The 72,089-nt window shown below is 39.9% G+C and overlaps 6 protein-coding genes across 9 annotated transcripts in view; 4 read left to right on the forward strand and 2 right to left on the reverse strand.

Annotated features, from left to right (window-relative positions):
• The first annotated feature begins 1,766 nt into the window (after positions 1 to 1,766).
• On the forward strand, positions 1,767 to 4,059 carry LOC102720149 (NDR1/HIN1-like protein 10). The gene is made up of 2 exons (XM_006655018.1): positions 1,767 to 2,111; positions 3,814 to 4,059. Exons 1-2 carry the CDS (start codon positions 1,767 to 1,769, stop codon positions 4,057 to 4,059), a joined length of 591 nt encoding a protein of 196 aa, XP_006655081.1.
• A 17,663-nt stretch (positions 4,060 to 21,722) lies between these two features.
• LOC102720431 (NDR1/HIN1-like protein 10) lies at positions 21,723 to 24,667 on the forward strand. Its single transcript, XM_006655019.1, has 2 exons — positions 21,723 to 22,097; positions 24,422 to 24,667. The coding sequence occupies exons 1-2, from the start codon at positions 21,723 to 21,725 to the stop codon at positions 24,665 to 24,667; spliced, it is 621 nt and encodes a 206-aa protein (XP_006655082.1).
• Positions 24,668 to 29,880: 5,213 nt separating this feature from the next.
• LOC121054415 lies at positions 29,881 to 30,483 on the reverse strand. Its single transcript, XM_040523913.1, has one exon. It carries the CDS (start codon positions 30,481 to 30,483, stop codon positions 29,881 to 29,883), a length of 603 nt encoding a protein of 200 aa, XP_040379847.1.
• A 6,406-nt stretch (positions 30,484 to 36,889) lies between these two features.
• LOC102720989 (NDR1/HIN1-like protein 10) lies at positions 36,890 to 37,703 on the forward strand. Its single transcript, XM_006655021.2, has 2 exons — positions 36,890 to 37,267; positions 37,458 to 37,703. The coding sequence occupies exons 1-2, from the start codon at positions 36,890 to 36,892 to the stop codon at positions 37,701 to 37,703; spliced, it is 624 nt and encodes a 207-aa protein (XP_006655084.1).
• Positions 37,704 to 50,817: 13,114 nt separating this feature from the next.
• LOC107304169 lies at positions 50,818 to 53,845 on the forward strand. 4 transcript variants are annotated; one of them, XM_040524614.1, is made up of 15 exons: positions 50,818 to 50,920; positions 51,005 to 51,346; positions 51,432 to 51,488; positions 51,568 to 51,648; positions 51,734 to 51,823; positions 51,914 to 52,015; positions 52,092 to 52,172; positions 52,257 to 52,337; positions 52,418 to 52,512; positions 52,588 to 52,680; positions 52,755 to 52,851; positions 52,975 to 53,019; positions 53,121 to 53,372; positions 53,468 to 53,538; positions 53,630 to 53,845. In XM_040524614.1, exons 2-10 carry the CDS (start codon positions 51,263 to 51,265, stop codon positions 52,655 to 52,657), a joined length of 741 nt encoding a protein of 246 aa, XP_040380548.1. In that variant the 5' UTR covers positions 50,818 to 50,920; positions 51,005 to 51,262; the 3' UTR covers positions 52,658 to 52,680; positions 52,755 to 52,851; positions 52,975 to 53,019; positions 53,121 to 53,372; positions 53,468 to 53,538; positions 53,630 to 53,845. The 4 variants fall into 4 exon arrangements, with proteins under 4 accessions (XP_040380548.1, XP_040380547.1, XP_040380549.1 ...); XM_040524613.1 differs by having other exon boundaries at positions 52,761 to 52,851; XM_040524615.1 differs by having other exon boundaries at positions 52,603 to 52,680; positions 52,761 to 52,851.
• Positions 53,846 to 69,880: 16,035 nt separating this feature from the next.
• The window catches only part of LOC102722117 (MADS-box transcription factor 58), a 9,670-nt gene continuing 7,461 nt past the window's right edge, over positions 69,881 to 72,089 (reverse strand). The window contains exons 3-9 of the mRNA XM_006654080.3: positions 71,613 to 71,694; positions 71,020 to 71,081; positions 70,824 to 70,923; positions 70,674 to 70,715; positions 70,549 to 70,590; positions 70,285 to 70,456; positions 69,881 to 70,124 (exon numbers count right to left, since the gene is read on the reverse strand). Of these exons, the coding sequence (XP_006654143.1) occupies positions 70,114 to 70,124; positions 70,285 to 70,456; positions 70,549 to 70,590; positions 70,674 to 70,715; positions 70,824 to 70,923; positions 71,020 to 71,081; positions 71,613 to 71,694 (511 nt within the window). The 3' untranslated portion in view covers positions 69,881 to 70,113. The remainder of the gene's footprint in view (positions 70,125 to 70,284; positions 70,457 to 70,548; positions 70,591 to 70,673; positions 70,716 to 70,823; positions 70,924 to 71,019; positions 71,082 to 71,612; positions 71,695 to 72,089) is intronic.

Below are 72,089 nucleotides of genomic sequence, written 5' to 3' on the forward strand. Positions count from 1 at the left end.
TTTCGATATGGTGAACTGTACCACGGGGCACTAAAAATTTTGAATTTTCGAGAGGAAACTCCTAACAAAAGTCCAATTTAGTTTTTAGTTTGGTTAAAATTTTGAAATTTCCATGGGCATTCAGGAATTTACTGAAATCTCTGGGAAATGCACAGAACATGGTGAACTTTAATTTCTTCTTAGGTATTGCAAGATTTTCGAGAGGATTAAAAGATTCTGGAAGCCAACAAATCAAATAACTGCAATATAGCTACATATCAGTATTTACAGGACGTGTCACAAGCTTCATTAAATAATTAATGAATTTGTAGGGCATCACAAGTCACAACATAGACGGGTAATCTGGAATGAAGTTATTGCCAACATATAGGCCGGTTAAAGTAGTCCAAATATTTTCTTAACAGTCCACCTTACAAGAAGTAGACTTGTCTTTTCGCTTCTGTTTATGACTATAAGACAAAATTTGAATTTTCAACTTAAACTTTTAATTGATTTTGGTGTTTTTTTATCATAGTTTATTTTCCCGCCTTTGTCTTTTGATAGCTAAGAACACATATTTAAAAATTTTATTTAGAAATTATTTTATATTTATAAATATGTCATTCGACTTTTTTTTAAAAAGCCAAACAATCACCCTAGTATTACGCAGGGCGTATCCAAGGGGTGGTCCCGGTTGGCCCAGGTCCACCCAAAAAATTGATCCAAGCCATATATATGTGTAAGAAAAGAACATAAATGATATGACGCGAAAAAAAATGCCTCCTTAATTAGTAATATGTGATGGTGATTTTTTTGATGATTTTATAGATGTATATATTATATATTTTTCATGATATATTTGTGGTATTTAAAAAATATGTAAGTTAGACCACCCAATCATGATATCCTAGATACACGTACCGCTTGTACTACGTGCTCCAATCCAAATAGTTCTAGGTTCAACATTCCAACATTAACACAGACCAGGGAACTCATAGGCTCATAAGCAAGGCAAAATAGTTTGACAGTCCATCTTTAGAAGAGGTGAAGACAGTCCATCCTATAAGTCTAGTAATAGTTGAGCAGTTCACATTATTATAAGTACAGTACTCTTTAATACATTCACACAATTTTTTGACCTGGAACATTCAGCCTAAACGTAATATTTTATGTATTTTTCAAAGCCCTTGGTGACTAAATTAAGCCGCCATTAAAAATTAAAGCTAGTTTCTTTACTTAGAACTTTAAGCCTATATTTTCTAAAGGAGATGAGGATTAAAGCCATTTGAGATTATAACTAAAATATGTTGACTTAGAACATGAAGCCTACAGGTCATTTTGTAAATTTGTGGAGTCCTACCTCCGTTTTATATTGTAAGACTTTCTAGCCTTGTCTAAATTCATTTATTGATAAATGTATATAATTTATATATGTGTCTAGATTTATTAGCATCCATATGAATCTAGACAATGCTATAAAATCTTACGTTGCGAAACGGAGTGAGTATAAGATCCTTAAAGCCAATGACGATTAAAGCTAAAACCTTTTGACTTAGGACTTGGAAGTCTACATGTGATTTCTGAAAAACAGTAGCAGCATCTTGCTGTTTAATTAGCCTGCTCCACCTTAAAACCCCTAACACATACAGCTAAATAAGCTAAGAGCGACAAATTAAGCTAGGACGGTTGGTAATAGATACTTACAGGGCAGCTGATCATCGACCAAAGAAAGAAGGCTAACCAATTAAATGGATCCGGAGCCGTCGCCGTGGGAGTGCTGCAAGTGCATGGCCAAGTGCATGGCCAAGCGCACGTGGCAGTGCGTGAAATTCTGGACGCCGCTCAGCGTCACCTTCCTCATCCTCTGGCTCTTCTTCCGCCCTGACCGCTTCCACCCCCGGGTCGACTCCGGCGTGCTCTCCGCCCTCCACCTCGCCGACGGCAACGCCACGGATCACCAGCGGCAGCTCCTCTACGACCTTGCCGTCGACCTCAGCTTCCGCAACGCGCACCGCCGCCTCTCCATCCGCTACCTCGACATCGCCGCCACCGCGTTCTACGGCGCCACCAAGCTCGGCCCCGCTGACGACGCGCTCCCGGCGCCCTTCCGCCAGGGGCCCAAGAACACAACCGTATGTAACTCGCTCCGTTCTAAGTATTTTTTTTTTCGATTCAGATTTTGTATCATAATATAATCATTCCAATAATTTTAAATTCAGTCGTATGCTTATAAAAGAAATCTACTCAATTCCAATTTAAAAATTAACATAATCTTTTGATATCATTTTAGTCCATATTAAAAAACCTAGAAATTCTTATATTTTTTAATAGAAGTATTATTATATCTTTTTTACTATTTCTAACAAGCTAGCACGCACCAATTAATTTAAGATTATTATATGATCTTCGGTGGGATTAGGGATGGCAACGGGCCCCGATACCTGATACCCGACGGGTATTTGCTCCATTAGAGGATGGGTATGGGATCATATCTTTCCCTGCGGGTATTAAAATGGGCAAGAATTCATCCCCAGTGGGTATGGCGGGTACGAAGACGTTCTCTGTCTACCCGTCCACGTTACTCATTGGGGAACCTGCTACTGCTATTCATGCCTATATCAAAATAGGCCCAGTAAGCATATATTGGCCCAAGACTAGTACAACCCATATAAAAGCCATACAATAATAATTTTAGATGAGTGTGTAGTCGGGTATGGGTACCCGACGGTTATGCAGACGGGGAAAAATTTGTCCTCGCGAGCGGGGACGGGGATGGGGACGGGACAGATTTTAACTCGCGGGGATGAGAACGTTCTGCCCATACCCGACGGGTATATCCCGTTGCCATCCCTAGGTGGGATAGGACACGGTGTGCCAATAAAACTGTTTAATTAATTTTTAGAAAACCCCACAGTTTATAATATACCAAAGTTGCAGAAAGATTATACGTATCATGAGTTATGACACACAATCCTAGGTAGGCATGAAAATTAGGCATAGTAGGCACGAGTAGTGCATACCCGTACCACGAAATCATGTTGTGTTGATGGTTATACCCCTATTGCCCGTGATAGGTATAGAACCTTATTATATCCATTATCCGTGGGTGTCAGTACTCACGAGTCTATAACTATATACAAAAATTTCATATAAAAATTAAATAATTTACATGGATTAGCTATATACTATAATGTATTTTATGCAACTTAAACATGATTTAACTTAAAATGATAATATCACAATGCAATATATAAACTAAAATTTGGTTTACCTATAAATTAAAATATTTACGGACTAATAAAACCCACATATAGATTATATAGATAGATTTGTTTTGGCACGTAAACAGGTGAACCGACCATGTATACTGTCAACTCATACCATGCCCATTTACCCATTAAGAATGGGTTTTGACCCAATAACATACACATGCATATAAAATGGTGCACATACCTGACTCTAATAGGGTTTTTACCCATTGGTACACTGTTAATCGGACGATTGCAATCCCTAATTGCGTGTAAAGTAAGCACATGTTTTTGAAAAGTCCTACTCATGTTGAGCACACAAAAACTTAAAGTGTTCATCTTACAAAAAATATATAGATAATTTTAGTTCTTAATTATGATGATTAGGTTAATTTTTATATATTTTTAACAATATTGTTTTAGATATTCTAAATTCACATGAGAGTAGGAGGAGGTGGGTTCTACGATAACCCTTTAATCTAAAACCTATGATGATTAATTGATCATTATAACTATCACCATACCACAGTACATGTGGTTTTGTGAAATTTACCCGCATGCATACATAATTTATTTATTTAATTAGGTGGTACACCCATCGTTTCGTGGCACGGTGGATGTGGACTCCAGCGTTGCGGCGGAGCTGGATCGCGAGGTCGCGTCGGGGACGGTGCACGTGAAGGTGAGGGTGGCTCTGACCCTCGTGTACAAGGTGTGGCTCGCCAGGGACGTGTATTTCTACAAGTACGACTGCTGGCTCTGGTTCCCGCCGCCGGCCAACGCCACGCCGGCTGTCTTCGCTGCCGGCACCCAGTGCTGGGCCGTCAAGTAGTAAGCCATATATATATATCCGTTGCTGCGTCTCTGGACTGCATGGGTCTTCGCTGCCGGTACCCACTAGCTACTCAATGATTTTGTATCTTAATCCAGCGAGCGTCATTATGCATGCCCCTTTTGTGCTGATATGTACTACCATGGAGGATAAAGCGTGTAATAAAGTACTATATACTATCTCCGTCCTTAAATGTTTGACGCCGTTGACTTTTTTATACACGTTTGACTCTTCGTCTTATTTAATTTTTTTTTCAAATATGTAAAGCTATATATATGCATCTAAATATATTTAATAATAAATAAAATGATATAAAAATAATTAATAATTATATAAATTTTTTTTATCAAATATGTAAAGCTATATATATATTCATCTAAATATATTTAATAATAAATAAAATGATATAAAAATAATTAATAATTATATAATTTTTTTAAATAAGACGAAGAGTCAAACGTGTATAAAAAAGTCAACGGCATCAAACATTTAGGGACGGAGGGAGTATATCTTATGGACAATCAGAAAAAATGAGGCTCTGGTGTGGTGGTTGCCACTACAACAAAAGTGATTTTCCCATACGAGACCCCATGATTTTTTCAAACAGACGATAAAAAGTGGCGTCTACAAAAATCGAAGGTCATTTTCTCATACGGCTGCTTAAGTAGCCCGTATAGAAAAATCAATTTTCCCATACGGACCTCTTAAGAGGGCCACATGCAAAAATCGATTTTTCCATACGGGTCACTTAAGCAACCGTATGCGAAAATAAAATTTGAAAAATTTAAAACTAGTGTATCTTACTCATATGAGCTCTAAATTGGATGATTTTTTTCCTAAATGTTTCTAAAATCATGCTCTATCATATTATTGTGTTCTTACTAGTATTATATTGGCTATTTTTACTTGTGACTTTGTTTTATCAATAAAAAATTTGAATTTTAAAATTTCAAATAATATTTTGAAGCAGTAAATGATTTCAACTGAAAAAGTCATCAATAACAAAGTTGTATAATTCATTAAGATCTTAACTTTTATTTTAGTCATTTCTTTATCCGACAAAGTGATTTGTAAAATTGTTCACAAAATGTACATCTCTTATAAAACTCTATAAGAGATGTACAAGAGATGTATATTTTATGAACAATCTTATAAATCACTTTCACAGATGAAGAAATAACTAAAATAGAATTTATAGATCTTGATGAGTTATACAACTTTGTTATTAATGACATTTTTATATGAAATCATTTAGTATTTGAAAATGTTGTTTGAAGTTGTCATAATTTGACATTCATATTCAAATTGTTGAAACAAAGTCATATAGAAAAATGACAAATACAAAATTTATAGAACTTGATATGTTATACATCTTTATTTTTGTAAATTTTTCCATTTGAAATCATTTACTACCTGAAAAAATATTTGAATTTTTTATATTTTAAAATTCAAATTTTATATAGTCCAATCAAACTCAAATGAAGAAATGAACAAAAGAAAATTGACAGATCTCAATGAGTTCTACAACTTTGTTTTTGGTAACTTTGTCATACAAGTACATTTAATTCATAAAATTTTATTTGAAGTTCTCATATTTTTAAATTAATTTTTTAATAACTATTTTCGCTTGTGGTCCACCTAAGGAGCCGCATGTAATGCTTTCCCTCCTCCGCACTTCAAAAATTTTCATGTCTTCTTCTCTCCCCTCCTTTCTCTGATATCTCACCCTCTTTCTCTTCCTCTCTCTCTTTCTCTCCTCGATCTACGCCTGACCGAGGAGGAGGCGGCGGGAGCGGGCGCCACGGCCAAGGAGCTGGCGTCGGGCACTGCACCCGCCTACCCGTGCAGGTACTCTTGGCGAGAGGGGTTCCGGAGACCTGCTTGTTCCGAATGCCTGTGCACGCAAGCGATCAGAACCGGAGAGACAGAGAAAGGAAGCACAAGAACTCAAAGAACCAGAGAGAAGCAAAAGCAATGGAGAGGAACTGTTTTGACCTCGGGAAGAAGGAGGAGGAATATGGAAACCCGAATCCTCACCCCTCGATTCCGTTACGTGATTACCGCGCAATCTCGCGCGGACGTTACAGGAGGTAATCACGGGGATTCCTTCAATTCCCAGCCGTTGCAAAAAGGAAGGGGCGGGCGGGCGGTCGGCCGACCGAGCTGCGTCTCGGGCTGGCCGGCCGACGCGCGCGCGCGTGTGTGGCAGTCGTCCTACCATTTCAACCAGTCAACAGAGAGTCTCTTCTAGTTCTCTATTTAAGTTGAGGTTCTCCACTTTAATTCTTCAAGGTGGTATTATTGTCTCTACCATTCATCGTGGACTAGTGGAATTTTAATTAAACTTAATTGGGCCTAGCCCATTTGATTAACAATGCACAAGCATGCTGCTAGATGTTCTGTTCATATTTTTTAGATTATTCCCTATGATTGTTATGCCTATTGTCTTTTTATTTTGGATTAAAATATGCCGAAATGTGACCATATTTCCAACAAAAGTTTCACTCCTATTGATTTCAGTTGAAATTTGGTACTCATGGGAATACCTAAGGTTGAAAAGTAAAGGTATAAAATTATTGTTAACATTTTAGTACCTCATTTTGTTGCCAAGGTACTAGCATCATGTTTCCTGAGGCTACTGCTAGTATCGCGGTTTTGTTGGAGATGGTGATCCATTCCCTACTGGCACATCATCACTGTGGTTTTCCGTATAGCGGTGCCGAGGAGTAACGCAACTAGACCAAATTGATTTTGCAAGAAAAGAAATGGCAGGCCTCAACGGTCTAGCTTGTGGGGAGAAGCTGCTAGGATTTGCTTTGTGCCGATATATATAGCGCCGAAAGCGATGTGTATTACGTAGCGTGTGATTCATCACCAGCCCTATTGTTGTCACGCCTAGAAATTCCTCACCCGAATTTCTGAACTTAATTGTGTATTAAAATCCCTGTCCAGGACCAGCCAGGGTACACAAAAAGACAATGTTGATTACATAACCATCGTTCTTAGAAACAACTGAAAATAACATTTAATCTGCGGAAAGGAAAGTAGACTAGCTCTAGCGGGTACGGCTCCAGTCCACAGGCAAAGCTTCGACGGCAGACCAACTCACTCCTGAGAGTCACCTCCATCGGACTCAACTTCTAACTCTGGAAGGGAAAAAAGTTAGGCAACGCTGAGTACAAACCATCGTACTCAACAAGTAACACAGAAAAGAGGACCATAAATGATGCATAGGGGATAATCAAGGGCAGGCTAGGGTTAGTTGCAACAAAGCAGCATTTAAATGAATAGCAGAGATTAAAGTGAATAGAAGTAATTGAATAAATTAAAGAGTAAGTAAATAACACTTGCAAAATATCACAACACTGTCCAACGTTACACCACGTTGAAATAGGCCCAACCACTACTCAACGTTACACCACGTTGAAGTAGTCCCAAGTAAGAACCAGTTTACCCAAGTTATTAAAGGTTCGCTAATCACAGTGAAGCTGGGAGCTCGCCCTTAACCGTGGGCACGGCTATTCGAATAGGTTATACTCTGATCAGAGGTGTACTACTGTACCCACAAGACATAGTCCCACTACACTTGAACGTGCGCCGACATACCACCATGGCATACCGGAAAGGGAACTATGATAGGACCCGTCGCGTAACCCTCCCTATTCAATCGCACCACACTTCAAGTTTCTCCCCCTCCTTTAAACCAAGTCGGGCAGCCCCCTCTTGTGCCTAGGTAAATCCGAAAGCAGCATAGGCCATCGTTACACCACGACTCCCATCCATACTCTATCACGCTCACCCTTGCCTGGGTACGTCGAATAGTTCACAATCACACTCCAAATCCCACCGTTGCCCATTCTGGCTTGTGGTTAGCACGAAAATAACTTCCAGGGTTTCCTGCGAACCGGTCCTTAATTGTCATGGGCGCAACACTCAAAACCAAGCACCCACGACCCACCATTAGCAATATTTTAGTTGGCATTAATCCGAACCGGGCAATGAATCATTATTATAGCTATTCAGAGCTAATCATGATTAAATGTGATCCCATGAGCTACTTGATCTAAGCACGGCTAAGCATTAACCTAGGCCTAACTCTAGTCAAGTTACCCCTGGTCCAGCATGGATAAAGTCATATAAACAACGGCATAATAATAAGGATTACCCGAAAAATAAATAAATACAGTAAATACTTTAATTAAAACAATGCATATTTGAATAAATAAAGCGGAAAATTTGCAATAATAGGTTCATTATGATCAAAGATGAGTGCCACTTGCCTTGCTCTGGCCCCTGGAGAACTTCGGCAACGATCTCGAAATAAACCGGCTCTTCAGTGGGGTCCGAATCTAAGCGACAAAGCACAAAAATAAATAAAACGGGCACAAACTCTACTGAAACAGTAAAAGAAAGTATTTTTAATGGATTCTTGACAATTTTATGAATTTAACGAAATTTGAATGGGCCTAAACGGAGACTAGATGAATTAGAATGAATTTTAGAAGTTTTCTGGGTTTTTTAGCTAAACAGAAAAGTCCTAAATCAATTATTGCGCAAATAATGGGGCTGCTAACGTCAGCGAGGAGAGAGGGAGGCGGCGCCGACGAGTGGGGTCCACCTGTCGGTGAGGGAGAGAGGGGAGGAGAGGTTGATAGCTGGGCCCGGGAGGAGAGAGGAGAGGGGGAGGAGTCGGCCGAGGGAGAGAGACTGATGGGTGGGACCCGCCGGTCAGAGAGAGGGAAACAGAGAGGGGAAAGGAGAGCACGGCCGGCGGTGGTCGGCTCGGGCAGTGCGGTGGTGGCGGCAGCGCAACCTGGCGGTGGTGACGAGGGTGGCGCGGCGGCGACGACGCGACCGGCGGCAACGACGCGGGATGGCGGATGCGTCGCACCACAGCGGCACGACGGGAACGCCGGGCGGCTCAGGGAGGCGACAACGGCGCGACGAGCGCGGCGGTGCGGCGAATGGCGGGCGCGCCCCGGCGACGGCCGGTGGCAACACAGCGGGGACGGCAAGGCGACAAGGGTGGCGGTGATGATGCGACGGCGACGATCGGCGACTCGCGGCGCTCGGCGACGGGCGGCGGCGCACGGTGTCGAGGACGATGGCGACGACGCGCGGGAGGCGGCGACGGGTGCCGGCAGCGGCGGCACGGCGACTGCGTGGCGATAGCGGCGACGAGGGAAACGCGGCGACGGCGGGGAGGTGGCGCATGACGCCCGGCGACAGCGCGGGTGGCTTGGCGGTGACGGCGAGGACAAGGGAGAGGAGGAGAAGGAGGTGGGGACGCTTATCGGCGGAGGCGAACGCGGCAGAGGGTCGGCGAGGACGAGGCGGAGGTGGTAACGCGGTCAAGCAGCGGCTTGCGGCGTTCGGCGGCGAGATCGGCCGACGACGGCGAGATGACAGGGCGCGACGGCGGCTCTGGCAATGAGGGGGAAAAGACAGCGGCGGCGCGAGGCAGCGGGGATTTTATAGGGAAGGAGCGCCGGCTAGGGCGGGCGGCCGTTGGAGAGGAGAGACCGAGTCGGGCGAGGCGGCGGATTCTGCAGCGACCGTTGCGGCGGCGCGGCGACTCGAGGCGGAGGCGGACTTGGGCGCGGACGCGAGCGGCGGAGCGCAGGCGCGGTCGCTGATAGGCGGGGCCCGCCCGTCAGTGGCGCGGCAGGAGAGGGAGGCGGCGGCGGACTTTGCGCGGCGCGGGCGTGGTGGGCCGGCTAGCTGGACCGAGCGGCCGGCGGCCCAGGCGGAGGAGGAGGGGCGCGCGTGGGAGGGAAGTGGCCGGCTGGGCTGGCCTCGAGGGAGAGGTGGGCCGGCTCAGCTGGGCCGGCCAGGGAAGGAGGAGAGGAAAAAGAAAAAGGAAAAAGGAAAGGAAGGGGAGGCAAATTGGACTTCGGCCCAATTTGAGAAGAAAGGGAAAAAGAAAGGAAAAAGGAGGGAAAAAAGAAAAGCCCCACTTTTACCGAATTTTAAATTAATTTGTTTGGCCAAATTTTATACTTCTTTAATCTGAGTTTAAACCCAGTTAGTCGATTTACGAACCACGATTTAATTAGATTAAGTTCTTTTAGAGAGATTTTCCTGAGTTAATTAAGCCAATTATTATTTACGAATTTGTTTTACGAATTTAGGCTTGGGATAAAACTCCAGGTGTGACACTTGTCCCCCCTAGCCTTCCATCGCCTCCATCCCACGTCCGCCCTCCCGCATTCGTCGGCAAACAAGTTATTTAACTCACGACAGTACAACGTCACTCTGCAAATCGGTAAATGTAAGAAATTTTTTAACTTTTTGTTTACAACGCTTTGTTTCGGCGTGGGGGGTACACCCATCAGTTATTTTTTTACTTGAAATAGTCATTCCGCAAACATTAATTTTTTTAGCCATTTTTTAACTAATAGGACACGTAAGAATTCAGGCGTGGACACACGCATTATTTTTTTCCGTCAGTTAAATTTTGACCTACATACGAGAGACGCAGTAGTACTGCGAGGTGGAAGTTATTTATTAACTTGAACTCAACGCTGATTAATTTAGAATATAGCCGTTTTTACGGAGGGTAATGAATCTTCTAGATTTAGTCATACCAAAAAACTGTCGGATTTATCGCCGCACACTACTTTTTCGGGGCAGTTCGCATTCATTGTTGTTCTGTTCAAAAAAAACCCTTCCCCACACCGAGTTTTATAGGGCGATCGTCGGCGACCGCTGCATTTCTCTAGATCGTGGTCTTGATCCGATCAACCAGTGCTTCCCAGAAGGTATGTAAGTTTTTCACCCTCTCAACCGTCTCATTAAAACCATGGTTCACATTTTCGGTGAAGAACTAGGGTTTAACCCATAGTTTACATTTTCGGTTTTACAGCGTGTTCTGCAATGAAGGTCACAGGGAAAATGCCAGTGAGGGTGAAGAGGATCCGGTTTGCTGACTCGCAGAATGAATGCGAGGTAGTGCTGCAGGAAACAGTGGATAGCCACGGACAGTTGTCTTCAAAGGGATCGGGGCGAAGATGGTCAGAGGAATCCTAAACGGTGACGCCGTTCCTCGTCATCCGGTGTTTCTGAAGCTTCCGATGATGTAAGCACCGCCTCTCCGTACATTTGCACACCTTTTTTCTTTTTGGAGTGATGTCCATGGGAAGTTTGTCCGGTATAGTGAGTAAAATTTTAACTGGTATAAAACGCATCCAACCTTATATAGTTAGTTTTTTACTTAACACGCTCCAATTCATATCTAGGTGTTGGACATGAAATGGACAAATCTTACCCGGTGTAGCGCTGCAATAGCGTTTGAAGCTTGTTGTGTGCTGTCTCCTACGCATCATGAGAAGCTGGAGGAGATTGGCCTCGACCGATTCATTAGCCTCAATGAGCTTATCAAACCTCGAGAAGCCAGATCTTATACGATGGTTAATGGACAGCATCGATCCCGACACAATGTGTCTACCATTAGACGACGAGAGGAAGATTCAAATCACACCCCGTGTAGTTCAACTTGCAATGGGCACACCCCTATGTGGGAAGGATATTTCTATCCCATCCGGCAACGTCTTGCGACTCGTCCATGATAGCATCATGCAAGAGCCGATGGTTCCATCAAAAAGCCGCATTGCAGCCAAGCACTTGATTGAAGCTTTAAAGAGCCAGGCAGACGACCCCGAGGTTGTACGTTTGTTCTTTATGGTGATGATGTCGAAGCTACTATTACCGACAACCGACTTCTACGTTCTGAAGAGCGATGTGTGGGTTGCTTCTGATCTTGAGAGGGTTGCTTCGATCGATTGGTCCAAGGTTGTTTTTGAAGCAATTAGAGACGGCGTAAGATGTTGGCGCCGGTCACCCGGTCAATAACCTCGTGCGTCGTCTTCTTGGCGGTAAACACTACATTACCACAATCATGACATTCTTCTTCTCTGGTTTCATATGTTTTTACAAGCTAGCCTTAATCAAAAGTTTTTTGTTTTTCTAATTGTGGCGTAGGATATAGACATGGACATGACGTTCACGCCGTGTATACATATGTATACAAATGATATACTCGATCGAGCAGCTGCTCGCGGTGAACTGTGGGTCGGGTGGCGAAGGAGCGCCGATGTATGGGGACCTCCCTGTAAGTTCGATACCTTGCGCAGTATATTTGAGTTCAATTTCTTTACCTTCATATCCCTTTGTTTACAGTTTTTTTTTGTCGCTTTGCTATCACATGCTCATGCGATGTCTCTGCCAATCCCACACATTCATTATAAAATTGTATATGCAGTGAATTTTTTACCTACTCACTCAGCCGTTTTTTTTTTGCTCGGGTGTGTATATAGTTCCTTTTTGATGTGGTGATGATTTTTTTTTTCAGCTGCGCTCAATTGACACAATGCTATGTCATCAAACCCAGCGGCAGTGGGGGCGACCCAGTGTTTGAATCAATTAAGTAGGGCGCCATCATATACATTCCCTAACACATGTCGTCCATCATCGGGACTCACCTTCAATTGTTGCCCGATGAGCAGAGGGTAGGACTAGTACAGTCCATTCAAGAGTATGACAAGGAAGCAAACGAATGTGCAGTCGAGATCGAGCGACAATTCATGATTATTGTTGACAAATACCATTTGATATGTCAACGAGTCCTCGAGCCATTCAGAACAGTAGGTTGGGGCAAGCGCCATCGACGTCATAAGTTAATTTTTTTACCATCATTTTTAAACAAAAGAAAATATTCGTTGTCAGTAAAATTTCAACGCATATAATATGCAACGAAAGACAACACATCATGAGCAAATTATTAACTCTAATATCACAGCATAGTTACCACTCCAGTGCAGGACCTAATTCTTAGAATCGCTGGGCGTGCCAGTCAGCTTGATCCTGTAACTGACAAGATATAACATCAAAATAGTTAAACCTGAAATCGCTATTGGCCGAATAGCCAATACCGTCCCAAGACCATAGCCGATGAACTAGACGATCTGCTTTACAGGAACTTTATGATGATAAGTGTAAATCTGCTCAATCGGCCAAATCAATAGTGGGATAAACACCAAACAGACCAGTCAACTAATTAATCTTAAAAGATTAGATTTAACCAAGACAGTTTTAAGATTAATCAGCCGATCGGACCAATATGATGCTTATCGCACGCAAAATCAACAGCCGATAGGAGACTAAACGTGGAATTTAAGGTAAACCGGATTCCTACACCAGTTACTAACATAAAACAATAATAAACAATCGCATTCATACTCACGCTATACCTACAAGATCGGATTCAACCAAGACAGTACAGATCTAAGCATAACCATGCAAGTAATCAGTAAAGTATTGCAGTATACGAACAATAGGATATCAAACCGGCGTAATCTACCAACCTATTTAGTAATCTCAGCCAATCGGACAAACTTCTACAAGCAGATCGAACTAAACACGCATAGATCGAACCTAACCAAGACAGTATGTAATCTAGTACGATATAATCATAGAAGTATGAAGATCGATGCACTTAATGAATAAACCAACAGATTACTTGGAATAATGCTGGCTAGAACTGCAGCGATAAACCCTTACGAGTACTCAATCCAATCTGATAGCATAAACCTGACCAACTAGATTGATCGGACCAAACCAAGGTAGAATCAAGTTGACCAAACTCATATTAGCAGATCGAACAGGCAAACTCGCGAGGACTTGATCGAGAACTACCACTACTCCAAGCCACAAGTAGATTAAAGCAATAGCATAACTCAGCCAGTCGATCAACCAGACAGGAGATCGGACTTAACTGAGACAGTCTTATTCTAGTCGATCGACGGTTTTTGACAAACATAAACTTACATCGCGAAGCTGACAAACCCGGCGCCAAAAGCCCAAGCAAGTCGAGAAGGTTGGGGATGCGCCGAAATTGTGTGTTTGATCTGATTGATGATTTACAATGACCCCGGGCACACAAATTTATACCATTGGATCTAACTAACCTAACCGGATAAAGATCCGTATTAGCAACTAACTTATTACATCCCAATTTAATTAAGTCTAAAATCCTAAACAAACTCTAAGATAATATCTAACTAATTTACACGGACTCACAACTAATACCGAATCTATCTCTAAGCTCCTGGTCCAACCGGACTTCAATTCCTATCCAACTCAAACTCTATCGGCTACCTTCGTGCCGCTTTCAACCTTCTGTCTCTGGTTGATCCGTCCTTTCTAGCTTGTTCGTTTCGGTTTTTAGTTACGTTTCAACCCATAACGACGATTTTACCAAAATACGGCGTTAACACAAGTTTACTAGCCGGTCAATATATTTCTTATGAAGCGTTATCTGATGTTGTTTTGGTTCAGTCTGGCCTCTTAAGGTTACTATTAAGAAGCTGGAGGAGATTAGGCCGACAATGTTGGTAGATCTATACATGCTGCTCCCTCTATTTTATAATATAAGATGTTTGACTTTTTTGCTTTCAATGTTTAACCATTTGTATTATTCAAAAAATTATGAAAATATTATTTATTTTGCATGTGACTTACTTTATTATTAAAAGAATTTTAAGCATGACTTATTATCTTTTATATTTGTACTAAACTTTTAAATAAAATAAATAGTTAAACGTTAGGAAAAAAATCAAACATCTTATCTTATGAAACGGAAGCAGCGGAAGCAGTGCGTGTATTGGCTTTTGTCGGCTAATCGGCTCCTCGTGCCTGGGCCGAGCGCTCATCGGCCACGCCACGCGCATGCCTCGTGGGCCGTCGGCCAACCTCGCGTACCGCCTGGGCTAGAGTGAGCCTGCTCCAGCTGCCAGCCCGCAAGCCGGCCACCGCCCCGAAGCCGAGCGCCCACGCGCGTGCGACTCACCTGCTGGGCCGCAGTCCCCTCGGCTGTCGCCCCCGCGCTCGCTCCATGCTTGCATCAGTACGTACCTGCACTGCACATCACCTAGTCAATGCATGCATGACCGCTAGCTAGCTCGTACGCATGCATGCAATCCATGCAACACACTATTTTTTTTTTCTTCTCTAATTTTCCTCGCAAATATCCGTCGCTTCCACGCCACCCTGTGAAACCCATCACAAAATCCTTCTCTCATGGTGTCCATTCACCGTACGTCATCTCAGATCTAACCTTGTCACTCAACGTCCGGGATCTATCTAGATCTCAACTCCTCACTAAACGTAGTCCTTGATCTACCGTTGACTAAGGTTGACATCCTAGAAACTTGAAGTTCATCCTACTTTGTCATATGGTATCCTAACCACTCCAGACCTTCCCAAGAGAAGTCCCGGTACTCGCCATTGCCTAAGTTGACTTTCATCACTTGCACACACATAGCCAAACAATTATTGCAGGTACATATATCACAACCTGTCCCACGTTAGCCGCATACACACGCATACCGAGTCCACCAAATTTCCATCACAAGTAGTACCAAAACACCCTTTGATCCTTCATTATATCATCTTAATAAGCCATCTAAGCTTAATTTGTGGGATGTCATGAATAAAGAATCCATGTTAGGCCACCAATTACACGTAACAACCCCAAGATTTGCGCTCGAATGAAGGAGTAGAAAAAAAAACAAAATGCAACTATTAGTTGGCCCACGCCCCGTCAAACACAATTAGATTAAATGATTTTGCCATAAAAGAAATAGTGGGCCCCAAGGGTCTATGTTGTTGGGAGAGGCAGCTAGATTTGCTTCAAGTCATTTGTCTTAGTGTTTTCCCTTAGGGCTATTATGAACTCAACTTGAATTCATGTTATGCCACAATAGGAACTTATATCAACATGCCGATAATATCACATATACTTGGTTGCAACCTGAATATACTTCTTGAGTCCACGTATCAATAATGGTCGTTAGCACGATATATTAACCCATAATATATACATAAAGATCATATCATTCTATTTATAGTAATTATATGTACAAACACATTAAGCTAAATGCGAGATTGGTGGCATCCTTACGAATAGCTAAATTATTCTCTCGATGTTGTATTTACACTATTTTGTATTTAGAATAACGAATTATCTATTTTATGTAACATAATTTCACTTTAATCATTCATCAATATAGTATACGATACAATCAACTATATGATTATCCATAAGGGCATGGATCCTATGCAGTACTACAACTGCAGAGGATCCTATTTGTTATCCACCAAGCCCACATACTTAACAAGGGGACAATAACTAAACTTTCAAATGCAAGAAGAAGAAAAAGCCAAACGGTACGGTAGCGCAATACAAGACAGTGCATGCATGTGAATTAACTAAATAGTGTGCGAGCATATATAATGTTGTATCATTTGCGCCTCCCGCAGTTGAAGCCGCCGGTGAAGGCCGGCGTGCCGTTGCCGGGCGGCGGCGCAAACTGTAGCCAGCAGTCATACTCGTAGTAGTAGGTGGCCTTGCTGGGCCAGATCTTGTAGGTGAGCGTCGTCTTCACCCTCACGTCAAGGTTGAGCCGCCCCTCCGCGCGCTCCCTCGCCAGCGACTCCACCATGGCGCTGCTCACGTTGCTCGCCCGCCCGTGCCGCGCCGGGTACACCACGCGGTGCCTTCTTGGCCGCAGCTTGAAGCTGGGCAGCGTGTCGTCGGAGGGCCCAATCTTGGTGCCATTGTAGTAGAGCCCCGCGGTGAGGTGGCCGAACCGGATGCGGTAGGTGAGCTGGCTGTTGAAGAAGGAGATGTTGAGGGCCAGGTCGTAGCGCAGCGCGGTGGCGTTGCCGCTTGCAGGCGTCGGACTGACCAGGTCAAAGACGGCCAGGGCGGCGCCGTTGACGTGGGGATGCACCTTGTAGGGGCGGAAGAAGATGAGCCAGAGAAGGTAGATGCTTAGCAAGGAACTGAGGAAGTTACACATTGTCTTGCACATGCAGCTTAGGACCTTGCACCCGCATGGCACATCATAATGAACATAGTAACTGAGATCATCATAACGACGGGGACGACGAGTAGGGCGAGTCTGGCGAGGTCGGGCGGCCTGAGCCGTGCGGGTCTCGCCGGGTATAGACGGAGTGCCGTTTGTACCTTCCGGCATGTGGTCCTGGTCGTTAGGCGGGGCAGCCTCCATACCTTGGGTCGGGCCGGCGTTAGGCAGGGTGGTCTCCGGCATGCCGGCCGGCCGGCGCTAGAGAAGAAACGGTGGTTCTACTAGTTGAGCGATTTGGGTCGAGCTGGACAAATTAGCATCAAATTTGGGGCTCTTATATACTGGCCTCGAGTGTGTTAACAACCGTGTTTATAAAAGACTTAGAGGCGAGTCAACAAAACACTTGTTGGATGAGACCGCTGATTGACGATTAAGGCTATTCACAATTATAATAAGAGCCATTGATGTAAAGCTAAAATTATTCTGGTCACAGTGCTTTAGAAGTCTCCCATCAGACATTGATGATTACAGAGAGAATTTTTTACTTGGAAATCTAACCCAACATGTCATTTTGTATTTATTGTTTAAAGTCATCAATGATTAAAGCCCGTTTATGACTCAACATAAATTTTTTTTTGACATAGAACATTCAGTACACCTGTGATTTTGTATATAGTCCTTAAAGCAAATGATGATTAAGGCCACTGATGATTAAATAACCTAACTGAGTTGATATGAGTGAACACATTTTTTCTTATGTACACACATGGAAACTATACTAAAATGAATGAGTAATTTTACCATATTTGAGAAGGTACCAAGAGATATCATTGTTTTCTATGTATAATTTAGTACCTCGGTATCTCATGGTACTTTCTAAAAAAATAGGAAAAATGATCAAAATGAATACCCACTTGCTTTGTGTCCTCCGGACGCGGGCAAGAACCGATCACTGACAAGACCACATCAGTGTTGGATTTCTTACAAAATCAACACTAATAGTATCAATGCAGATTTATGTAAAAAATCAGCGCCTATGTATGGGTATTGAGCCTCATATGCTAATCAGTTTTTATATAAACACGATTTCTCTGCGCAGCTGTAGACCTGTAGTGTTATATAAATTAGTACCCCCTCCTCTTCTCCTACTACTACCAGCAACATAAACAAATTAAGACACAACAAGAAGAAGATTATAAAAAACTGAAACTTTCACTGCTGCTTTTCCACCATTAACTAGCACAGGATACGCTATCTGTGACGGGCCTAAACACACATTTGTGACGGACGGGCTGGTCAGCGATGAGTGGTCAATGATAAGAAAAAGCATCGGTGACGGGCCGACCCGTCACCGATGGTAGCATCTCTGACGAGCCAAAACATTAGCCCGGCAACGATTAGGCCTACAGCCGTCAGAGATATACCATTCGTGACGAGCCAAAATATTAACCCATCACCGATTAGACCTATAGCCCGTCAAAGATATACCATCCGTGATAGGCTCTAAGTTTGGCCCGTCACAGATGCTACATCCGTGACATGCTTAGAGTTACTGCCTGTCAAAGATATGACATCGGTGATGTGCTTGGAGTTATGGCCTGTCACGGATAGCAAAATGGGGAAAACAATTAATTTAAAAAATGACTAGCCTCAGGATTATGCTAGCCATGCCCTATAAATCAATATAACTCTAAATCAATACATTTCTAAATCAATATATTCACTAAATCAATACATTTCTAAATCAATCTATTCACTAAATCAATACATTCCTAAATCAATACATTTCTAAATCAATATAACTCTAAATCAATACATTTCTAAATTCACCTAGATTATTGCTAATAATTTTCTGTACATTGAACCTCTCTAAAATTTTGATTCACATATATTCACCTAGATATATTCACCTAGATATATTCCTACGGTGGGAGCAAAATGGGTAAGATTAGTGATATATTACCTATTTAATTATTTTTAATTTGAGTGAATTGCCTATTTAACTCAATATTTAGATATTGCATATAAAATATCCTTGCTATTTGAACATTTTGAAAGGAAATAAAATATATTAAATAAAAAAGATCCCTACAGTTTTAGAAACCTAGGGGAAGTCACTTTACATGTGGATCCTGAATGCGATGTAAGCAATCTTCCCTACCATTCCATATGCTAGGGAATCGGTTGTTCCCTACACTTTTATAGCTGAAATCATAGAGCACTCGGAAGGTTTACCTACGAAAAAGTGTAATAAAACTATTTGCCTACTAGTTTTAGGCTGTTCCCTGGTAGAGAAAAGAATAGGGGACATGATGAGTTATAGTAGTGTTATCCATTCATGATTAAAGCTAACCATTTTACTTAATTAGGACGTGAAGCCTACCTATGATTTTGTATATATATAAAGCAATTCATGATTAAAGCTAACTTTTATACTTAATTAGGACTTGAAGCCTACCTATGATTTTGTAACAACAGTAGTACAGCATGGAAGGAGATAAAGGCTTTAAAAAAAAGGAGAATTAAAAGCATCTGTCTCCTATCTGCTGACCCTTTCCCTCCCATGTGCTCCCGCTCCTTGGTGCACCGACAGATGAGGAACGACATCTCCCAAGGCAGCCTTGATGGATTCTTGGCTCTGTGGACGCCATGCCATTTCACCGGGCTCACATCTTCTAGATAGAGCCATGTCTCCATGCCAGATGCACTATCCCTGATATGCTGATCAGCCTTGTTTGATCGAGCTAGTTAGATCGATGTGCCAGCCTCATATGCTCAACCACACTGACCTCCATGCCTCTCACGTGCAAGCTCTCTCTCTCTCGGTGATGGTCGATAATGTATCGCAAACCATGACATGACAGCACTATGAACATTGGCTATTTTCATATATGCCACAGGCTCGCAACAATGGAAGGCGAGCAGGCAATCTACATTCTCCCTTGTATTGGAGTGGTGATAGCCATGGCAGGCGTTTCGGAGCTTCGGGCTCTAGTGGTTGGTAAAGGCGTTTGGGTTTAGGGTTTGCAGTTTTGATATGACAAATTGTAACATGGGGCACCAAATGCTTGGAATTTTCCAGAATTTTCAAGAGGAAAATCCAAACAAAAGTCAAATTAGTTTTTAGTTTGGTTGAAATTTCTATGGGCATTAGGGAATGTACTGAAATCTCTGGGAAATGCACTGAACATAGTGAACTTTAGTTTCCTCTTAGATAATGCAAGATTTTCAAAAGGATTAAAAGATTCTGGAAGCCAACAAATCAAATAACAGCAATATAGCTACATATCAGTATTTATAGAAGGCGTCACGAGCTTAAATAATTAAAGAATTTTTAGGGCATCGCAAGTCACAACATAGACAGGTAATATGCAATGAAGTTGCTACCAATATATAGGTTGAAGTAGTCGAAATATTTTTTAACAGTCCACCTTACCAGAAATCCAGTACCCTTGTCTTTTTGTTTCTACTTATGGCTATAATGCAAATTTTGATTTTTAACCTTAAATTTATAGTTGATTTGGGTTTTTTCATCGTACACATATATAAAAGTTTTATTTATAATTTTTTATTTATAAATATGCCATTTGACTTTTTCTCTAAAAAGCCAATCAGCCAAAAAAATTATCCAATCCATATATATGCGTGTAAGAAAATAAAATAAATTCTATGAAGAGAAAGAGAAAAAAATGCTTCCTTAGTAATATGTGATGGTGATTTTTTGATGGTTTTATAGATGTATTGTATTTTTGCCTTGATATGTTTACGCTATTTAAAAACTATGTAAGTTAGGCCACCTAAACATAATATCCTAGATACACCGCTGGTACTACATGCTCCAATCCAAATAGTTCTAAGTTAAACATTCAAACATTAACACTGACCAAGGAACTCATAGGCTCAGATGGCAAAATAGTTTGAAGTCTATCTTTATAAGAGGTCCAGACAGTCCATCCTATAAGTGTTGTAGTAATAGTTCAGCAGTCCACATTATTAGGAGGACAGTTTAATACATTCACACAATTTTTTGACTTAGAACTTTAAGCCTAAGCGTAATGTTTTTATATATTTTTCAAAGCCCTTGATGACGTACTAAAGCCGCCATTGATGATTAAAGCTAGTTTCTTTACTTAGAACTTTAAATTTAAGCCTGTATTTTTTAAAACCAGATGATGATTAAAGCCATTTGGGGTTATAAGGGCAAGTACAATAGTGTAGACAGTTGTTGTCTGTTGGACACACAAAGACAACTAAATAGACAGCCTGTACAATGACTTGTCTATTTGTTTATCTGTAAAACATTTAATTTATCCCTTGACACATAAATCAAGGTAATCAATAGTACTAGCGAATAGACGAGACGCGGTGTACAACAGTGCTAGCGGTGTCGGTTTGGCATTGGAGCACGTACCATTGTTGTCTTTTCGCGAAGAGACGCTGTGGTCGTCTATAAGATGGGACGGAGTTTTTTTATAAATTTCGTAGCATAAAGACGGCTTAAAGAGAGACGTTGTACATACCCTAAATAAAATTTGTAGGCTTAATTGGAACATGAAGCCTACAGGTCATTTCGTATATTTGGAATGATGATTAAAGCTAATACCTTTTGACTTACCTAGGACTTTGGAGTCTGCGGGCATGTGATTTTGAACAACAGTAGCAGCATCTTGCCTGTTAATTAATTAGCCTGCTCCACCTTAAAACCCCTTAACATCCAAGTATCCAACACACATATAGATAAGCTAAGATCCACAACGCTAGGACGGTTGGTGATAATTAAGACCAAGCAATTAAATGGACGACAACGAGCCGTCGCCGTGGGAGTGCTGCAAGTGCCTCCTCCAGTGCACCTGGGAGTGCGTGCAGTTCTGGACGCCGCTCAGCGTCACCTTCCTCATCCTCTGGCTCTTCTTCCGCCCCGACCGCTTCCAACCCCGCGTCGACTCCGGCGTGCTCTCCGCCCTCCGCCTCGCCGACGGCAACGCCACGGATCACCAGCGGCAGCTCCTCTACGACCTTGCCGTCGACCTCAGCTTCCGCAACGCGCACCGCCGCCTCTCCATCCGCTACCTCGACATCGCCGCCACCGCGTTCTACGGCGACACCAAGCTCGGCCCCGCTGACGACGCGCTCCCGGCGCCGTTCCGCCAGGGCCCCAAGAACACAACCGTATGTACCGTCTCTACTACTCGCTCTCTGTTCTGGAATATTACAAGTGTTTCTTTGATTCAAATTTTATATCATAATATAATTATTCCAATAATTTTAGAGCCAATCATATGCTTATAAAAGGGAATTTAATCAATTCAAAATTCAAAAGTTAACCCTGAAGTGAGTAAAACAAAATCTTTTCATATATTTTTAGTCTTTACTAAACAAGCTAGAAATGCTTATATTATAATAGAAAGGAGGTATTATTACGTTTTTCTGTTGTTTCTAACTAGCTAACTGCATTGTGATGCATCAATTAATTTAGGGCTATGCTACGGGATCTCACACTACTACACTACTAGAAAAATAACTTATTGCCACCAATTTATTACAACGAAAAATAATTCGTGACAATATATTATATTGTCGCAATGATAATTTTTCTATGGCAGGTAACTATATTTTGTTGCAACGATTTACGATCGTTGTTTTATTCAATATTTTTGTTGCGATAAGAAATGATCTATCGCCATAAAAAACATTACTATTGCAAAAAACATGTTCTATCGCCACAATTTAAATTTATGTGGCAATTTGTATAGTACATGGTACTTTTCACTATTTTCTATTGCCACGATTAACAAATTTGTTGCAACAAAAATTTTATCATCTCATAATTTAAATTATTCTTGTCATATGGACATTGATTACGATATATTTTGTATGAAATTTAGAGCTCTACAACTTAAAATTTTCATTTGAAATCTTTTAAATACTCAAATTCATGATTCAAATCTCAGATAGGAAAGCTTAAATATAATGATATGTATTTTTAAACAAGATTGATATGTAGGTGAGTTGGTAAAGGAGAGCGCGCGTGAGGGAGAGATCTTGGGTTCGAATATGATAAATTAATATTGAAACATTTATTTTTGTTAGATAGAACTAGTGCCACATATGGAGTGGTGGCAATAGTTATCTATTGCAATAATGTGAAGTGTTGCAATACATTTTTTTGCCACGTCCATTTTGTGGCAATATCAAAATTTGTTACAACTAAATAAAAATCGTTGCAATAACCTATTGCTACACTATTTATTGCCACGGCTAGCAACGATTTTAAGATTGTGACAACATGTACCTATTGCCACGATTTTAGCATTGATGCTACGATTTTTTTCATGGCGATAAATTATTTTTCTAGTAGTGCTAGTGATAATAATGTAATAAATTTAAATCTAACTATGTATTTTTAATAAGATATTTAAAAAATTATTTGAAACTTTGGTAATATATATTTACCAATTCATCTATTTTAACATGATATATAACACACAAATTTATCGTAACGTTACATATTTTAGTTCACACAAATTTACCGGATAGTATAAAACAATCAGAGCCCTTGGATCTAAAGCAACTAACGGTTGCAATTATTTGAGAGTATGTTAAGAAAAATCCTTAATTTAAGATTATGATATGATATTTGGTGGAATTGGGCACTGTGCATCGATATATATTGTGTAATTAAATTTAATTTTGTGAATGCCGCACTTTATAATATACCAAAGTTGCAAAAAAAGCAAAGGTATTACGAGTTATGACACATTGTCCACAGTAGGGATGACAATTAGGCATGGTGGCACGAGTGGTGCATATGCAAAACTATATCCGCAAGACCATTTTGTGTCCATGTGTATAGCTATTACTCCTGATGGGTATGAAACCTTGCACATACTCATTACCTGTGGGTGTCAGTAACCACAGGTTTAACTATTTAAGCATCACTGTATATACAAGATACAAATAGTAGAAAATTTATATAAAAATAAATAATTTCATATGTAGTATCTTTTGTACTATAATGTCTTTTAAGCAATTTAAACATGAATGGAAATTAAAATGATCATATCACAGTGCAAGATATAAACTAAAGTTTGGCTTACCTATACATTAAAATATTTAGGGACTAATAAAACTCACGTATAGAATAGATTTGGCGCGCGCATAATAGGTAAACCGGCCATGTGAGCACACAAATACTTAAAGTATTCATACATCTTTACATATATATATATATATATATATATATATATATATATATATATATATATATATATATAGTTATTGATTTCTTAGTTAACAAAGATGATTAGTTTAATTTTTATATATTCTAAATAATATTGTTTTAGATATTCTAAATTCACATGAGAGTAGAAGGAGGTGGGTTCTACCAAAACCCTTTAATCGTATAACCTCTACGATATGATTAATTGATTATAACTTTCACCATACCACACATGCATGTGGTTTTCTGAAATTTACTCATATATATTATTTAGGTGTTGCACCCGTCGTTCCGCGGCGCGGTGGCCGTGGACTCCGGCGCGGCGGCGGAGCTGGATCGCGAGGTCGCGTCGGGGACGGTGCACCTGAAGGTGAGCGTGGCGCTAACCCTCAAGTACAAGGTGTGGCTCGTCAAGGACCTCTATTTCTACAAGTACGACTGCTGGCTCTGGTTCCCGCCGCCGGCCAACGCCACGCCGGCGGTCTTCGCCGCCGGCACCCAGTGCTGGACCGTCAAGTAGTAAGCCATGCATCCCTTGCTGCGTCTGGACTGGGTCGTCGTCGTCAGAGCTTTGGCAGCAAACGCGTGTCTCTCACATATACTGTCCTTCGGCCTTAATCTCAGATACTACGTACACCACCCACACTGTATCTTAATGCAGCGTCATTATGCATGCCACTTTTGTGCTGATATGTATACCATGGATGATAATGCGTGTAATAAACTACTCTCTCCGTCGCTAAATATTTGACACCGTTGACTTTTTTACGTAGTATGTTTGACCGTTCGTTTTATTCAATTTTTTATTAAAATATGTAAAGCTATATATATACATAAAAGTATATTTAACAATAAAAAAATAATATAAAAATAAATAATAATTATGTAATTTTTTTAAATAAGACAAATAATCAAACATGTATAAAAAATTAATGGCGTCAAATATTCAGAAATGGATGGAGCATCCGTTATAGACAATCACAAAAAATGAGGCTCTGGTGGTTACCATGCCTACCCCTACCCAGGATAACAATAAGATGATCCAACTGTGAAAAACAAAATTATTCCACTCAGCTGGTTAGGAGGGAAAGGGATCCTCTCCAGCAGCATATATATATAGCTATAAACATCCTTTTTGAGATATTTCGTTACCATTAGATTAAAATATAAAACTGTATAATATCTTTCACAGTATGTTTTTGTTGTTCTCCTGATATGAATAGTGCTTCTACGTAGTATTATAGAGGATCCGGCCCGGCCACAAGCCACACAAGTCTTTGTTGGATGAGATTCTTTGCAGTTTTAATCACTGATGAAAAAACTATGATGTGTAAGAGTAAGGTTAACAGAAAAACTAACTATTAGTTTCAAAATCATTTCATGTCATTAAGAGCTAACATAGAGCCAATTTATACAATAGTTACAAATAAATATATAAGTATATCATTAATGTATTATCCACCTCTTATACACAATTAGTGTCTTGAAGCTTGTGTTGTAGCTAGCTGTAAATCTATAGCCTACTTCTCTTCTATTTTCTTTTCTCTCTCCTCCATGTAAGTATAAATATGTCAGGACAAATTTTAGAGACCGTCTTCATCACTTATTATGGGGAGAAATATCATGATTTAAGAAAACAATAGAAAAAAGAATAATTAGATTTGAAGTTATTATGAGGGGAAAATACCAACTACAAAATTTAATTACAAATTAAAAAGAGAACGATGAAAGATATATGTGTTCTTTGTGGGATGAATCGGCTGGGCCAAGAGGGAGGGAAGAGAGAATATGAGCCAAAGGGGAGAAAGAAATTTCATCCCATAAAAGAAGAAATGAGAAAAATAGGGAGGAGAAGGAGGTGGGCTACCAAGCAGGTCAGGCCTAAAAGAGGAGGGGAGAGGAAGAATTTGGGCCAAATATGGCCCATGAAGAAGGGGAGATGCAAGCTAGGAATGAGCATCTGCACCGGTTAGGAACAGAAGGATACATAGGGAGAATGGACCAATGGCGCAGGGACCGCCTGAGAGTCTAAAATCCCGGCTCCTTTTGACGACATCTCGAATGAGCGCGCAAGAAATTGGGCACAAGCACGTGGAAAATCCAGTGCCGATGGGACGGTTTTCTTCTCGAACCCCGTGGATGCCCAAGTCTGCCAACAGCTAGTGAGTTTGCAATTTGATTAATACCACATCGTCATAGACATGCATCGTCGAACTCCCATTATCTAACCAAACTTGTCTTGTGTAGGTTACTCTAGTTACGGACCTAGAGTCCTCGCCATGCGAGGTCCAATCTAAGCAAAGGGAGCATGACATACTCACCAAAGCGCTTGGAAATCCTAAGCATCGAGGCCACACAAGAGGAATTGGTTCGATCGTTCCTTGGAAAATTGGCCTCGCTCAGTATAGCTGGCAGTACAAGAAAAGGAAAGTAAGCAAGGTGGACAAGGAAATCCGCTTAAAGGAGTAAATATGAGAGGAGTTGTGGGAGAAATTTAGTCAAGAGCTTAATGCAAGGGTGGTTGAGGTCGAGGCAAGGATAAGGCATCAGCTTGAACAGAGACAGATGGTCATAGTTGATGAACCACCTCCCGTCGTTGTAGAAGAAGTATGCGTCCTTCACAACGGAGAAGGAACTGCGCGTCAACAGAAGTTGGGGACGTAGCTCCTGCAGTGCCAGCCGCAGTTGATCACATTGAAGTAAGTAGCGACCTATTCGAAACTTGATCATTTTTCAATATGTACATATATCCTTACATTAAATCCGTGATTTCAATGCACGCAGGATACCGCCATGTGCATCTTACAAGTAAGGGTAACACCCACCTGGTGCTGTGACGCTGCGAAGAGCCAAGCGTACAAGCCAACTGATACCACGAAGGTGCATGGCACAGACTTAGTTGCTAGACACGCAAAGGTCCAAGTCGACATGGTTAAGGATGACTGGCTTACATGGCCGTTACAAATCCATCCCAACGATGAGATCATGACCTTAGGGGCGGCTCGTGGGAGTTTCATCCAATGGCCCAAGGGCCTAATTGTCATTAAGTTGGCTCCTAGATCTACTAAGCCATCGACTAAGCCTACTGCTCCATCTCTTGCATCACCTTCAGCTCCCACCGTTGTACAACAACTGCAGATGCAAGCCGCAGTGGAAGCTAACATTGATTTTGGCCCTACATCAATGGCCGACTGTCGTAAGGAAACCCAGGCTCAGTTGTCGTCTCCAATGGTTGCTTCTAGAAAGGGCCTTGTAAAGGGAAAAGGCAAGAGGAAGGCACCAGGTTCGTTAGCTCCCAAGAAGCTTAACCTTGACATTGTAGTGGCCAATTCACATCAATTCAAGTTACGCATGCCTTTGGTTGCAGATAGCGTCCTTGGCAAAATGGGGCCTTATTCCCGACAACTACATGGGTACTACATGGAGAGGACTAACGTGTCAAGGAAAAACAAAGATGCATCCAAAGTTGGGTACCATGGTCCCGAGCCATTTCTGTAGTCGCCCACATACTTCATAGTGGGATTCGACTATTTATGCAACCTTTTTCAACAACGGACGATCGACACAGGGTTGTTGAAGTGCTACAACTTGTAAGTATCGACACACTTAGTACGGATAAATTCTGCAAGTACAATGCACTGTACAATGCTAATAGTAGCTTCTTGACTTTTGGGTTATGTTGGAAAGAGTCCCGACAGACAAGAAGCCAAGTCGGCTTTCTAGACCCTCAACAAATTAATGACACGCAGCTAAACAATGCTTTGGAAGCGATTGTCGAATATCTTAAAAACTGCTTCTGGGCACACCAAGACAAAGACTTCATCGTGTATGCACACAACCAACAGTAAGTAATCCATCCATATTTAGAAACTATTTTAAAACACATATCCTAGATTCCTAACCAAAAAATATGTTATGAACGCAGATATTATTGGATTTTGGGATGCATTGTCCCTAAATGGAGTATGGTTTACTACCTCAACTCTCAAAAGAGTGACAAGTACAACTTCTCTACTCTAACCTCTGCCTTGGACTCTGTATGGGACCAGTATGTCCTAAAGGTTGGTGACACGTGTGGTTTCTATGTGTGCCACCACATCCGAAATCTTATTATGTAGGTGAAGAATTCAAATCTTGAGGTTTGTGTAATGTTCCATTACTACGGGTTTATTTATAGCATTCTAACCATGTTATGCAACTTTCTAATGTTTCGTCGCTATATCTATTACAGGCAAATATAAATAATATTTTCCCCCACAACTTTGGCAATATTAGAGAAGAATTAGCTTTCTTCTTGCTTTCGGAAGTTGTATCACCAAAAGGAACTTTTCATGCCACTTCGATGCCGTCCTAAACAATTTTCCCTCTAGCTTGTGATGTAAAGCTAAACAATTTTTCTGAGTAGTTGTGTGTGCTATAAAGTATAACAATTTTCCCTATAGCTTGTGGTGCAAAGCTAAACAATTTTTCTATACCTTTCAGCTAACTGTGTGCTTCACAAATATTTGCCATTAACATGATGTACATCATGTGTTCTTGTATATATTTACATGATAATTGCTAACGAAGTACAATACTTGCAGTGCACAAATATCTGTATATATCTGTATTGCTAACCAAATACAACTGTTGTGACCAAATATTTGTATTTATCGGTTCTAGGATTATATATTTATGCGTGTATTCTAGAGGGCATGGCTAGCAATCCAGAGGCTAGCCGAAAACAATTTTTTTTGTATTTTATTATCAGTGGCGGGCCGTAATAAAAGCCCATCACTATTGCATTATCCGTGACGGGCTTAGAACCTACCGGTGGCGGGCTGTAATTTCAGCCCGTCAAAGATAAGTTCATGCCCGTCCTACTAAATCGCCCGGATGCCGGTGATGGGCTATAAACTGCGCCCGTCACATATGACTACTATCTTTGACGGGCTCAATTTTAAACCCGTCACTGATACGTTATCCGTAACGGGCTGTAACGCCTTTTGTTATGGGTCTACTTTGAGACCCATCAAAGATGCCTACGATCCGTGACGGGATTTTGCCCGTCAGTAATGTATCGGCCTCATCAATGACCACTCAACACTGACCAGGCCAGCGTCCATTACCAAAAGGCCTTTAGGCCCGTCACAGATGTCAGGTTCCGGTGCAGTGCAAATTTATTTTGCAAGAAAAGAAATGGCGGGCCTCAAGGGTCTGGCTTGTGGGGAGAGCCTGCTGCTTGGAGGCAGTTGTCCTAGTGTATTCTCTTAGACCGTTGTCCTGAATATATATATATATATAAACTTAATTGGGCCTTGCAGATCGAGACCAATTAGGAACTCAACTTAAATTCAAATTGTGTCACAATTGGAAGTACTTGTCCAAACATGTGGTTTCAACAATGGTCCCTACAACGAAATAATAACCCACCGAGTATATACACAAAGACAATATTTATTTAACCTGTAATTACGTACGAACCCATTAAGATAAATTTGAGATTGGTGTCATCATTTGAAATAGGTAGATTATTCACTTCGTTCATATTTAGAATAACAAATTATACATTTTAAGGAACATAATGGCACTTCCGTCATAAATTTATAAATATAGTATGCGATACAATTAACTCTTTGATTGTCCATACAACGCGCATCCATAACACAACAATAACTAAACTTTTAGTGAAGCCAAAACGTATGTAGGAAGAAGAAAAAGCCAAACAACAACGTAGCACAAATACTTTGTGTATCATTTGCGCCTCCCGCAGTTGAAGCCGCCGGTGAAGGCGGGCGTGCCGTTGCCGGGCGGCGGCGCAAACTGTAGCCAGCAGTCATACTCGTAGTAGTAGGTGGCCTTGCTAGGCCAGATCTTGTAGGTGAGCGTCGTCTTCACCCTCACGTCGAGGTTGAGCCGCCCCTCCGCGCGCTCCCTCGCCAGCGACTCCACCACGGCGTCGCTCACGTTGCTCGCCCGCCCGCGCAGCGCCGGGTACACCACGCGGTGCCGCCTTGGCCGCAGCTTGAAGCTGGGCAGCGTGTCGTCGGAGGGCCCCATCTTGGTGCCGTTGTAGTAGAGCCCCGCTGTGAGGTGACCGAAGCGGACGCGGTAGATACGCAGGCTGTTGAAGAAGGAGACGTTGAGGGCCAGGTCGTAGCGCAGCGCGGTGGCGTTACCCGGCGGCGCCGGGGCGAGGTCGAAGACGGCGAGGGCGGCGCCGTCGACGTGGGGCCGCACCTTGTAGGGGCGGAAGAAGATGAGCCAGAGAAGGTAGATGCTTAGCAAGGAGCCGAGGAAGTTAAGGATCGTCTTGCCGACGAAGAAGAGGACCTTCTTGCCGATCGATTCACCCATGCCTTGGATCAAGTAGGCGTTAGGATTTGGCTTGCCGATCGGCACTAGCTTGCCACAGGAGAGCTGGGGAATGGAAGCTTGTATCAACCTTTGCTTGCGGGTCCTTTTGGCGGCCTATGCGTTGTGCATGCATACGCTCGTTTAGAAATGACGACAACACATAAAGAAAACAAGTGCTCTATATATACATCTCATTAAGAAAACAAGTGCCTAGCTAGCTGACCTTGAGCGGCGGAGTTGATCTGGACTCATAAAGATATCCGTCATTGTTTGACAAAACATTTAGTTCCGAAACGTACTAGGACAATACGCGTGTGTGTATATATACGAGTCAAAAAATAGTACTTTAATAAGAATAAGAAAATATTTATTTATATATTTTCATAAAAAATTGTAGTTAAAGATAGATTTAGAAAACTTATGTGATAAAAAAAATGATGAGATGTACCGAGAAGACAGTACATTTTTTAATTATCACCGACGTTTACCTGTTGTCAGAGCAAACCGTCCCGGCAAAGAGGAAGACTTGAAAGATGCTTTCTGTCTTGGTCGGTGCTTCCTCGCCTTAATTATAGTCTCACTTTAATTATTTTTTGCCAAACGTGGCCGTATAGGTTGATTAAGCTTAATTTGACCAACAATATCAATACAAGCATGCTATTGTGAACAGAAGAACAATACATTAGCACCAACCGTATGATTCTGTTAATATATACGTACAAAATTTTGAAGCCATTGGTGAATCTGTGCTAGAGAAGCTAGTTCTGGCTAAGTTGGGATTAGTGCATGCATTAATATCGTGCATCCAAGCGTTTAGGAATGACTGGACAATAAGAATTCCACATGCGAGTCAACAAAACAAGTGCTACGATCCATCGAGAAAACATGTACTGGATCTAGACCGTTGAGATTCCACAAGAAAATAAGCGTTGACCTAGACCGGAGAGGCTCTGAAGTCTGAGCCGTCACGAAAATAAGGCGTTGATCTAGACGGGGAGAGGTTCGTCACGAAAACAAAGCGTTGATCTGGATCGGAGAGGCTCTGAATTCTGACCCGTCAAGAAAATAAAACGTTAATCCAATCTTGATTGGACAGTCCGCGCCAAGAAAATGATCAGTTGATCTAGACCGCATATTAAAAAATTTAAGTGTTGTTTTTCACCAAATATAAAACATTATTGTCCTGATCCAATGAAATATTTTCGAGGAATACAACATTTTTCAAAAATAACTAGTTCAAAATTGTTCCAACAATTGAAAACATTGATTTTTTTTTAATCGAAAGACAATAAATCTAACTTAAATATTTGGTTCTCATATGTGGAACATCAATTTTAAACATCCTAAACATACATATGTAATGATATGTCACAACTACAGAAAGCATTTTTGCATACGGGCGGAACCGATCTTCGCATGCGGTTGGCCAGCCCACATGTACGAAAAGGTCGGCAAAGATCACCATTTATGCATGCGGCCAGTTAAGATGACCTTATAAGATAATGGATTTCTCATGCGGTCGACTTAACAACACCGCATGCGAAGATATATTTTTGCATGCGGTGTGTTAAGTAGACCGCATGGGAAAATCCATGTCCGAATAGTAAATTTAATATATTTTGTAGCCTTTCGGTGAGATGTGTCTTGTATTTAATATTAAATTAGTTAGGCATTTGTTATCGTATTTCGGAGTAGTAAACATATGAGATAGTCGGATTGTTGTTATTACTAGAACAAACATCAAATACATAACCATAAATATTAATTCTAACGTATAATTTACATACTAAATATAAATTACATATGCCATAGTTGAATCATCAGGTGTATAATTAGTGTACATATCATTGCATATGTTCTTTCTCCCACTACCTGAGAGATTTAAATTTGTCATCCAATGCAAGTTCACTCTTCTTTATAAAAGAGACCTCTTGCGTTGCAGACATCACGACGGATGAATCGACAGAGGTCAGCGCCCACGTTCCAGATAGTCTTGTCATCGAAACGTTGTGCAGCATGGGGGATATCTGGGATCTGCGTACAGAAAGGATAGTACAAGGGTATAGTATGCAATGATTCTTACAAGCATGAATCTTTTCAACACCAAGATATAAAGGACAAATGAGTTTCTTCGCGTGATACGTGTTCGATGGTATAAAGTTAGGCTTAGGAAGCAATACACGCAACAAACTCATGAGATCATTAAAACTTGTGTCCGACCATCCATGTTTAGCCTTGAATTTCAGAAGCTCAAGCACTGAATGCAAGACTGTGAAATTCTTATCACATCCCTTCGTTTCATCATAAAGACGATCCTTCGCTGCCTTCTCCAATGGCTGCCAATTCTCCAACCCTCGTGACCTACCCGCTAGAACCTCTGATTCAACATGGCATAGCATATCCTCTAAATCAAAACCACCCTCAAAATCTTCATTATCGGTGGAAACACCTGCATCCATTCTTTCATGGGACATATCTTCGATTATAAAATTCTCTGCATCATTCATCTTGAAATTTAACTCTTCATCGTAATTGACGGTGAATCCGTACTCCATTATGTGGCCAAATATTTCACCTGGATCTACCAATAATTTCTGATTATTGCCATGACGGCATAGACAAAAGATTTTGGTCATATTCTCCCTCAAAGCATGCGCCTTTGCCCGATCAAAATTTTAGATGCTTCCTTCATAAATATCGGCTGAGTTCTCTGCATGTCATACATCCATGACGATCGATCCATCTATTTATATAAGACAAAAGGTTACGAATAAAAATAATAGACAACAGGTATTTCATACAATCATTTAAATGCAATTATCCTTCAAAAAAACCACAACAATACATGTAATATGTACGCATATTTACCTGCAAAATTTGCCCATCAAAACATATATTTCGGAGCTAGGATTTACAAAAACTAGCTAGAACAAACCTTGTCAAAATATTAAAAAAAAACTCCACTTTCTACCAAAGAGATTTAACAAAAATGGAGCCCAATGAAGGAGGAGTGAGAGTTCTTCACCTTTCGTATAGAGCTCAAGCAAAAATTTCGAGTTGAAAACCTCCCCACTATTTATTGCATGCTAAAGGAGAGAGAAAACTTTGTTTTCACATGCAACAGTTCAGGCCTGGGTGAGTGTTGATGAGCATATATGGCTGATCATCGCATGCGGCCGCTTAAGCTAGCCGCATGTGAAGATAGGTTAATGCATGCGGCTGGTTAAGACAACCGCATGCGATAATGTGCCTATTATCGCACGCGGCCGTCTTAAGAAGCCTCATGTGATAATGCATACGGGAGCTTAAGACATCCGTCTGCGAAAATAGGCACATTATCGCATGCGGCTGTCTTAAGTAGCCACATGCGATAACTTATCTTCGCATGTGGCTTGTAGACCCGGCCGCCCCGTAGGGGCAATCTTTCCAGGCGCCGCCACAAGCCACCTGCATGGAACCAAATGACCCCTCGTAAAAAAAACGCTTTCTGTAGTAATGTGTTTTTGTAATACTACTACAATTGATTTGTGATCTTACTATAAGTATTTGAGAGAAACGAGTGACAGAGGGGAGAGTGACACATAAGCTAGTTACATGTGCATCCTGGTCGTAAAACCGGCTCATTATTTCAGATATTTTTTAAAACCGACACAAATAATAACCTCATTTGTGCCAGTTCATGTTTGTAATTGTTACAAATATGGGCATTCCTGTCTATTTTTTATACTAACAAAACTCAGCACGAAAGAGGCTAGTATTTAATTTTTATGGGTCGTGGATATACCTGGCAAAAAAAATTTGTGATGGTTCTTAGTTTGGGTGCACGGGGGTGCCCGGTTTTGGGATATCAAAAACATCCTAGTGTTTTTGTGTAGTTGTGTGGAAGTGCAAGCAACGCAACAACATCATATGATCATATCAATGAACATAAGCATGTACCCACTCAATTCTGAAATATAGTAACTTCATACTACAATTGGCAACGCCATGACTGGACTATGAATAATAATCGTATTTATAGTATTAGGTGGTATCTAATTATAGTATTTTTTTTGAAAACTCTAATTATAGTATTAGATTGCTATATTTTGGTACAACACGAGTAACTATTGCATTAGAGCGTAGCAGCCAGCATCTATAGCGGAGGATGCCTGAATTTTGGACCGGAATTGGGCGCCCATCCCAAAACAGTTCGAACATGTTACTGGCCGGTGCACACATTTGTTCAAGTACTTGATTAAAAGTTGTTTCTGTCTTGATTCCTCAACATGCAGGCACTTCGGAAGTTTTGGACACCAATATACTAGCACCAACCACATATATATGGTGTTGTTAATATCCCTCCGGTTTTGTTTAATTGGCATCATTGATTTTTAGATTTACGCTTGACCCTTCGTCTTATTAAACCAATTATATAATTATTGATTATTTATTATGATTTGATTTATTATGAAAGTAATTTAAGTACAATTTACGATTTTGCATATTTAGAAAAAAAATTTAAATAAGACGAAGGGTTAAATGTAAATCTAAAAGTTAACTCATCAATTAAAAAATTATAGGTAGTACGTATATGCTAGATTTTATTTAGCCATTGGTGATTAAAGATAAAATATTTGACATACAACTCTAATTAAGCCAACATATAATAATAAATTGTGAGTGAAGGCCGTAGCAATAGCAGCCTGCTTAATTGCTTCCCCAAAGCACCTAACGTGCAAGATATATACATCGCCAAGAAACCAGCTGGTACGTGCGAGCTAGCCCCCAAGAAAATGGACGACGACAACGAGCCGTCGCCGTGGGGGTGCTGCAAGTTCTGGACGCCGCTCAGCGTCACCTTCCTCATCCTCTGGCTCTTCTACCGCCCCGACCGCTTCCACCCCAGCGTCGACTCCGGCGTGCTCGCCGCCCTCCATCTCGCCGACGACAACGCCACGGATCACCAGAAAGTAATAGCTAAGTTGGGCGCGGTATCACGATGGCATGTGTATCCAAGCTTTTAGAAATGACAAGAAGAACTCACAAGCGAGTCAAGAAAACAAGTATTGATCCGTTGACAAAACAAGTGTTGAGTATAGACCGTTGAGATTCCATCAAGAAAATAAAGCGTACGTTAATCGAGACCGGAGAGGCTCTCATGTCTTAGCCGTCACGAAAACAAAGCTTTGATCTAGACGAGAGAGGCTCGTCAAGAAAACAAAGAGTTGATCTGGACCGGCCGGAGAGGCTCTGAATTCTGGCCCGTCAAGAAAATAAAACATTGATCCAAACTTGGTCAAATGTTTGAACTCTCCTGATCAAATGAAATATTAAAATATAACAAGTGCAATAATTCCCCACAGTTGAAAGGATTGAAAGTTTTTACTAAGACAGATCCGCAACATATATAGTCAAATTAATCTAACTAAAAGATTTAAACAACTGGCTTATACATATCTTTTCATAATAATGTAATTGTTTTGTGATCTTACTGTAAGTATTTGGGAGAAGCTAGTGGCGGAGACGGGAGAGAGTGATAGACACGCTGGTTAGATGTGCATCCAAACAGCGCAACAGAATCATACCATATTTTCTCAAAAAAAAAAAGAATCATACCATATAACAACTTGGTATTACAATTGGCAACACCGCTGCACTAAGAATCAGATTCGTATTTATAATATTAGGCGCCTAGGTTGTATGTGATCATAGTAGTAGGTTACTATTTTTTTTAAAAAAAAATGGCATGTATATCATTAGAACTTAGCATGCAGACATCATCTAGTGGAGGATGCCCAAAGTTTGGACCTGAATCATTAATTCACTTGTTACATCACTAATTTACTTGTACTCAGACAAAACTGTTCCAAAACTTGATTAAATGTTGTTTCTCTGTTTGGTTTCTCACCATGCATAGTATAGGCAGGTCCTTCGGGAGTTCTATACTCCAATACTCTCTCTTCGGTTCTAATAAATATCATCTTTGACTTTTGAACATATGTTTAATATATTATTAAAGAAAATATATTTAACCATTATTTATTTTACTATGATTTGTTTTGTCATTGTAATTAAACTTTAAACATAAATTATAGTTTTGCATGTTTTAAAAAATAGATACAAATGATCAGCCTATGTCTAAAAATCAACGACGTTAAACATAGAAATCAGACATAATGTATGTATTAAGGTGATGGAATTTAGTAGCACCAACTATATATATGGTTTGTAAATATATGCTAGATTTTATTTAGCCATTGGTGGTTAAAGCTAAAATATTTGACATAGAACTCCAAGCCAACATATAATAATAAATTGTGATTGAAGGCAGTAGCAGTAGCAGCATGCTTGCTTCCCCGAAAACACCTAACATGCAAGATATATACATCGCCAAGAGACCAGGTACGTGCGAGCCCCTAAGAAAATGGACGACGACGACGAGCAGTCGCCGTGCGAAGGCTGCAAGTACATCCTCCAGCGCACGTGGGAGTGCGTGCAGTTCTGGACGCCGCTCAGCGTCACCTTCCTCATCCTCTGGCTCTTCTTCCGCCCTGACCGCTTCCACCCCCGCATCGACTCCGGCGTGCTCGCCGCCCTCCACCTCGCCGACGGCAACGCCACGGATCACCAGCGGCAGCTCCTCTACGACCTTGCCGTCGACCTCAGCTTCCGCAACGCGCACCGCCGCCTCTCCATCCGCTACCTCGACATCGCCGCCACCGCGTTCTACGGCGACACCAAGCTCGGCCCCGCCGACGACGCGCTCCCGGCGCCGTTCCGCCAGGGCCCCAAGAACACAACCGTGCGTATATCGTGCTTCTTCCCATCTTTTCTCGCCTACACTTAAAAACTTTTGGAGTGAATTTTATCATTCTTTTTTCATTCCAGTTTTATCTTGCAGCTAGCGTTTTCTTTTCGATCGCTTATAACCTTTTAATCACCAATAAGCCGTTCCATTTACGTTTAATTTCAGCAATACGCATGTGATGCAGGTGCTTCACCCGTCCTTCCGCGGCGCCGTGGAGGTGGACTCCGGCACTGCGGCGGAGCTGGAGCGTGAGATCGCTGAGGGGACGGTGCACGTGAAGGTGAGCGTAGCGCTAACCCTCAAGTACAAGGTGTGGCTGATCAGGGACGTGTATTTCTACAAGTACGGCTGCTGGCTATGGTTCCCGCCGCCGGCCAACGCCACGCCGGCCGTATTCGACGCCGGCACCCGCTGCTGGGCCGTCAAGTAGGCCGTCGCCTGTTGGGAGTGCAAATGCAAATCGCACATACGATTGTCCTTCCGCCTTTACTACCTACTGCATTGATTTCATTAACTGTCAGTGCACACTCCGGTGCCGTGCCCTTTTTTGCTCTGATATGTACTCTTTGAAAAAGTGTCAAACTATTTATGATTTCTCAGTCTCATATATTTATTACCTCTGTTTCCTATTACAATACTTTTTCAGCTCTACCTAGATGCTGGCATATCCCCTATTCACCAAAATTACTTGCAATTTTTCCCTAAAATAATCATGCCCATCATCAATGGCAAAGATGAGTTGATTCTCTTAGGATAGATTTGTTTGCATGTGTTTAGTGAAATTGCTTTCCAGGATGAGAATAATTGCTAGAGTTGGTTTGAAACAATTAAGTCTATGTGATCTGGAGTGTCATAATTGCATAATACAGTAGGCTTTCCGAGGAGAATCAAAATGTTATAGGAAATGCATGACTCCATGAGCCAGGATACAGAATGTGATGTGCAACATCCATATGGACTGAGCTAACTTATAGAGATGTAGGGAAGGTGAAAAGAAACTTATATAGTAACTCTCGCTACAAAGCAACTCGCAAACAGATTAGGATTATAACCCTCGCTACAAATGTCATGTTAGATACTAAACGGATCGAAATTTATTGTGATCATTGAGTTGATTAGCCAATGACTACCACTAGACGATATGAATCATAGATCTATAACCACAAACTACCTAACCTAGATTACTAAGGATAATCTTCATAAGTCAGACCAAACTGATGCATCATAAGATCACGCTTAACAAAAGATAGATTAATCGACTAGCAAATCTAGATAGACTAACAACCCGATGAGTTGATGACTAAAAACTTATCGGCTTATCGGTTGGAATTCTGATAAACAGTGAACAAGATAAATCAACTTGATAGAAACCATTTGATAAATCCAATCCAATAGATTGGATGTAACCGAGACAATACGAGCTGGTTGAAGATAGCAAACATCAAATATTAGGTGAACATAAATCACTCAAAGGAGTCAACCGGATCAATCCAAGATAGAAGAGATACTTAGAATCGAACAAATATAATCACTAGCAATAATAGTACGGATTTTGATTATTCACTAGATTTTTTTATGTAGAATAAGAAAGTACATATTTTAAGGAACATAATTGCACTTTATTCATAAATTCATAAACATAGTATGCGATAAGCGCTCGTCGTTAACACAACTGGCAACAACTAAACTTTCGATGAAGGGAAAACGTATATAGGAAGAAGGAAAACCCAAACAACAACATAGCACATATATAATGCTATATCATTTGCGCCTCTCGCAATTGAAGCCACCGGTGAAGGCGGGCGTGCCGTTGCCGGGCGGCGCCGCGAACTGCAGCCAGCAATCGTACTCGTAGTAGTAGGTGGCCTTGCTGGGCCAGATCCTGTATGTGAGCGTCGTCTTCACCCTCACGTCGAGGTTCAGCCGCCCCTCCGCGCGCTCCCTCGCCAGCGACTCCACCACGGCGTCGCTCACGTTGCTCGCGCGCCCGCGCAGTGCCGGGTACACCACGCGGCGCCGCCTTGGCCGCAGCTTGAAGCTGGGCAGCGTGTCATCGGAGGGCCCCATCTTGGTGCCGTTGTAGTAGAGCCCCGCGGTGAGGTGGCCGAACCGGACGCGATTGATGTCATGGCTGTTGAAGAAGGAGATGTTGAGGGCCAGGTCGTAGCGCAGCGCGGTGGTGCTTGCATTGCCGCCGCCTGGCGCCGGCCCGGCGAGGTCGAAGACTGCGAGGGCGGCGCCGTCGACGTGGGGGCACACCTCGTAGGGGCGGAAGTAGATGAGCCAGAGAAGGTAGACGGCTAGCGCGGACCCTAGCAAGTTACAGACAGACTTGTAGATGAAGCCGAGGACCTTGCCAATCCATGCACCGGGAGGTCCGTCTCCCATACCTCGGATCAAGTAGGCGTTAGGGTTTGGCAGGGTGACCTAGCTGGCCTCCTCCGGCATGCATGCAGGTCGATCGGCATTAGCCACAGGAGAGAGAGCTGGGAATGATGAAGAAGCTCTTGTAGCAAACTATGGCATTGCCGTGTTGGAGGCCTATGCGTTGTACATGGAAATAAGAAAGAAAGAAACAAGTGCCTAGCTAGCTGACCTTGAGCGGCGCAGTCTCCGCGCCATGAACGGTTATCTGGACCCGAGATAACCGTACGTCATTGTTTGAGTACGTGCGTGTTCGTTAACTACTAGTTAGTGCAGGTTCCATTATTGTTATATTTTTGATAAAAACAAGGTCAAACTTTTAAAACTTTAGTGGTTAACTATGTTTAGCATATTTAGTTTGAAAATGCGTGGGCAATATGTATAGATGATTTATAAAAAGTATTTTAATATAAACAAACATTATTTTATTTCTTATATACTTCTATAAAAAAATCATATTTAGAGATAGATTTAGATAATCGTGTTGTTGTAAAGAAATGATAAGAATTATTATACTGGATAGAGTACGTTTCTTAATTAATTATCAGCATCGTTTACTTGTTCTCGTAGGAAACTGTGCCGGCAAAGAGAGAGACATAAAAGTTGCTTTCTCTGTTGGTTGATTCTTTCTCGCCTTAATTAGAGCCTCACTTTATCCGACGCCAAATATGGCAATATAGGTTGACTAAGATTAATTTGGCCAATAATATCACTATACAAGCATGCTATTGTGAACAGAAGAATAATAAATTAGCACCAACCATATGATTTTGTTAATATGTACAAAATTTTTAAGCCATTGATGAATATGTGCTAGAGAATTGAAGCTAGTACTGGCTAAAGTTGGGGTAGAAAGGCGCGGTATCGTGATGGCATGTGCATCCAAGCGTTTAGAAATGGCAAGAAGATTTTACAAACGAGTCAACAAAACAAGTATTCCGATCCATCGAGAAAGCAATTATTCGATCGAAATCGTTGAGATTCCATCAAGAAAAAAAAAAGCGTTGGTGAAAACAAAACGTTGATTTGGATCGGATCGAGAGGCTCTGAATTCTGACCTGTCAGGAAAATAAAACATTGATCCAATGTTGAGTGGACATTCCCCGAGCGCGTCTAGAGAATTGAGTTAATTAGATCTAGACAGCATATAAAAAAATGTGTTGTTTCACCGTGTATAAAACATTGTTGTCTGTTGGTCAACTGTTTGAAGTCTCCTGATCTAATGAAATATTTTTAAGGAATACAACATTTAAAAATAACTAGTACAATGTTGTCCCAACAATGGAAAACATTGAAAAAATCTTATTAGAAGACATAAAATTGGCAACATAGTCAAATTAATATTCTAATTAAAAGATTTGAGTCTCATAGGTGAAACATCAAATTTAAACAGCTTAAACATACATATGTTTTCATAATAATGTAATTGTTTTTGTGATTTTCCTGTAAGTATTTGGGAAAAGCGAATGGGGGAGAGGGGAGAGTGACACGCTGGTTACATGTGCATCCAAGGATCGCAACAGAATCGATCATATTAATCAAACACAAGCAACTCAGTAAATTCTGAAATATAGCAACCCTGTACTATATAACTGCGCAACACCGCTGTATTATGAATCAGATTTGTGCTTATACTCTGGAACAAAAGCGAGTATCTATAGCATTAAAACGTAGCATTCAGCCGCAGCATCTAGTGGAGAATGACCAAATTTGGAGTAAAAGGCGCCCATCCCAAAACATTTTGGACATGCTACTGATACGCACATTTGTTGAAGTACTTATCACATCATTAATTCACTTTTAATCAGAGAAAACTGTTCCAAGGAAATCTTGATTAAAAGTTGTTTATATCTCTTGGATGGTTCCTCACCATGCATAGTATATATAGGTAGGTTGGGTCCTTTTGGGAGTTCTCAACACCAATATACTCTCTCTGGTCTTTTAACGTTGGACACTATTAATTAACTTTTGCATATATACTTATCACTTCGTTTTATTAAAAAAATATATAGTCATCCTTTATTAATTTTGTTATCATTAAATAAACTTTATGCATAAGTTACATTTTGCATGTTTAAAAAATTAAACAAGATGTAGGACTAAAAGTCAACAGAAATAGGATATGGTGTATGTTATGGTGATGAATTTACTAGCATGCTACAACAAAACACCGATAATAAGATATCTTAATTAGGATGCACTATAACACGACTCTGTTTTTGGAATCACAACTAGAATAAAGACGTAGTCCGAGACGTTCTAGATGTCTGCACAAGATGTCTGCAAAAGATTAAAGTGAAGGTTAAAATGTTTTAGTATATGTCTAATCCTAGAGACATGTTTTGAGACGCTTTACTAGAGGATATAGATGTAATTTAAATAGAATATTAAAAATTAAAATGAACGGTGAGACGCTTTAGAATATGTCTAATCCTATAGATATATCTTGAGATTTTTTACTTAAACATATTTTTAACAACTAAAAAAATGCATGTGTGGTTCACCAGGTAAATTAATTTTAATTGAATAAATTAATATAAACTTTAAAAATAAGTTTTGAAAATAAATTGTATGGGTCAATATACAGTTGATTTGAGAAGTGCCAGAAAATGAGAAAATATAAAAAATACACAATAATTCTACACAAGAAAAATGTCTAAATAAATAAAATACACAATAATTGTACGCAAGAAATAAGAATCTGTCTAAATAAATAAAATACACAATAATTGTACGCAAGAAATAAGAACCAGTGTCTAAATATATAGAACACACCAAAATAGGATTCGAACCGGCAACCTGTGCATTAAGGAAGCGGCCCTCAAACCAAGTTAGCTTGGTTGTTTTCTGAAAATTTTGGACAACAGAAGTATAAGTCTATTCAGAATAGAGTTTCCCGGAACGGGGGACTTTTTCAGTTTCCACTGCGGAACGGAGTCCTCACGTGGAAAAATAAAAATTGCAACGGAGGAGTCGAGCACGGAATGTCTTGTTACGGGGAAGAGGGACGTTTCCACTGCGGCACAAGGGATATGATATCTGTTCGAGCGCAATAGGTATAGCAGTTTTGATCGGTTAACCGGATAAATATCAGCCCCTCCTTAGGATAAATATAATATTGCAGCCCTTAATACTTGTTGGGCTGTTTGGGCGTTAATTTGGCTTCTATTTCGGTGCTTCTCTCTCGTCTGTTCCTGGCCGAGCGGCGGCGCCACGGGCGAGACGATCCATTGTCCAGAGTTCCTCCCTCTAGGCAAGCAGCAAGCAACTACTGTCCAGACTCACTTCCGTCAGGCAAGCAACAACGAACACTAGGGAACAAGAAGACCCAGGAAGCAGGTCTGCAGTGCAGGTGCGGTGCTTCTGTTACGGTCTTACTTGATGAATTGCAAATTGTCATCTATAGATCTGTATAGAATAGAATCTTCTAGTCCAAAAGTTAGATTCTTCTCTTTTTCAATCTGCTTTATAATTGCTTTATTTCGAGAGTAGCATAAATTTAGGACTTTTCATTACGCCAAAAGAAACATGCATAAATTTGGTTTTTTGTGGGATATAATTTCAGAAAAGTGATATTTTGTCAGTACTTCGAATAGAGAAAATTAATAAAATTTGACTATATTACCACAAATAGTAAGAAAATATTGTTAACTATAAAGTTGATGTTTTTCTCTTATTGCTACAGTATACTGTACTATTGATGGATCAAAGTTGGATGAGTGAACCTAGATCAACCACATCTTATAAAAATGGTGTCGCTCATTTCCTATCTATTGCATTTCGGGATGCTCAAGATGGCGACAAAGTTCTTTGTCCTTGTGTGAACTGTAGAAATAGAATAACACAAGATTATGATGGAGTTAAAACCCATTTGAGATGTGCTGGAATTCTTCAAAGTTATACTCGGTGGGTTAACCATGGTGAGAAGTATGATGCACCATCATTATTATTTGCTCCTGTATCTGGTAACTTTGGAAATAATTCTAGTCATACGATTCAAAAAAGTAATATTGTTGAAGGAGGAGAAGAAAGATTGGATGACATGGAAGGTCTCTTAAATGCTGCATTTGCCCAGGTGGATAGTTTTGAGTCTCTATCAAGTACTTCAATTGATGATAAAGATGTTCGTTTTGATTCAGATAATGTGGAATCTCATAGTTATGAGGATGAGAATAATGCATTTGGAGATGTTCATACCGAGGAAGGACAATCTATATTTGCAAGCTTCTTGAAGGAAGCAAACACAGAACTATATCCAGGATGTGATAAATTTTCGAGGTTGTCATTCTTAGTCAATTTGTATCACCAGAAATGCATACATGGATGGACACAAGAATCATTTACAGCACTACTTGGCATGCTATCTGATGCACTTCCTCAAGAGGCGAAGTTACTAAAGAATTGTTATGAAGCAAAAAAAATCATCCGAGGTATAGGACTTGATTATCAAAAAAATACATGCTTGTATAAATGATTGCATGCTATTTAGAGGTGACAGAGCTAGTCAAGATTCTTGTCATATATGTGGTACTTCCTGTTGGAAAACCAATAAAAATGGATCTCCAATTGAATCAAAAGGAAAGAAGAAACCGGCTAAAGTGTTGCGATATTTTCCATTGGTTCCAAGAATACAAAGATTGTTTTCCACTTACCATACTTCAGGTGATATGCGTTGGCATGAGGAGGGTCGTACAAAAGATGGAATGTTACGACATCCTGCAGACGGTGAGGCTTGGAAAGATTTTGATGCTCGCTACCCTGAATTTTGTGACGATGCTCGAAATGTACGTCTTGGTCTTGCAAGTGATGGCTTTAACCCTTTTAGGAATATGAGTTCAAACCATAGTACGTGGCCAGTAATGCTCATTCCTTACAATCTACCACCATGGATTTGCATGAAGCAAACCTCTCTTATTTTATCAATGATCATTCCTGGACCAAAGTCACCTGGTAATGATATAGATATATATTTGGAGCCACTTGTGGATGAGCTAATGCAACTATGGGAGGGTGTGGAAACATATGATGCTTCTTCATGGAATAAATTTTCACTCCGAGCGGCGCTATTATGGACGTTAAATGATTTTCCAGCTTTAGCTTACTTATATGGCTGGAACACAGGAGGTAAATATGCATGCCCATCTTGTGCCACATCTACAAGATCATTTCGTCTAAAAAAGGGAGGTAAATTTTGTTATATGGGTCATCGTCGATGGTTGCCACCTAACCACATATATCGTAGGAGGAAGGATCAATTTGATGGGACCGAAGAGAAGGAACTTGCACCTTCTACACTAGATGGGACTTTAGTTCTAAGAATGCTACAGGGCAAAGTATTTGTACGAGGTAAAAAGGACAGACTACCGAAGAAGGGAAAAGGGAAAAAACAAGCCAAAAGTGATAGTACGAATGAAGAAAATAACCAGAACGTCAAGCGAAAGAGGGAGACACGCAAGAATACAAATAGTGGCAACCCAAGTAAGTCAAAAAAAAAGCCTGAGGCTTGGTTGAAAAAGAGGTCAATATTCTTTATGCTACCATATTGGGAGCACAATAAACTAAGGCACAATCTAGATGTAATGCATATAGAAAAGAATGTTTGTGATAATTTAATTGGAACATTATTGGATATTGATTCCAAAACAAAGGATGATCTTAATGCACGGCTTGACCTGGTGGAAATTGGCATTCGACCAGAACTTCATCCTACAATAGATCATAATGGAAAGCAAATATTATCGCCTGCGCCCTTTACTATGTCGAAGGAGAAGAAGGAGATTCTTTGTTCGGTAATTCAAAAAATTAGGACCCCTGATGGTTATGCATCAAATATTTCTAGGTGTGTCAACATGAAAGATTGTACGATCCGTGGTATGAAAAGTCATGATTGTCATGTTTTACGAGAGGATACTCTTCCCATAGCACTCCGTTGTTGTTACCCCAGCAAAGAAGTGATGAAAATAGTTACCGAATTGGGTAGGTTCTTCAAGAAGTTGCGCTCTAAGGTTATAGATCCATCTGAGCTTGATGAGCTTCAAGACAGAATTGTCTTGACATTATGTGATATGGAAAGAATTTTTCTTCCATCATTTTTTACTATAATGGTCACTTGGTGGTACATTTGATTGATGAAGTTAAACTTGGTGGTCTAGTGCACTACCGTTGGATGTATCCTCTAGAGAGGTATGGAATGCTTCTTTTTGCCAAACTTGAAATATTTTTCTCTCTTATATTAAATACTAAGACTTGGTTGTATTATATATTTGCAATTACATACAGATCATTTGTTCGCATAAAAGCATTGGTGCGAAATAAAGCTTATCCAGAAGGTTCAATCGCCGAAGGTTATCTTGCTGAAGAATGTCTAACATTTTGTTGACGATTTTTGGGTGGATCTACACGCTTTACAAGACCGCCTAGGAATCCTGACCCTACAGATAATATAAAGGAGATGTATATGTTTAGAAGTGCTGGCGAACCTATTGGCAAGGCCGTCACCGGGAGATTTGATAGCCACCTTCTTGTTCAGGCACATCGATATGTTTTGCAGCATTGTCATGAACTTGAAGACTTTCGCAAGTACGTCAAAGCACATCATATTCTAATTATTTATCTTTTATGGTTATAATATCAATGCAAATATTTTAATGTATTCAATTATTGTAGAGAATTTGTTGACGAAGAGAAAAAAACCCTACCTCAATCGTGTAACTTGACAGATTCTGACATCGATAAGTTGATCAATACCAACTTTGCTGATTGGCTAGAGCAAAAGGTACAATTTTGCGGTGTTAATATGTATATCATACAGAAGTACTTATACATCATAGAGTAACAATATTCTATGCAGGTATTATAAAATGGTGGAGCAAACATAGATGAAAAGATAAGAGCATTGGCTGCAAAACCAAACAAATATACTGTGTGCTACAATGGATATATATTAATGGTTTCAGGTTCCATACTATGAGTCGGGAGTCTGGTCGCTCCACTCAAAATAGTGGTGTGGTTAACACTGCCATTGACGGTATTAATTATTATGGCAGACTATCAAATGTTGTGGAATCATCATATAAAAATTACAAGGCAGTGTTGTTCAAGTGTGATTGGTATGATGTCCATCATAAAGCTGGTTTGAAGACAGATGAGTTTGGATTCACACTTGTGAATTTCTCTCGGAAAATACATGATGGAGAGAAGCTAGATCATGATCCACTTGTCTTTTCATCCCAAGTTGTGCAGGTTTTTTTATTCTGAAGATCCAAAACACGAAGGGTGGCATGTGGTAACAAGATTTAAGCCAAGAGATCTTTACGATATGGGTTTGGAAGTGGAACATCCATCAAATGCGTCAGATTAATTACATTTTTTACATATATTTTTGGTGGAATTATTTTATTTTGTAATACGAGATACATGACAGTTATAATGTAAGAGTACATTAAACAGATTAATTACATATTTTACATTTTTTTGGTGGAATTACATTATTTTTTAATACAATGCATATAAGAGCAAGGGAGCAGAGGAGAGTTTTGTGAATTTCTCTCGGAAAATACATGATGGAGAGAAGCTAGATCATGATCCACTTGTCTTTTCATCCCAAGTGGTGCAGGTTTTTTTATTCTGAAGATCCAAAACACGAAGGGTGGCATGTGGTAACAAGATTTAAGCCAAGAGATCTTTACGATATGGGTTTGGAAGTGGAACATCCATCAAATGCGTCAGATTAATTACATTTTTTACATATATTTTTGGTGGAATTATTTTATTTTGTAATACGAGATACATGACAGTTATAATGTAAGAGTACATTAAACAGATTAATTACATATTTTACATTTTTTTGGTGGAATTACATTATTTTTTAATACAATGCATATAAGAGCAAGGGAGCAGAGGAGAGTTTAAGTTAAAAAAAACATACGTTAAAAAGGTGGAATGGGGTATTGAACCCATAACAAACCGACGGGAGACCGTTTGTATTCACCGCTAGGCTACCACAATTTTGCTGTTATCTATGGTTTGTTTTTAATTTTAACAATGGCATCTGTGTCATGAGATTAACCCGAACATTTTATTGCTTTCATGCCAGTGGCCTTTAATTATTACTAATCCATTGCTAGTCTATTTGTGGATGCCTTCTTAGTTTGCATCCAATAGGTTCTGTCTTCAAAACCTCACAGGTGCATATTTTGCGATAGTTTTCACGTATTATCTACCGCTTTAGTAATTCTTTTCTCATTTTCTTTAACAAAATTACTTTTTTTTACTTTGAATCAACAAATTTTAAAACTTATATGAGCATATTTATCCTAATAACTGCAATTTTACTTTTAAATTTTGGAATGAACAAATCATTTAAATGTGTAATGCTTTCCTATATTTATTTTATTTTATATTTAAACATTAGAATTTAAATATAAAATAATATAAGAAGCTTAGGTCAATGATGTTTCTCCATTTTGTTGGCTGCTTCTACGTCAAGCGCCACATAGACTTCTTTTATCATGACACTGACTACTCCCATGTCGGATTGCCAAACTCCATGTTGCATCCTCCGTGTGCCACCCTCACCGCGCGGTGCATCGTGGGGATGTGGCATGCAGCGACGTGAGCTTGGAAGAGACAACGTCGAGTTTATACAAGCGAGTGCCGTCGTCGTCCTCGCGGAAGTGGTCGGAGAAGGAGCAGTAGGGGGTACACGAAGAGATTTTGTTTTGTGCATAACTCCCCCAGTGCAATGCACGAACATTTTTTCTAGTATTGAAAATATCTAAAAAATGGAATGACCGTTCCACTCAAAAAAACAAAGAATGACGAAATAAGTAAAAAAAATTCTAAAACAAAGATGACAATGCGTAATGAAATAAAACAAAATTCTTGTAATACGTAAGAAGAAGCAAAAAGTAAATTTATTAACCTTTACAGGGATCAATCCAGCAACCCCACGTATTAAGCGGCAAACATTGGAGCAAACAGGCTTAGTGTTATTGAAATAACAAACAACGGTTCTACAAGATGCGCGTCCCTTAATACTAATTCGTTTTGCCGCCAAAGCAGACCTTTTTCGCGCTATTATTGGCAAAAAATTCCGTAGATATATATGCGCACTAACCCATTTATCGTCCCAGCCGCCTCGACCACCCCATTTCTCTCCAATCTCATAACTGAACAATCCAAATCAATCTCTGGCAACGGCCAGGCTTGTGCCTCTGTTCTTCCTTGTGCAGATCAGACGTCAGATCGTTCATAGCTGCCTGCAGGACGGTGCAGCACCTTGGCGGCGATCTGTGGCGAGGGCGCTCACCGGCCTCTAGGCGCGTGCGGTTGTGCAGACGGCGGCCGGTTGCGGGGACGGTGGTAGATAAAGGCTGCAGCGTGCTGGAGTGAGGCTGAAGCGGTGGAGCCCTGATCTTTGAGTAAGCACACTCTGTATCTTGATCTCTGATTTCAATTACTTTATTTGGAATATCCCTGTGATGGCAGATGGATAGCCGCATCCCTGTGACGGCAGATGTAACTTTGTTTATGCATGGTTAATTGATTTATGATGGCTAACCTCATCCTTGTGACGACATGTGTTAATTTTGTTTATGTTGTGATACATGATTTTCTACCTTCAACCTCTGCAGTATGTCTATATGCTACCGAAACTAAATTATTCAAGCAAACAAAATTTTATGATCTGGTTTGGATAGTGATCTTCTGTTCGATAATTTGGTAAAAAAATATTTGTGATATACTAGTGATAGACCAATTTTTGCTCTGTTTTGTACCATTTTTTCCCGATCACTGAAGGATGGGCATTAAGCTCTTAATGCTCCCAACAGTTAACCAATTCACCTATAGAAATAATATACTCTGCGTGATTTTAAAATTAGATGATTGCTTGAATAAAATGGCTTTATGTGTGAAATAGTCACATTTTTTTCAGATGATGGATACTTTTCTGATGGATGACTGACTTTATATTTTTTTTGTTCTGGCAGTTAATTAGCAACAATGGTGAGACTACCAAGAAGGTTAAGAAAGTTGAGCCTAGATGAACATGTTCTAGGAGACGAGCAAGTCGATAAAGAAAATTTACACTTTAACAAGGATTTGAACTTGCATCTCGAAGATGATGATGGAGTAAATATACAAGTTGAAGAAATGATCTAGAAGATTATTCAGAGAGTGATAACTTGTTGACAGAATTGCCTACTCTATCTCGGAGACCAATTAATATAATATGTAAGTTCTCATATAATTTTGTATATTCTAAAATTGTCCATATCTATGTGTTTTTCCTGGTTAACTCTTAGCTAAAAATGTTCCTGAGTATAGGGCCAGATGGAGTTGTACGACAGGTTCTAGGTGAATTTAAGGTAAAAAACGTGCATGATTTACAAGAAGGAAAGATAATTGTGGAGATTGATCAAAACGGTGTACCTAACGATAGATCAAAGTTCCATTCTTGGCTCGTATATTGGTGTTCTTGCACACAATTCAACATTGGTGCCCTTGGACATTCCAAAATGGGATGATGAATTATTTATTAAGCCATAGCAGAATATAATCATTAGTGTGGAGGTGAATTTTTATTTAATAGTTACATATATCTGCATGCTTAAGCTCAAACTAATGTTCCTTAATAACTGTTATAGGAGAAATTTGTCTACCCTTCTGAGACCAAGCATCTTACAAGAGATTGGATCCTAAAGAAAGCTTCCAAAGCATGGAGATCTTACAAACATCGTCTGAAGACGACATATTTTAATTGTGATAAGAGGACACTAAATGAAATTGCAAATGACGTTCCGAAAGGTGTCAATAAATATCAATGGGTTGGTCTACTTACATTATGGCGTCAGGAGAAACACAAAGTGACATCTCTATTTTTAAGTTGTACTTGTTGTCGAATTATTTTTCTTAACAATCGGTATTAACCAGAAAATCAATGACTACAGAAATTATGTGAGAAGAACTCTGAATATGCAAAACAACAGAGGAATCCACATACAACTGGAAGAAAAAGTCATGCTAGACTTTCAAAAGAGATAGTGCTTGTTTTACAACTAATACTTTTTACTATAGATCAAAAGCTATATAACTAGACATTTGATAAAACTTTTGATTTATTTTGTTGCATAGAAGGAGAAAAGTAAAGGAAAGGTTCGCAGTATTGATGTATGGGATGAAGCACATAAGAAAAAGGATCCTCATCTAAAGGCAGCACTGGTAAATTTCTTTTCTTGGTGCCTACAGCTAGAAATGCAATTTGATTCATTTATGGTTAACTACATCCATATTTTTATTTAATAGGAAATGGCGTATAATGAATTAGCCAAAAGAAAAGATACTAAATCTGGCAATCTTTCAACCAAAGATTATGGGGAAGTTTTTGGAGGTATAGTTGGAAAAGAGACAAAACTTCAAGGGTACTATGATAATAATAATAATAATTGGAGCCAGGTAGAGGTTTATCAGGGACTAGGTGTTCCTAGGGAATGTGAGGAATATGAAATGCTAAAGTTATCAATGGAGACAATGAGAAAATAAATAGAGGTATTGAGTCATGACATGAATCTTATGTGTGCCTTCATAAAACGGAAATTCCCTGCAGAGGATTGGTGCACCATGGTGGTAGCCAAAGAAAATAATATTGTAAGCATATGTGCATCATCATAATTTTTTTGGGAAATAGCACTCAGTGATTACAATATTTACCCACTATATGGTTTTGTTACAGGAGAATATTGATGAAGAAGTTAATAACACAGAGTCATGTGACAATGTTGAACGGGTGGTGTATATTTAACTTAATAAATTTTAATTGGATGTGCTATCAAAGTAGTATTTACATCGTAATTTTTCATCTGTTGCAGCAGTTGCACTCTTCCAGTTATGCTAAAGCTACAGATGGTCATGTGAATCTATCTGTACCACAAGAACACATGATTGCCAAAGTAATTTGTGCAGATCTCACCATGCTATTGAACCATGTCTTTTTATAATATGTCGTAAACTTAATTGACTTTCAACAAATTGTAGCAAGTAATTACCGCGAGCACTACCAAAAGGTTAAAGGCTAGTCACTGGTCCACGGAACCAACTATGGTGGGTGAGAATGAAACTGACAAGGTATATGCTTAATTATTAATTGTGCAGAAATTTACTTACTGAACATTGATGCACTAAGCAACAACTGTAAAATTTTTGCATTTTGTATAGGTTCATAGTTTTGAACAAGCTATTGATGGCAATACAAATGGATTTGCTAATAACCTAGCTAGTCCAGGTGCTAATCTTCACTCTACATCAAATTATGTGCAGGTAATGTTTTCTATTTGATAAATGTTAATTCATTGTTTCACAACTTCTAACTGTTGGTGTGTATCATGAATTGCAGCAATCATCTAATATTTGTTGTACTAATGCCAAGGATCATCATGAGAACCAGCCTATACCATATGAACGCACATTTGCCAAGGTATCTTATGAATAACATATCACGTTAATTAACCATGATTGATTTTGAGAGAATGTATATAATTGTATTGGAGTTCAATTGTAGCAATCAAGCATGGAAATAAATATCAAAAGGTCCAAACTAGTCCAAAAGAATTTGGAATTATCTCAGAATGGAAACAATAAGGTATATTCATCTACGTACATAAAACTAAATTAGTAAATATTGATGTCCAACTTTTCCAATAATGTGTTTTTCTCTTGCAGGGTCATATTCAACAGACTGACAATGATATTATAGATACATTTGTTAGTGAACTTGAAGACTTTTCTTCCGGTGCCCATGCTATACCAAACAACATGTAGGTATTGCATTATTTACTTAGTAGGTATTTCATCAGACATTGTCAATGTGTTAACACTATCATGATTTTAAGATATGTTGTACCAAGTTACGCCAGGTCAATTCAACTAGAGCTAAACCAAGTTATGCCACTTCTGTTTTAACAAATCAACAGATTGGCGCAGAGGTGAATTGTTATTTTTTTTATTACAAAGCAATGCTTTATTTTCTGAACATTTATGTAATTGAACTAACTTTTAGTTGCAGCAAGCAAGCCATTGCAAGCTCTGGCAAAAGGCCAAGATCTAGTGAAAGTTACGTGGAACCAATTTTATCTCATAAGGACAAAGTCAATCAGGTTAAATTAAAACTGTTGATTAAAAGTTTTAAAATAGTATGGTTGTATGGTTCCTTCATATATTAGTGTTCATATTACCAGTACATATCCACATGATTTGATAGTTTCAAATATATAACACAGGTGCCTCAAAGAAAGGAAGTCTTAAAACAAAGTTCATCTAAATTAGTAAGTTTCTATTTTTGCTTGTAGCAAATAGGTCTTGTGGTTTCCTGAAAAACAATTTCTTATTTTTTCTAATACCAATGGCATGTTTCTTGATATGATAGGACCAAAGGGTGGTTTTCATATTCTCATTGAATCCAGTATACAAAAATAGAGTTGTGGCAAAAGGTAATTTAGTGACTATGGATAGCACACATGTGGTTGGAGGAGATATGGTTGGAAGTGAATATTATGGTGTGGCTATTCATGCTGTTTCAAATATTGGTAATGAGAGGCTACCTAGACCATTTGAAAATTGCCATACAGTAAGAGACGCCATTGGTTGTTTTACTGTTATTGCTTGGCCTCGATCCCATGTAAGCTTAATTTCATTATCTCCAAGTATATATACAATTCCAATGATATAATAATTGACTTTCTTGTTACCCATGTAATATTTGCCTATTTCCAGGTAAAAAACTGAAAGCAAATACTTCAACCTGCGTGGTAGGTCAGCCTAAGACAAATACTTCAACCCGCTCGGTACATCTAAATTTAGTTTATTGATCTTATTGTGCTTGATGTCCCATATGTGCCCGTATCCATTATTTTTTTGATACCGGTTTCTTTGCAGGAGAAAGGAGTTGATTATAAAAAGAATAGAAGCAAGGGTGTTCCCTTCTAAAAATAGATGAAAGATGAAAGAATGGATGCACTTTCTAGTTGAAGAATTCATTCAGATTGATCTCCATCAATTTAGAAGACTTACCTTAGTTTTATGTTTAGGAATTTGTATTGACCTTTATTTTTCCATTCAGTCGTTATGTGGATATCGTATATTTTTCACTGTGATGGATGATTTTACTTTAAACTATATTTATTTATACAAATTGAAGCCAATACTTTCCTATGGATCCTCTCCCTTCCAATTATAGTATAATTGAGAACCATGGACGTGTCTATAAAGTTAATAAATATAAATATTACAAAATTTATTCTAAAAAATACATATGTATACATACAGTACAATGTATAAATATAAATAAGAAAAAAAATCTGGTATTAAAAAAATACATCTGAACATAACATTGATACGCTACAAAGCGTCTCAACAAGTGTGTCCTTGTTATTCTTTTATGTGCAAATGTTTTTATTAAAATGATTTTAAATTTATAGAGATGTAATCCAAATGACTATATATTCATAGAGACATAGTTAAACGCTTCTAGTAAACGTCTCAATTAATGTAGAGATGCTTTGTAAAACATCTCTATATTTTTGAGACGCTCCTTGGGGAGACGTTCCTACAACGCTTTGAAAAGACGTCTCAGTTGTTGACTAGAGATGATAGAGATGATGAAGTAAGACGTCTCTATTCCACGTATACAGTGTCTCTAAAAGGGGTGTTTGTCACCAACCATATAGCATTGTTAATATTTAGATTTTCTTTAGCCATTGGTGATTAATTAAAGCTAAAATATTTCCCGGCTTTCTAATTGACAACGTTGACTTTTACATCTACGTTTTGACCCTTTGTCTTATTTTTAAAAATTATATAATTATTGACTATTTTGTTATGATTTTATTTGTTATAGTAAAGTAACTTTAACTATGATTTATAGTTTTGCATATTCATATTTAGACAAAAATTTTAAATAAGACAAAAGACCGAACGTAAATCTAACAGTCAACTACATCAATAAAAAAAATCGGAAGGAGCGGAACTTTATGCCTACATACACTACCTCTCTCCGATTTTTTTGACGCCGTTGACTTTTTAATCTATGTTTAACCCTTCGTCTTATTCAAAAAATTTATATAATTATTGACTATTTTATTATGATTTGATTTATTACTAAAGTAACTTTAAGTATGATTTATAAATTTGTATATTCGGACAAAATTTTTGTTTCAAACGAAGGGTCAAATGTAAATTAAAAGGTCGACGGCGTCAAACTAATTGGTGATCGAAGGTCGTACAGTAGCAACCTGCTTGCTTGACCGAAGCAACCTAACGTGCAGGATATACATATCGATAAAAAGCTATGACGCCAATACAAGACGATGGACCTAAAGACCAGGTACGTAGTTACGTACGTGCGAGCAAATGGACGACGATAACAAGTCGTCGTCGTGGGGAGGCTGCAAGTGCATCCTCAAGTTCGCGTGGCAGTCAGTGCGGTTCTGGACGCCACTCAGCATCACCTTCGTCATCCTCTGGCTCCTGTACGGCCCCGACCGCTTCCACCCCAGAGTGGACTCCGGCGTGCTCGCTGCCCTCCACCTCGCCGCGCCGGCCGCCGGCGACAACGCCACGGATCACCAGCTCCTGTACGACCTAGCCGTCGACCTCAGCTTCCGCAACGCGCACCGCCGCCTCTCCATCCGCTACCTCGACATCGCCGCCACCGCGTTCTACGGCGGCGCCAAGCTCGGCCCCGCCGACGACGCGCTCCCGTCGCCCCTCCTCCAGGGCCCCAAGAACACGACCGTACGTATAAGAACATGTGTAAAAGTTTTACATACCTTAATAAGCTCTTCTGTTTATGTTTAATTATATTTCCGCGAAACATTAGGGATGCTGACGGATCATCAACAATATGAATAATGCAGGTGCTGCACCCGTCGTTCCGCGCGCGGTGTTCGTGGACTCCGGCACGGCGGCGGAGCTGGAGCGTGAGATGGCGGAGGCGACGGTGCACGTGAAGGTGAACGTGGCGCTGACCCTCAAGTACAAGGTGTGGTTCGTCGCGGACGTCTATTTCTACATGTACGACTGCTGGCTATGGTTCCCGCCGCCGGCCACCGCCACGCCGGCCGTGTTCGCCGCCGGCACCCAGTGCTGGGCCGTCAAGAAACTAGGCGATCACCTGTTGGGACTTGGGAGTGGACGTAAATGTAAATCGCAGATATGATTGTCCTTCCACCTTTACTATCGGCTCCACTGATTTCATTAATTGTTACTATCTCCGTCTCTAAATATTTGACGTCGTTGATTTTTTTATGTACGTTTGACTATTCGTCTAATTCAAAAAATTTCAAAAATTATTAATTATTTTTATATCATTTTATTTATTGTTAAGTATATTTTTATGCATATATAGCTTTACATATTTTTTTAAAAAAAAATTGAATAGAACTAATGATCAAACGTGTATATTAAAGTCAACGGCGTAAAACATTTAGGAACGGAGGGAGTAGCTACGATGTACATACCTAAGTGTCATGCCCTTTTTGCTCTGATATGTACTCTTGGAAAAGTGTCAAACTATTTGTGATTTTTCACTCTCATATATTTATAGTTACCTCAGTTTCCTGTTGTAAGATTTTTTTAAATATACCTAGACTCAAAACAACATGCCTACCACATGCTGGACAAAATAATTACAAGCAGCTTCCAAATTTTTTCCTAATTAAACCTAGTACCCCATCGATTGGCCCACGCCCAACAAAACCCAATGCTAACCACCACCCTGCCATCTACGGTCAGCCATGCTGACTGTGAATCTCGCTACATGCCCAAGAAAGTATATGCTAGCTCTTGAGCTGTGTCTAACTCTCACCGTGTAAGTTCAGATGGTTTAATTAACTACTTGATAGTAGAATACAACATATATTTCTAGATGGCATAGGTGACGACCTTGATTTGGAAAGGTCTTATCAAGAAACACCAATGAGCATTTCAAGTGACTTCATGTCATGTGGGCAAAATGTGCAGCTTATATATGTACTTTATCTAGACTTCTCAAATAATCATCAATTGCAAAGATGAGTTGATTCTCTCAGGATAGATTTATTTGCATCTGTTTGCTTTCCGTTATGATAATAATTGCCAGAGTTGGTTTGAAACAAGCCTATGTGATCTGCAATGTCATAGCATCATACAGTAGGCTTGCTAAGGAGAATCAGAATGTTTCAGGAAATCACGACTGCGTGAGCCAAGGTGTAGAGATGTAGGGCAGGTGAAAGAAAGTTATATAGGTCAAGAGGATTAAATGGATACAACTTGCGCTTGAGCTGTTACAAAGAACTCGCGAACAGATTGTGATGGTAGGCCTCGCTACAAGTCCTAAAAGAACCTTCGCTTAGAAATATGGAAAATAATTCAAAACAAAGAATTTTCAAAACTAAACCAATCTTCTTACGAAAGCTTGTGTGTTCACATTTAACCAGTGAATTTTATTAAGAGCAATTTTACCATCTTTAAGAAAGTACTAGAAGGTACCACTATTTTCTATATAAAGTTTGATATCTCTTAATACCTTAGATACTAGTAGGCATCAAATTTTATTAATGTTATTTGTTTTTACTTTCTAAGCTCTAGTTGAACAGGGTAAAGAGTACGTAGGGGTTTTGTTTGTAGATCCAATACGCTGCCTGTGAATTGTTGTTCTAGCTATGGTGCTAAAGTTTCACTGCTATTGATTCCGGTCCAAATTTGCTATTCAAGAATTATGTGAAGTTGAAAAGTAAACGTATAAACTTATTATTAACACTGTAGTGCCTCATTTTGTTCCAGGGTGGCTAACATCATATTTCTTGAGACTAGTAGTAGCATCACAATTTTGTTGGAGATGATTATCCATTCTCTGGTGACACACCCTTGTTGTGGTTATTTTTATGAGCATTTTTCTATCATTGAGAAGGTACCAAAAGGTAAAATTGTTTTCTATATATCAAATTTTATATAGAAAACAGTGGTATCTTCTTAGGAGGGTAAAATTGCTCTATTTTTATAGCAGTTGTTTTGGCTTGTGGGGAGAGGCTTTCAGGATTTGCTTTGAAGCAGTTTCCACACATTTCAAGGGGACAGATAATTGTCACGTATGTGTGTGCACGGAGGATCAGCGAGCAGATGCGCTGACAAAGGCTTTGCCGGCGGCAAAACTGGCAACCATGAGAACCGGCGGTCATAGGATGCGCTGCCTAGATTTGCATTTTGTATTTCTCGGTTTTTCAGTTCCGGAATACAAGGAAGAAAATTGCCCCACATCTCTGAATTATTGTTCACGTCTGCATACTCTGCTTTTCCTCAACACACTCTGTTCTTCAGAAATTTGCCGGATAGCAACAGTAGTGTAGTTCAGAATCTGAGCTTACATCGCCGACGCCACAGGAGAGAGAGCTAGCTGGGAATGATCGATGAAGCACCTGTAGCAAACTATATGCGTGGTCCTGTTTGATTCTAAAAAGTAATTTAATAAAAAAATACATTTACTTTTATATATAGTTTAATAAAGAATCATACTACGGTGCCGTTTAGAAAATGGTAAGAATTATTAAATTGGACTTTGTATTTCTTCTCGTAGGAAACCGTCCCGGCAAAGAGAAAAACTTGAAAGTTGCTTTCTCTCTTGGTTGGTTCTTCCTCGCCTTAATTATAGTCTCACTTTATCCTATTTATGCCGAATGTGGCAGTATAGGTTGACTAAGCTTAATTTGACCAATACTATCAATACAAGCTTGCTATTGTGAACAGAAGAATAATATGTACATTACCACCAACCATATGATTTTTTTTAATACGTACGAAATTTTTTAAGCCATTGATGAATTTGTGCTAGATAATTGAAGCTAGTACTGGGCTAAGTTGGGGTATCATGCATGATGCCATGTGCATCCAAGCATTTAGAAATGACAAGAAGAATTCACAAGCGAGTCAACAAAACCAGTGTTTCGATCCGTCGAGAAAACAAGTATTGGATCGAGATCTAGCGCTGAGATTCCATCAAGAAAACAAAAGCTCGGACCGAGTGGCTCTGAATTCTGACCTGTCAGTAAAATAAAGCGTCAAGAGAATGAGTTGACATCTAGACCGCATATAAAAAGAATAAGTGTTGTTTCAACATATATAAAACATGGACACACCGAAATTTTGGTATCTCATGGTACCTTATCAAGGACTGTAAAATTGCTCATAAAATATTATTGTCAGTTGGTCAGATCTTTGATGTTTTCTGATCTACTAAGATATTTTTATGGAATATTAACATTAAAAAATAACTAGTACAATGTTGGCCCAACCATGAAAAACATCAAAAATTTTTATTACAAGACATATAATCTGCAACATAGTCATATTAATCTAATTAAAAGATTTGAATCTCATATGTGAAACATCAAATTTAAACAGCTTAAACATACATATGTTTTCATAATAATGTAATTGCTTTTGTGATTTTCCTGTAAGTATTTGGGAAAAGCGAGTGGCGGAGATGGGAGAGTGACACGTTGGTTACATGTGCAACCAGGGATCGCAACAGAATCAATCCTATCAATGAACACAAGCAACCTACTCAATTCTGAAATATAGCAACATGCTACTATAATTGGGCAACCCCATTGTATCGTGAGTCACATCTTTTATATATATAAAGTGATAGGAAAAGTAGCTTCCACGTTGTCTCTTACGGGGTAGAAATTCTGATATTAATTGAAGAAAATTAAGAAAAAAAAGAAAAAATCAATCGGACAAAAAAAATCGATCAATAGCAATATTCTATCAAAAAAAAATGAAACGGACGAGGATTCTTGCGGATAAATTAAAGAACAAACGGACAATGATTTTTGGAAAGTGTGAGATAGCAACCAGAATTAGACACGCATGCATATTTGTAACATCCATGTCAATATTGGTTAATACGATGTGTAAATCCCCTGCAATAAATACTCCCAGCAGCAAAGCAAAACATAGATAACCAAACCAATTAAAATATGGTTTAGAAAAAATAAAATTCTAATTATTTTATAAAAATAGACTTTATACAAGAGTCCATGAAGAAATCCAATTTTAAGGATATAATGAAATTCGGATTGATTTGCAATACATAATAAATATATACCCCGGCAACAAAGCAAAACATAGATAACCAAACCAATTAAAATACGATTTATAAAACAAAAATAATAATTATTTTATGAAAAATAGAGTTTATATAAGAGTCCATGAAGAAATCCAATTTAAGGATACAATGAAATTCAGTTGATTTAGAAAAAAAAGATTAATCGAAGAAAATTAAGAGAAAATTTATATTTTGATATAAATTTAGCCAAGTTTCATTGTAGTTTATACTTATATTGTCAATTTTAATACTATTTTCACAATAAAAGATGAAAAACAACTATTTAATAGGTTCAATATGTCATCATAATACAATTATATGCTATTATATAAAAATTTAAAATGATAGTAACCGCGCAATCTGCGCAGGCCACCGTGCTAGTTCATATTTATAGTGTTAGACCGTATCTAATTATCATATTAGATTACTATACTTTGCAACAAAAGCGATTATATATAACATTAAAACATACTCCTCCGTCCCTAAATGTTTGACATTGTTGACTTTTTAACGCATGTTTAATCGTTTGTTTTAATTTATTCATTTGTTTATGAAATATGTAAAAGTTATATATATGCACAAAAGTATATTTAACAATAAATAAAATGATATAAGAATAACTAATAATTATGTAAATTTTCTAAATAAGACGAATAGTCAAATGTGTGTAAAAAATCAACAACATTAAACATTCAGGGATGCCCAAATTTTGGACAAACTTGTGTAAAAATTTTGTAACTTTTTACAAGTATAATCACTTGTCTTATTGATATATATAATATAGTCATCCTTTATTAATTTTTTTGTGATTTGTTTCATCATTATATAAACTTATTGCATGTTTAAAAAATTAAATAAGATATAAATGATCAACATACGACTAAAAGTCAACATAAATTAGACAGGGTGTATGTAAGTATGTAAGGGTGATGAATTTACTAGCACCAGGCATATGGTGTTGTTAATATATGCTAGACTGTCTTCAGCCATTGGTGATTAACAAAAGGTAAAATGTTTGACATAGAATTTTAAGCCTACATAGAACAATAGTTTGTGATTGAAGGTCATGGCGCGCAGTAGCAGGCAGCCAGCTTGGTTGCCCGAAGCAAGCTAACGTGCAGGATCGATATACACATGAATAAAGCTATGACGCCGATACAAGCCGATCGATGGACCAAAACCAAAGCAAATGGCGTACCATAACGGGCGGTCGCCGTGGGAGCGCTGCAAGTGCGTCGTCAAGTGCGCGTGGCCGTGGACGGCGCTCGCCGTCGCCATCGTCGTCGTCTACATCTTCTACCGCCCCGATCGGTTCTACCCCAGAGTCGACTCCGGCGTCCTCGCCGCCCTCCGCCTCGCCGCGCCAGCCGACCACCGGCAGGAGCGGCAGGTCCTCCACTACGACCTAGCCGTCGACCTCAGCTTCCGCGACGCGCACCGCCGCCACTCCGTCCGCAACCTCGACATCACCGCCACTGCGTTCTACGGCCACACCATGCTCGGCCACTCTGACACCGCGCTCCCGTCACCCTTCCGCCAGGGCCCCAACAATACAACCGTACGAATATCGTGCCTAGCTTCCATCTTTTCATTTTTATTTAAACCTAAATTTAGAGTCGATTTAGCATTTTTTTCTTGTTCATCGTTTGCTTTTATGTCACTGTATATAAAATCTTTACGTATAAAATAGTTTAATTACCACGGAGTGAATTTTAGTGTTTTTTCATCGTAGTTTTATGTGACAACATTTACGTCTAGATCACGGAGAAATGTGTATATAAAAACTTTACGCAATAAATTATGTTATAGGCGTTAATAAGACGTTTCATTTGCGTTTAATTTCAACGGAGCATTAAGGCCATAAATTTTCTACATTTTCTAACCAGCTAGCTAGCTGCGCGTTCGATCCGGTGAAGCTGACGATGATCAACAATATATATGCAGGTGCACCCGTCATTCCGCGGCGCAGTGTTCGTGTACTCCGACACGGCGGCGGAGCTGGAGCGCGAGATCGCGTCGGGGACGGTGCACGTGAAGGTGAGGGTGAAGCTGAGCGTCAGGACCAGGGTGGGGCTCGTAGACGACTTCCATTTCTACAGTAAGTACGATTGCTGGCTGTGGTTCCCGCCGCCGGACAACGCCACGCCGGCCGTGTTCAACGCCGGCACCGAGTGCTGGCCCGTCAATTAGGCCGCGGCTACAGTGGACTGCCGCCTGTTGGGAAATCGCGGATACGATTGTCCTTCCGCCTTAATTTACTACCTACTCCATTGATTTCATTGATTGTTAGAGGTGATGAACACACCCGAGTGTCATACCCTTTTAATTTGCTTTGATATGTAACTCTTGGAAAAAGTATCAAACTATTTGTGGTTTTTTACTCATATATTTATTACATCCGTTCCTTGTTATAACATTTTTAGTTCTAATTACCAACCGATAGTGCCCTTACCCTATCCATTTTTGTTTCTGAGAAAAAAATATTCCGAATCCGTTTCCATTTCCTAATAATTTTCGAAAAAATTCTAACCAACGATTTTGGTTTTCAAAACTAGTCCTGAATCCAGAAAGTTTTCGAACTATTTTCACCCCTAATTTATATAGATGCTAATGAATCTCGACACATATATGAGATATATATGTGGATTCGTTCATGAATCTAAGTACTACCAATCACACACCCTTACTTATATAGTCATTTCTGCCAAGTGAAAATTATAAATCCTCATAGAATATATGTGACACTGCAATTGTCACCCATCACTGATGATCTCACATCAATAATGTATAATACACGCAGTAGGAACTGACATATATGATAAAGGATATATTTACCAGGTGACCAAAGCTAGGAGACTGCATCTGCCGACCACCCCAAAGTTTCTATAAATTTTTCTCGCAAGGTGGCACGATCGAGTCCACCCACACACACATTCTCTTTCTCTCATGCACCACCCACCGAGTTCACCACCATTCCCCATCATCAACACTCGTCGCTCTCCCTCAACCCAAGCTCGAGCTGGTCGTCCTGATCCAATGGCCATAGGCCATGACATGCAAATCAGGATGCGGAATCGACCACCAAATTCGCTACCTACCGAGCAGCATCACGCCATCACCTTCTCCTTGCCCTTGAATGAAAGCTCTTGTCCAGTTCTTCCCCAGACCATCAGTTGTCCCCTTCATATGCTCTCCTTAGTGCTCCTCCACCTTATCATTTCAGCACATCCTCTCTCATCCCTATGAGGCGGATAGATCAATCTAGTACTCTAGCCATGCTGAGCTTTGGGGTGCTAGATCGGGGGGCATCCCTCCTCCTATTGTTGCTACAGGAGGAACTAGTGCAGGAGAACAAGGTAGGTTAATTGTTGCAGCTGTGATGTTGGGGGCAAAAACAAACAATAGATGGAAAGCATGATGAGTGGACTCAATTACCCCTAGTAGCTGCCCTACCTTGGTAGGAACGTCGACGATGTCACACCCAGAATTTCCATCCAAAATCTAAGCGCTTATATGTATTATAATTCTTGTCCAGGAATCAGCCATGGTACACATATGAAAGATTTGATAACAAAATATTGTTTAACAAATTGATAAATGGAGTACACGATCATACCTGACGCCTACCAAGGGGGGTGAGCCAGGGTCCCAAGGTGGCACGAGCTACTGGTATGGTAACCCCGGTGAAATAACACTAACAGTAGCCCCCTGCAGCCCTGCCCTTTCACAGAGCATCCAACCTTAGTGCGCAAGGAAGGTATTTGCAGTTTTATATAAGATGATGCAAAAATTAAACCAAGCCTCCTTTCTCTCCTCACTGCCCCTCGGGGGTTGTCGTACCGCATTCTTTTGGTCGTTAGTTGGGCTCAAGGCAAAGAGACCTTGGCTGTATGCTTGGTGAGATGGGTAGGCCAGGATCCCTACCTACCCTTGTGGGATAAGTTGTGCTTGGCTACGAGGCATACTCAAGATCCCAAGCCCGAGGGCGCAACTGGAAAGCACATGCTATCCTTTGGTGCAATGCTCATACCATCTCCAAACCTTGCTATGAGATCCATCCACTTAAAGCAAGTGGGAGGGATGGATGTTTACAACAAATTTTATTCGGATTATGCAAAAATGGTTTGAGCCTCCTCCATCTCCCAACTACACCTCGGGAGTCGTTATGCCACAATTTTCTAGTAGTTAGGTAGGCTCGGAACGCAAAATACCTCGGGTGTATGCTCGGCGAGATGAGCCAGGTTGGGTGCCGCTTCCCACCTCTAGGGGCTAACTTGTGCCTAACTGTGAGGCATGCTCGTGACCCAGGGTATCGGCGGTGCATGGGGAGCTTCTCACGGTCACATACTATCCTTTGGTGCAGTGGTCAGGCCACTCCTAATGCTTTTGCTTTAGTGTGAGACATGACCATTCATGGCTGAGGGTAAGGGGTTGGAATATATGAAATATGCAATAAGGATGAATCTTTCTATATATATATATATATATAGTGACAGCGAAAATGAGGACAAACATTATCATGACTTTGTAATCTCTCTTTGCTGGCAGTATTCGCCACCGACCTTCATGATCGTCCTCAACTCCCTCAATGATGGAAGGGACCAAGGTAATCGTTGTTGGTCACACTTGGCATGACGGTGCATAAATGGTGGCGGGCATGCCTCCATGCACCATCTTTGACATCGAGAAACTGGGAGCTCAGGACCTTTTGAACGCACTACCCTACTTGGCGCGCCAACTGTAGAGGTGGAGCTAGGCCTTTTTGACTAGGTCAGATAACCCCAACAAAATTAAATAATGCCTTAATGAAATTGTGTTAATCTCTAAGCATGATTAGGCCATTTAATGGACCCTAGCTATTGGGACCTCTCTTTTTGTGTTTGGCCTAGGGAGCGCAGTGGAAGTTGTGAGCTACAAATGTTGTGGCGTGATCGAGGAAAAGGAGAATGTGTGCAATGGATCTCACGAACAAGATGATTATATAGGTTTGAGGCATGCGGAGGCGTAATACCCTACTCTTGTTGTGTTCTTATGGTTTTGGTGGAAAACAAGTTGAGAGGACTCAAACTCATTACTATGTTTTTGTGTTAGTTGATCTTGGTTCCTCCAAGGTTTTGCCCTTCACCTTCTCCCTCTATCCTTTTTTCTCTCTCCCTTTCTCATGGGGTTAGGTCCTCCTTTTATAATCTCAAGGGATTAGTTCCTTCGAAAGAGTGTGGCTATAGGATTATAATAAATATGTATTGAATCTTCTGAAAAAAGATATGTAATGGGACTAGCGGCACCAAAAGTCGGTGGTCTCCATCTGCTATCCATTATGAGTAAGGATATGATGAGATTGGTGGAACAGAGCGACGACAACCTTGTTTCCATGCCTACTCAAGGAAATTATAGGCACTCTCACAACTCTTTTAATGCAGTTGCAGTGGGAAGAGTATGCTAGTGTTAACACCAAAATTTGATAATTTCCTTATTGGATTTAGTTAATTAAGAAAAGACATAATCAGCAGATAAAAATCTTATCCGAAAGAGTTCGAATTCAAGAAGGAATCGTGAAGACCAAGGCATGGCGACGTGATTTTATCTGTTAGTTAGAGTTAGTTTAGGATCTTTCCTTTATCTATAAGTGATTTAGAGTCTGATCAAGACTTGTTATTTCTTTTGATCTATTAGAAAATGTGTGTCGTATTAGAGATACAGTTTGTTATTTCCTTTATCTATTAAGAATCATGTGATGTGTCCGATATGGACTTGTATCCGCCCGTGGGTATAAATATGTATGCTCGGGGTCATTGTAAATCATCTACTACTATATAATATAGATCAATTACTCTCGGCGTATCGCTACCCTCCTCACCGAGGTTACAACACCGGCGGAACTTGGCACCTGACGCGGGGCTGCATCATCTCGATCTCCAGTGGAGGGGTAAGTCCTACATTCTGCTGGCCACGGAAGTCGTATTAGCTAGATTAGAACGTTTTGGTCTGATCTTCTGATTTGGTTGCGCGATTACTAGTTATCATATCAGTTTTAGCTTGAGTTACTGTTGTATCTTGGGTTGATATGGTCGACCGCTTTGTGTAATTTACGTTAATTTGATATTTGCTATTTGACATATTCAAACTCATACTGTCTCGATTCGGTCCGATCTATTAGATTGCATCTATCAAATAGTTTATATCATGTCGACGTATCTTGCTCATTGTTTTATCGGACTACTAGTCGATAAGTTATCAGTCATTGGCTTATCGGCTTAATTGCAATCTAGATATGTTTAGTATCTATCCTCATATTGCTAGGCGTGATCTTGAACTGTTTCGGTTTGGTCCGATCTTTTATGATTATTTCTAGTAATCTAGGCTAGATATTTTATAGATCTAGGTCGTTTGTTAGTCATTTATAGCTGATGATCTTTGCCGATCTACATTTTCATTATATTTACATCAATAGAGTAGTCGATTTGTTACTGCATTATTTTTTACACTAATCGACTTGATTTACTTAGATCAGTAATTATTTTGTGTTCCATCAGCTTATGAGAATTACATGCAAATTGGTTTTAGCTGATCGTAGCAAAGTATTCATTATTTATTTATTTATGATTCAAGTATATTCGTATTAGATCTCCAGCCGATGCAAGTTTTCAACAGCCGATACAAATTGGTTAAACGCTGCTACATCAACATCTGATCGTCTGGATTTTTTGTTACCTATCAGCTCGATAGCCGATCAGATTGTTTTATTCTTCATCTTGTCAGTTACAGGATCAAACTGACTGGCACACCCACGCATTCTAACAATTTAGGTTCTGCACTGAAGCATTCTAAGAAGTGACTCCCAAGCCTTCGTGTGTGACACGTCAACGATCACATTTTTTACGTCAACAGATTGACACCACATGTGCATTACACAATGAATGCACAACATTAAATACAGTATTTGGGGCATGTCGAAGGCTTTGTAAGACCCTCCATGTAGGCACCCTGCTGGGACTCAAGGATGCAAGCACTACTGCGCTAGTAGATGTCAGTGTCAAGCTGCCTCGGTGCTACCTTGGTCTCTAGAAGGTCGGGGCATGCTGACCTTTGAGGGCATGCCTAGGTATTAAGGGAACTGGCCTGAAAAGCTTGCCTTGTCGAAGGCTCGGCTCAAGCTCGACTAGAGCATCAAATGAGTCGAGTTCAACCCCAAGCCTAAGCTGGTGAGCTTTGTCAAGACAAGCTCGAGCTTCTAACGAGCTTGACCGTGCATAGATTGTATTGTTTATTAACCTTGTTTATTGATAAACTAATAGATAATTAAATAAACATTACTATGCATCTATATAATAAATTAGCATGTGTTAGCAACATATATTTATCTTCAAACCTTGTCTATTATTTTATTAATATGATTAACTAGAGAAAAATTATATTTATCAATATATTATCATTAAAATATATATTATAGTGGTGATTACCATTCTCGGCTGCTAAGTCGACCACAAATTGAGCTTGCTTAGAACCTCGAAGGTGGAATAGGCTCGGGTCAAGCTCAAGGTTGGATAGACGATCTCGCTCAAGCTCGGCTCATTTATAGCACTGCCTACCTACTCCTCATGGAAGGGGTCGAGGTAGCCCAACCCCTCCCTAGGTGGGAGAGCCCAACTCTCAAAATGTTGCAAGTTATTGGTATGGGAATCATGGTTCCTGCAAGACCGAGACAATTAATCTTAGCTAGAGGAAAAAAGAGATAGCTGACAATAGAAGTTAGTGGCTATATGTTATATTTTCCCAACAAGTGAACTGACATGCATGGATTTTGTGGACTTGGAGCAAGGTGTGAAAGCAAGTAAGTATTCATGGTCTGCCTTGAAAACCACAAGATGGTTAACATGTGCTCTGCTCTAACGATCTTCCTTGGGAATGAAACATCGATGTTTCTTTATCCCGAGCTGATGATCCCAACCTGACTGGCTCGAGCTGGCTTGGTTGGGCTGGTCGCCAAGTCTAAGTATTTCGTGTCACGCCATCCTCAGAATTCGTGTTTCCATGAAATAGGTTGAACCTAGAGGAGCTAGGGGCCAAGACAGGCCCCAACTACCCTATTCAATGTGGTAGGAGGGACATCTAGCATGATGTAGTGTGTTCATGTGCTTGCGTTGCCTAACAGACATGATGGATGGGACCTACAATTGATGGGATTAATTTGACATGATGGATAGCTCTTCCCATTAGTGTAGGCGGCAAAACCACGGTTGGCCTATATCCTAGACCATGTTCCCCATTTCCTCCACCACTATTAGACTAACCTATGAAGCCCAAATCAAGGGACGTGTCGCCGCACACCTCTACCCTATCACCAACAAAACATGGATTGCCTAACTTTTGTTGGAGTGGTCCACGAGTTACCTATACTACTCTTTTACTTTAGCCTTTCTTGGGATGTGGGTCCCCCAAGAGAGCATACAAGGGGAGGACCTTGTCCAAGAGAGGGGGTGGCTGAAGTATGGTAGCTAACGAATAAATCAAGAACATAAGATTAGGATATTATGCTTTATACTAGTCCAAACCTATTTAAAGTTTGGTGTCTACTCTTTTTGTCTTGTTCTGATATAATTCAATAGTAGGTTTGTAGTGTACGGTTCACCCCTAGTTTGAACACAAAAGGGGTCTAGCTCAGCGTCGTGCTCCCAGCGCTCATTTGCTAATAGAAGCCTTGGTATTTATACCAATGGTGAGGCTTTTTCTATGTAAAACTCAAGGCACCCTTACTTCATAGGAGCAGTCTTATTGCACCTTGATCAGACTGCAGCATACTTTCTAAATCTAGGGCAAACTTCTGACCCTGCATGTGTTCTTATTCATAACAAACTTTTTTTTATAACATTAGGTATGCGGTATCCTCAACAATCTTATATACGTCATTGTAAAGTCTACGATAACCATTACTTTGACAGTAGCCCCCAAGCTCTATTCAAAATATGACGTGTTCTCTTATGTTAGTCAGAATATGGCGTGTTCTTGACCACAGGGTCATTATCGGTATTTCCAACTATGTTGTTTCCAAAGCAGTACACCTTGTTGATTTTTGATAGAGATAAAAAAACAGTTACCCACAATGCACCGTTCAAGCCAGGAATTCCACCCCCATTTTATCTAGAATGCAAACCATTGCAGCCTACAAAAACCATCCATTTGCCATCTTAAATGTCCACCTTTCTCTCCTTGGGCGCACGAAAACTTCCAAAACTTTTCTCTGAAATTCTTCCCCGTCGCCATAGATTTTGAAGCCTCTACTTGGACGAGGAAAAGAAAGGAAACGAACATGGAAGGAGCCCTTCCTCACATTAGTTTGCCATTTTGCTATTTGCAACATTTTTTTCATTTTTCTGTAAGGTAGGTCGGATGTCATGAATAAAGTTGCTATGTCTAGTTAGGAGATCAATTACCTGTAACAGTCCCTTTGTTAATTATGTTTTGCAATTTTGTGCACACTTCTGTTCTCCGTTTCTGTTTTTGGAAGAATTAGTTTCCATATTTCTGAATTTGAAGCTGATAATTAGGCCGGCTAGAGTAACAGAACTTTAGCTCCAGACTTTCAGTTTACTGCAGTTGTTTCTGTTTTGACCGGGCTGTACCTACATGGATCTGCTGGTGGTTTTCATAGTCTATAGAAGAACATATATAACGACTGAAAACCTAAGCACAAAACTTTGTCGTGCGCTGTAATTATTCAAGATTTCTTAAAATTATTATTGTTCATGTCAGACAAGGTCCACGCAAGCAAATGCAGAGAACGTAGTTCACAGCTCAAGTGACATCTGACAAATTGCAGCTAATTAAACAGCACTTACATGTATGGAGAAGAAAATATCACCAATAGTGCATATATAAACTTAGAATGGATTGACATGAACGGGCACGTTGTTTCACTGAAATTAAGCATAAGCGGAATGGTTTTGAGCTATTTAAAAGTAATTTGTGAGTAAAATCTAACAACAAAGGCCAGAAAATAAACTATGATAAAATCTTCCAAAACTAATCTCAAATTTATGTTTTAAAATTTAAATTTTACCTTGTAAGTATAAACATAAGCGAAAAACGAGGGCAAAGTATCTGAATTGCACAGGTCGAAGTATTTGTTACTGATAGATACATCACACTGATAATGCCAATATGCTTACAAGTTCACACACCAGAGTTATAGTTATATAAAATATCACAGTATTACATGTAGCTTCAACCCCCCTGAAGCTTCATGCATGACTGAGATAGTTGCATTGTACAAAACGATTCATCTTTCATCTGCAAGAGCAAGAAAAAGGTAAGCAGTAAAACAAAATTAGTTCTCCAGACGGTTAACCTTATATATATGCCTTCTTCCTTCTATATATAATTTGATCCAACTGAAAAATACCTAAAATGCATATGCACCCAGAATCAGCTATAATATGTAATATTTTACCTGAGATGAAGGCCTTTCTGTCTTCCTGCTCCGTATAATACTGAGGCTGCTGCATGATGTTGAACTGCAGGAGGTTTCTTGGATCGTAATGGACCATGTTTTGCACGTACTCGCTTGTTGATGCTGCACCCATCATGTTCACTGTCTGCAGTCCTCTTTCACTCTCAGCAACCTTCATTAGTATGACCATGTAGAATTTCAGTAGCTTCAGTGGTTCAGATTAACCACATTAATTTGTTTTGTAATGAAGAACAGAACACTTACTTTACTTTTTAAGTACAAGTTGTCATTCTGCAGCTCCATTTCCTGAAAACATCAGGCTCTCTATGATGTCAATTTAAGCAAATAAATTTGCAAGAAAAAAATACTTGTATATTGCTGATAATTACCCTTCTCTGCATGTACTCAATTTCAGCACACAGTAATTCGTTCTGCAGGGTATGGAATGCTCATGGAATTAGAAGAATTAATAGCATGCTCTATTTTTAACTGAGAATGTTCATATTTGTGCATCTGAATATAGCACGCAACTAATATACCTTCCGCGCTCTAATCTTTCCCAAGCCTTTGTCCAATCTGCCCTCGAGGTGCTTAAGATCCCTGTGGCTCATGGTGGTGATATTATCACCTCCTAGAGTCCTAATTCATCAAGTGATGAAGAGGCCATTTATAGATGAAATACTTTGCCAAGTTCAAGAAACAACAAAATATATGCAGCTAAGTGAAATAGTGAACCTGTTGGAGTTCTGCAGGGTGGTGATCTGTAGCTTCAACTTAGCAGATTCCTGCTGGTAGTGCTGCAAATTTATAGCTTGAGCTTATTTAGAAACATGTCATCAGTGTGGTTTTTCGTTTCTACTGATGATTAAAATCATGACAAGTTTTTCTTGTCAACTTGCTAACTGAAATGCTGACTCTTTTATGTTTATTCTGTTCAGATGTGCATCATTAACCCATACAATATTAATGTGTATTCTGCTAATGAATCTGCATGTATATGCATGACAAAAGTGCCAAAAACGTGGATAGGTAGACCATCCCTTCCCGGCCTCCCTCAGTCCAATTTTCAAGCATGGAATGATGAACAAAGTTGTCCAGTGGACAACCACAGATATGTCTGCACGACTGTTTACCCTGTATAGAATTAGCATCACTGGAATTTTCATTGTGTAATACTGTACTAGTGTCCAAAGAGCTTCTGTTCGGATGTCAAATCTGAAGATTTTTCTCAGTCTCTTCATTTTTTATTGAAGATAAGAGCAACCAAAATACTGCATGCAATCTAGGGGCTGATCCAGAAAATATTTTATGCTGACAGATGATGTTACCTGGGCATTGATCTCTGCAACTGTACTTGTGCTGGAGGTGTCACTGTTGGCTTTCTTATACCTCTCTATTGTTGCCTTCACGCTGAAATTGTGTACATTAGAACACAAAAATAGTTAGTCTATTTATACATATATGGGACTCCCTTTTTATGAACAAATATTAACTGTATCTATTGGAAGAAGAATAATTACGAAATTTTGACCACAGTAAAAGTTTCTTTCAGTTTTTTGACAAGTGTTATAGATTTTTTACGATTCAAAATGCCTGGAAGAATAATCTCAAATCCACCAGGTCCAGGAGAGATGGAAGATGTCTGAACAGGAGTCTAAGTTCAGATTTTACATCACAAGTCATTCTACCTGCTACAGCTTGCTCTTTACCGAGGACATCTTTCCACAACTAAATTGGACGATAGGCGTACAGTACTCTGCCATCTATGTATTGCATGCTCAAATGTGATTTACGATTACTTTCAA

The sequence above is a fragment of the Oryza brachyantha genome, chromosome 5 (assembly GCF_000231095.2).
Source record: "Oryza brachyantha chromosome 5, ObraRS2, whole genome shotgun sequence".
NCBI classification, from domain to species: domain Eukaryota; kingdom Viridiplantae; phylum Streptophyta; class Magnoliopsida; order Poales; family Poaceae; genus Oryza; species Oryza brachyantha.

Excerpts from the sequence above, each read along its gene's own strand:
- LOC121054415 (XM_040523913.1), bottom strand. The coding sequence starts at position 30,483 with ATGGGTGAATCGATCGGCAAGAAGGTCCTCTTCTTCGTCGGCAAGACG.
- LOC107304169 (XM_040524614.1), top strand. The coding sequence starts at position 51,263 with ATGAATCTTATGTGTGCCTTCATAAAACGGAAATTCCCTGCAGAGGAT. Across the intron at positions 52,173-52,256 it reads ATGAACGCACATTTGCCAAG|CAATCAAGCATGGAAATAAA; the intron begins GTATCTTATGAA and ends GTTCAATTGTAG. Across the intron at positions 52,338-52,417 it reads CTCAGAATGGAAACAATAAG|GGTCATATTCAACAGACTGA; the intron begins GTATATTCATCT and ends TTTCTCTTGCAG.
- LOC102720989 (XM_006655021.2), top strand. The coding sequence starts at position 36,890 with ATGGACGACGACGACGAGCAGTCGCCGTGCGAAGGCTGCAAGTACATC. Across the intron at positions 37,268-37,457 it reads AGGGCCCCAAGAACACAACC|GTGCTTCACCCGTCCTTCCG; the intron begins GTGCGTATATCG and ends CATGTGATGCAG.
- LOC102720431 (XM_006655019.1), top strand. The coding sequence starts at position 21,723 with ATGGACGACAACGAGCCGTCGCCGTGGGAGTGCTGCAAGTGCCTCCTC. Across the intron at positions 22,098-24,421 it reads AGGGCCCCAAGAACACAACC|GTGTTGCACCCGTCGTTCCG; the intron begins GTATGTACCGTC and ends TATATTATTTAG.
- LOC102720149 (XM_006655018.1), top strand. The coding sequence starts at position 1,767 with ATGGCCAAGTGCATGGCCAAGCGCACGTGGCAGTGCGTGAAATTCTGG. Across the intron at positions 2,112-3,813 it reads AGGGGCCCAAGAACACAACC|GTGGTACACCCATCGTTTCG; the intron begins GTATGTAACTCG and ends TTATTTAATTAG.